A 72,089-nucleotide genomic window follows, 5' to 3' on the forward strand; every position below is an offset into this window, starting at 1 on the left:
ACCCTTTTTGGTGTGTGGGACAAAGAGCACAGTAAGTTGTCTCCTTTTGCTACTCTTTCTTTTGTTGGCTATGTAAATAATAAACAGTTGGAATCTAAAAGGGGCTTGCTGTGTCTTACTGGCTAACTCTGTGTGTCTGCTGCTGTGTGCTTGACAGGGATGTATTTAGAAATATGGTTGCAGCTGTACTCACTTTGGCTTACTACTTCCTCTTAGTTTTGCTGTTCTTTCTCCATCGCAAAAACCTGAGAACCGTAGGTAGCGTTTCTACCTAACAATATTAGATAGTACCCTATATTGAGCTTCCAAGAAAGTGATTGGCGTTGACAAGGATGAATCCCACAGGCATCATTTGAAAGCACCTGAATAAAAGTATCCTACCCAGCTCTTCAAAAAGATTCTTCCCCATCAAATATGAATTAATATCATAGTAAGAAACTTAAAACTCAATGTTATTCTCCTGTCTGTGGTGTGATCTCTGTATTCTTCCCAGAGCCAAAGAGAAATCTTTCTTTTCTTTTGTGTAAGAGCAGTCATCTCAGAGTCTGAGACTGCTGCGTGAGTGTTAGCTCTGAAAACTTAGTTACCTTTCTCTAAGTCTTTGGGTATAAACAGTGCCTAGTTTGAAATCTAAGAGCCTCTAAGGTGTGGACACAGATCATTCCACACTCTGTGCCTCGCTATGAATATAACTAGCAGCCTCTGTCAATAGCATGGTGATAAACAAACTTCTGTTTTCCAAGCATTTTGAGATTGGATGTTACTGTGAAAGAGTTTCATTTTCAAAATGAGATATGGATGGGAATAAACTCATTTCCATGAAACACTGTTGGTTTACACAACCCCCATGGAATTTGTTCCATGATTCTTGATAGTAGAGTCTAAATCAAGACTAAATCAAGTATAAATATGTACTCTTAGTAACTTTTTAAAAACACGTCCATTATCTAAACACCATTTGTTTTGTTTTCCTTTGTTTTGGGGGTTTTCAGTATCTTTTACATCTATAAAATGATTATGGATTTACAGTGTGCTTTGACCAAAGGTAGACCATACTGAGAAATTTTGTTTTATTGAAAAATTCCAAATCATTTTTTGAAGTGGTTTTTAATATTCTACCTTGCTATATCTAGCATACAGATTTTTGAAAATATCCAAACTTTTCATTGTATTGAACAACAAAACAAATATTTGACAGAACATTAGTGTTTTTTACTAGGAACTGAATGTATAATATAAATTGCATCATTCCTCAGATTATTTTCAAGAATAAAATATGTGCACTTTCTAAGAAATGGGAAGAAGATCACATTTCTTGTATATTTATATTTAACATATTTCTGCCTAAAGATCACAAGCTGATGTATTAAAATATTTTAAGTGGCAAGTTAGAATATGATTAACCACAGTGAGCAGAAAAATGTAACTGAATATTCGTATACAGAAATTGTCTTCAAATCTGTCAGTTTTGTTTTTCCTTTCAGAGAAACCAGTGATTTTTGACAGGTGTGAATTGCAGCAATGATACAATTTCTCTCAGAATATTCAAATTGATTTTGAAACAAAAGTGATTCATCTTTACTTTTAAACTAATGCACTTTTGTATTCTAGGATAGCACTGAGATTTTCTTCCAGGAAAATGACTTTGTGAAAAGAAAATGTATCATTTGGAAACTTAAATGCATGGTCAAATTCTAATGAGTAAATGAAATGCTGTGCATGTAAAGACTTTCTTTCAAGAATAATGAGCACTTACTCATTACAACTGAAATATCTAAGCATTTCTAAACAGTTTTGCGACAGTAGATGGCTTTTAATCATAAAAGGAAGCATGAAGCTTTTATAACATAATTATAAATAGCTTTTGTATATATTTAATTTCTGCTTTTTTATTATTTTAAGGATATTTTCTGCTTTCTATAGTCCTATTTGATATTCCACATTTCCTCTTTAGCATTTATTCTAAAGAAATATGAAGGGATTCAAATTCCTAATTGCCTATTGAGTTGACCTAATGTGACTTGACTTCTCTAAAAAATAGTAAAAAAGACAATAAAGAATTTACAGTTTGGATATTTTTATGATTCATGTTTACTTTATATTTTTTATTTTGTTATGAACACTCAGCAAACACCTAGGACATAATGTGATGTGTTATGGTCACTTCATCTTTTATTTTCATATTGATTATTGTAGTAATGTTATATTATGGTGTTAGTGTTCTGACAATTGCCATATCTAAAAATCTAGTATTTATTCCCATTACCATCAAACTATGAACGTTTGAGGCGGGGAGGAATTATTCTGTTTGATTCTATAAGGCTAGAAAGTAGCATGAGGAATGAATGTTACTTACTTAAGGTACAGAGTTAATGGAAAAAAACTTTGAAAGACCAACAAAACAGAACACCAAACTAAAATTCGATGTCTGTCAGAATTATCTTTCAAAATTGAAGGATAAATAAAACAATTTCTTGGAGAAAAAGGGAGGGAATTCAACACCAGTAGACTCATATTTTAAGAAATACTAAAAAACAGAAAAGTCCATCGAGAAGGAAAGTGATATAGTTCAGAAACTCAGATCTACTTAAAGAAAGGAAGATCATCAAAGAAGGAATAAATGAAGAGAAAATGTTTTATTTAACTTATTTATAATTAATCCAATAACTGCTCAAAGTAATAATAGTAACAATATATTCAGTGATTATATATTTGATAAGTGAAATGAATGACAGCAAGTTATAAGGGACTGTATGGGGAACTGGGAATACTCTGTTATAAGGTACCTGCACTACTCATGAAGAAGTCTCAAGGGAAATTTTAAAATATTTTAAATTAGATGAGTATGAAAATTCAACTTATCAAAACGCTGTGTGATGCAGCAAAAGCAATGCTTAGTGGGACATTTTATAGCATTGAATGAATATATCAGAAAAGCAGAAATATCTAAAATAATCTCAACTTCAACCTTGGGAACCCAGTGAAAGAACTGAGTCTAAAGCAAGCAGAAGAAAAGAAATAATAAAAATTATAGAAAATGAAAACATGGAAAAAAGAAGAGAAAATCAACAAAACCAAACCGGGCTCTTTAAAAACGTAAATAAAAGTCACAAAACTCTAACCAAGTTAACCAATAAAAGAAAAAAAGAAAAGACCCAAATTACCTATGTTACCCCTGAGAGAGGTGTCATCACCACTGATCTCATGTATGTCAAAATGAAGATAAAGGGTAATCGTAAACAGCTCTGTGCCCAAAAATGTCATAACTTAGATGAAAGGGGTGAATTCCTTGAAAGACACAACCTACCAAAACTCACAAAAGGAGAAATAGGTCTTCTGAATAATCCTATATATATTAAAGAGATTGAATCAATCATTAATACCCTTCTTAAAATGAAAGCATCAAGCCGAGATGGTTTCACTGGTGAATTCTACCAAACGTTCAAGGAAGAAATAACCATTCCCTACAATCTCTTCCAGAAAATAGAAGCAGAGGGAAATCTTGACTCATTCTATGATGCCAAAAGTACTCTAGTACTAAAGTCAGATAAAGATATTACAAGAAAAGAAACCTGAAACTAATATCTCTTAACAATTTAGATGCAAATATCCTCAACTCTATATTAACAAATTAAATCAGACATAAAAATAAACACCAACCCCAGGTGGGATTTATTCTAGATATGCAAGAACATTTCAACATTTGAAAATCAATTAAAGTTATCTACCATATCAATGGGTTAAAGAAAAAAAAAAGATCACATTAATAGACACAAAGAAAGCATTGGGGCATCGGCCTTGTGGCATAGCGGTTAAGTTTGGCATGCTTCTCTTTGGCTACCTAGGTTTGCGGGTTCACACCATGGGTCCAGACCTACACCACTCATCAGCCATGCTACGGTGGCAACCCACATGCAAAATAGAGGAAGATTGGCACAGATGCTCAGGTCTAATCTTCCTCTAGCAAAAAAGGGAAGATTGGCAACAGATGTAAGCTTAGGGTGAATTTTCCTCCACAAAAAAAAAACCCCAAAATTGAAAAACTTCCACACTCATTCATAATTAAAACTCAGCTAGGGGGCTGGCCCAGTGGCATAGTGATTAAGTTTGCATGCTCCACTTCAGCAGTCTGGGATTTGCCAGTTTGCATCCCAGGCGTGGACACACTGCTCATAAAGCCATGCTGTGGCGGCATCCCACATACAAAATAGAGGAAGATTGCCATAGATGTTAGCTCAGTAACAATCTTCCTCAAGTAAAAAGGGGAGAATTGGCAACAGATGTTAGCTCAGGGCTAATCTTCCTCACCAAAAAAAATCCCAAAAAACAAAAAACAAAACTCAGCTAGGAATAGATAACAACTTTCTTAACTTGACAAAGAATGTCTATAAAAAACCTACAGCTAACATCATAATTAATGGCGAAGAACTGGATGCTTTCTCTTAAGATCAGGAAGAAGACAAAGATGTTGCCTCTCACTACTCCCATTCAACATTGTACTGGAAGTGCGAACTAGTGCAATAAGATAAAAAGTTATACATCTTCAAAAAGAAGAAATGAAACTGTCTTTGATTCTCTATATAGAAAATCCAAAGGAATCAACAAAAACAAAAAACACTAAAAACAAACAACTAAAAACAAAACTCCTAGAATAAATACATGATTATAGAAAGGTTGCAGCATACAAGGTTAATATACAAAAGTTAATTGCTTTCCTGCGTACCAGTAATGAACAATTGTAATTTGAAATTAAAAGCACACCATGTTTAATAATGCTAAATATCTGAAACATTTAAGTCTAAATGTAATAAAATTTGGGCAGGTTTTATGTGTGGAAAAATATAAAACTCTGATAAAAGGTCAAAGAACTGAATGAATGGAAAGATATATTCATGGATTGGAAGGTAATATTGTTAATGTGTCAATTCTTCCCAACTTGATCCCAACACAATAAAAATAAAAATTTCAGTAAACTATTTTATGGATATCAGTAAACTAATTCTAAAGTTTATATGGAAAGACAAAAGACCTAAAATAGCCAGAACAGTTATGAAGAGAGACAAAGTTGGAGAACTTGAAGAGTTATATAAAGCTACACTAATCAAGACAGTAAGGCTTGGTGAAAGAGTAAACATATAAGTCAATGCAGCAGACTGGAGAGCTGAGAAATCGACTGACACAAATACGATCAGCTGATCTTTGACAAAGAAACAAAGGTGAATCAATGGAGAAATGGCAGTGTCTTTAATAAATGGTCCTGGAACAATTGCATGTCCATATGCAGACGAATGAATCTAGACATAGACATTACACCTTTCCCAAAAATATCAACTCAAATGAGTCATGGACCTGAATTTAAAACACAAAAATACAAAACTTCTAGAAGACCACCTAGAAGAAAATCTTTGAACCTGAAGTTTGTTGATGAATGTCTAGATACCACATCAAGTACGTGATTTATGAAAGAAGAAATAGTTAGACTTTATTAAAATTAAAAACGTCTCTGTAAAATATACTCTTAAGGAAGTCAAAAGCAAGCTGCAAACTGGGGAAAAAAATTTGCAAAACACATATCTGATAAAGGACTTGTATCAAAAATATACAAAAACTCATAAAACTCAACAATAAGAAAACAAACCAAATAAAATATATGAAAAGATCTGAACAAACATTTCATTAAGGATGATATACAGATGAAAAATAAGTATATGAAAATATGCTTAACGTAACTTGTCAACAGGAAATTGCAAATTAAAATGAGATATTACTACACACCTATTAGAAGAGCTAAAAATCCAAAAATCTGGCATTACCAAATGCTGATGGGGTTGTGGAGCACCAGGGACAGTGAATAAAATCTTTCATTGCTTATAGAATGCAAAATGGTAGACTCACTTTTAAAAACATTTTGGGTGCCTTTTACAAAGCCAAACTTAGTACTACCGTGCAATCCAGTAATTGTGCTCATAATTACCCGATAATTTTTAAAACCTATGTTCAAACAAAAATCAGCATAGAAATGTTTTTAGCACCTTTATTCACAACCTACAAAAACTGGAAGCAACCAAGAGATCCTTTGATAATTGAATTAATTAAAAAAAACTGTGTTGCATCCACACAATGGAATATTATTCCACAATAAAAAGTTATCTAACAAGGTATGAAAAGACATGGAGGAAACTTAAATGCATATTGATAAGTGAAAGGAGCCAGCACTAAAAAGATGTATATGTATGATTGCAACTATATGACATTCTGGAAAATACAAAAATACAAAGACAGTAAAATGATCAGTAGTGAGCAGAGGCTCAGTGGTGGGTGAAGGGATGAGCAGGTGAAGAACAGGGGATTTTTAGCACAGTAAAATTATTCTGTATGATACTGTAATTGTGGATGGAAGGCATATATCTTTCAAACCCCATAGAACTGTACAACACAAAGAGAAACCTTAATTTATGCCAATTTAAAAAAAATCATTTAGGAAAAGAAGGGATCCCAGGAAGAAATGCAGACTGTTACAAGAAAATCTAACTGAATTACAAAGTATTAAACAACCTTACTGAAAGGGATAGTAGTGAAAGGAGCTGACCTAAGTGTCTTTGGAAATGAATAGAGTCTGTGAGACTAAATGCAAAAGGAATTGCTGATTAGCACTGTACTCTGGTTGATAAAGTCGTTTCCCATGGGGGAATGGGTTAACAATCTGATCCTGTTATACTGCATACTGGAATGGAATGATTAAATAAGTGGATGGCCGATGGTATAATCCAGGTTTCTCACAGCTTGGGTGGAAGTATATAGATAAGCAAGGAAAGGAAGCTGAAATGATCCATATGGGAATAGATTAAAGTTGGAGACAGAATAAACTCATATGTAGGTTAAAATAACTATAAATAGTTACATACGGAAAGATTGACAGATAAGTGTATTAATACATTAGTATAAATACATATACTTTTTGCTCTGTCAGCTGAGAAAGCCTAAAACAAATGACACCCCACTGGCCATTAGTACCCCTAGTGCCCTTATCTTGGTTTCTAATATCATTCTCCAATAAAAGGAAGCAGAGATCTTTGGAGAGATGGCTGCTTTTAGGACCAGGACAGGTCATATACAAGACGATATTTGAGCATAGTGCCAGAAAGGAAGAAAGTGCTCAAAATAAAGCTTTTAAAGAAATACATTCATGAGGCTATTTCAAAGCAGCACAGCAGTCAATTGAAAGAGTTCCTGATGGCCAAAGGTGGAAAATTTGAGCAACAAAATTAAAAAAAAATTTTTGAGTGATATTGGATTATAACCCAAAGTATAAAATGAATATCAGTGAATCCAATCTAATGTAAATGAATGATTGGATAAATTAATAAATGGAGCAAAGAGACAAATTTCCCCAGCAGAATAATTCCACATAATGTATATAGATATTGAGCTCGTAAGAAGGGGAGCATAACTCCCACACTTTGTGTGTGGACTGTGCATAGTGACTCCCTTCCACAGTGTACAGTAATGAAAGGGAGAAAAATACAAACTTTACGGTGGGGAAACCTCATGAACACTACCTCAGATAGGCGATCAAGGCCAACTTTAACATTCATAAATCATGTTATAGTACATACACTTGATATGACGTTATGAAAATGACACTTCACTCTGTGGTCTTCCTCTCAATAACTCATAACCCCAGTTTTAGCATGAGAAAAACATGCCAGTAGTAGGACATTCTACAAAACCCCTGACTAGCGTTCCTCAAAATTGTCAAGGGATATATGGGAATTATCTGTGCTATCCTCTCAATTTTTCTGTAAATCAAAAAACTTCCGACGAAATACAGCCAAATAAAAAGAATAAAAGCAGGTATGATAGTGTCTCTGTGGGGATCAGGTGAGATCAGGAACAAAAGGAGCTTGGAATATTACAAAGATGCATATGCAGGTGTATTATCCCTTGCTGTAAGAAAGTGATTTTTTACTTGCTTCTGGCTTAACATGTATGTTAAAATTGTGATTCCTAAATTCTGGTTTCTGAATTAGTGGACTTATAACTAAATTAGATTTAATTGATTAAAGAAGAGAATATATATTCTAGAATTCTCTCATAAAATCCATCTTGGTTCAAAATGATTTTGAGCATTACGGTTGTATAACATAATGATTTGAAACTTACTTGGGGAGAGAAAGTGTATCTTTAAAAATTAGCTAATTAGCCAAAACACTGCTTTTATAATTGCTCATGTCCACAAATAAAATGTTAGTTTAACAAAGCTGAAATAAAACTGGCATGTACCCTTGCTAATTTTCCTTCCCAACAGTGCCTTAATCAATACTACAATGTTCAGAATTCACAGCTACAATTCGAATTCGTTTTTAGGATGAGGAAGAATTAATTTTGACATATTTAAAGAGTTTGGATTTATGTGTAATAAAATCTAAAACAGAAAGTGAGGGGTTGTATCCTTCCTAAATCAGGTACATTGTTTGAATTTTACACCACTTTCAGTGAAAATCAGCTGCTCGGCAATAAATCAAGCAATTATTTTTAGCTGGCTCTCTAGATTTCTCTAAAATAATAACCTGACAAAAGTTTATGTAGAAAGAGGTAATATTCTTTTCTTAAAATTTCTGACCCAGAAAATATGAATAAAGCACACAGCAAATTATTGAAGTGTTTAGTGTTTATAACTCTTGGCACCCACTGCATGGGGTATACTTGATTAAACTGTAATTGTTATATTTTACATCTCTACCAAAATTGAGAATTTATGTTTGGCTCCTCTTTAAATTAGCTAATTCTCCTTATTTTGCAAGGGCAATGATAGTTCAAATGTAAATCTCATTGAGTAAAATAGCCTTCATTGATATCTAGGGATGGAAAAGTATGTTTCAATAGTTTGATTACTTTGCATAGCAGCTTAGAATATTGTTTGATCTCAGATATTGTTAAGACCAGTATACTTACTAAGAGAGAGAAAGGGAAAAAAGGAAAGCAATCATTGCTTGACCACCTGCTGTGTGTCAGTAAAGAGGCTTGGAACTTTCCCACATAGAACCTTACTGAATAATACGTAGGAGGGAAGTATGATTATTGTCATTTTAAACATGAGAGAACTGAGGCTAAGAACATGTAAGTAGCTCACTGTAGGAAATTATGCAGTCACTAGCATAGACTGGAGGCATCCAAATTCTGGAATATCTGAATCCAAAATTTACAATTTGAATGCAAAATCTACTGCCCACTATATACCAAGTCTTTATAAATTGACTGTTTCTACCATGTGACCAATCCCATAGTTCCCAAAAAAGCAAATAGAACTGTGTAGGCCAATCTCTTACAAAGAATAAAGATAGAAAAGAAGATCATGTGAAGACAGAGGTAGGCATATGTTGGAGTTAAGCTTCCACAAGGCAAGGTGTGCCTGGGGCCCCCAGAAGCTGGAAGATGGAGAAGCCAAGGCTCATCAAGATTGGCAATTTATTATTCTGGATTCGCTCAGCAGGAAACTGCATGGACAAAGATTTTAAAATCCATTCATGGTGTTCACAGTTTCCCTGAAGTACTAGGTTAAGAACTATTTTGAAAATTATGAAAGGTATAGAGAAAGGAGCCTTTTGTGTGACATTTAGCTATTTGTAGATCTACACATGAGATTTTCAAACTGAGTAGTACACAGTAATCTCTCCTGCACCTGATGTGAAAATCAGTAAGAATACCATTGAAGAGATTGAATAATTCTGATATGTTCTGGTAATAAATAGGAGGAAGACAGTTGGTTATAAAAAGACTTTTAAAGCAGAAACTTTGAGGATGGTCATTTTAAACAAAGTTTCTTTTTGTGTGGATGTGATGTAATGGTCATATTTTATAAATCTACCGTGGTCAGTCATTTAGAATAATTCCTCATACTTAAAAAAGTATAAAAAAAAGTAAATAAACAAAAAAAGTAGAAAGCAAGGAAAACATTCTGGCAGGGATTGTACTAGCATCTTAAATAAAAGATATGCATATTTCTCAAAGAAAAGCAAACTTGAGGAAACAGTAATGGACGTGGTAATAAATTACCAGAATGATAATTGTAACATACAAAACACGAATCAGAGGTAGTTGCAGGCAACTTCATAGACACTGAGTCATCAAGGGGAACTGCATCACTTTTTTCCTACAGATTATTCAGGTAGAGTCTTTAGGGAGTATTTGAAAGTAAACATGAATTCAATATTCTTTTTATGGAGAAAACAAATCTGGCGAGATTTCTCCAAACATCAACCATTAGTCAGCACTGGATCTGAAAGAGATAGCCAAGGGTGTTTTCTTCTGGCTCTGATATTTCTACATGGAAACACGATTGCGCTCTTTACTAGGCGGAAGTCCAATTATATGAGCACTTTTTCTGTCTGCAATAATCTTGTCCATCCTCTTTTTCCATGTATTAGCTGTTTTGATCCTCACGATCATCCCAAAGTTGGGCTTTCCAAATCAGCAGGCGTACTGTTTACCCACAGCTTCACTGATACTTTCCTCCTCTCACACTCTGGCGATGTCAAGGGATTAGAAAGGTACAGATTCACAGAACTTGGTAATAAAGTTGAACTTACACGGACCCTTCTACTTGGTAATAAAATTAAACTTAAAATTAACCTTAATTTGGCTATGTGGGGTGAACTAATGGGTCATGCCTTTAGAAATGTAAACTGTTAAATTCAATAATATGAATATTGTATTTTGGACATTGATATCCTTTTCCTTGCGTAAATTTTAACCTATTCCTGAGACTCCTGGATCAATAAAAAGAAAAAAGAAAAACGTTGTGAAGTTGACAGCATACATAGCTGCATAACTGAATTCCTTGCCATCCTCTTACTGCTACTTTCCAATCCTAGAAACCCTTACAGTAGAGTCCTTGCTTTCCTTCGTCTCACATTAAACTTTGGAACATGTTAATTTACCTTACACAAATTACCTGATTCAACACTAAACTCTTTCACCATATCTTTTGAATAGCAAATATGTCAATTGACCATTCCAATTTTCTATGAGACCACTATGCAGAGGGTGATAAGGAATATGTTATGTCCAGGTCCTGTTATGTTTCGTTCACCATTCAGTATCAGTAAAATGTGCACCTTGATAAGAAAAGATTTATCAAAGCTAACAAAATTGATAAAGAACTTCGTGTCCAAAACATTAACTGTATTTTCCCAAGTGCTTTGGTTATATATAAACAGAGCCTACCATGGCATAGGTGTCAAACCTAGTAACATCTAATTATGGGCCCCTGGTCCTCCGAGTAAGGTTCAATGTAATCTATTTGCCAGCAACATGCCAGCCCTTTCTCTCAGTGAAATTTACCCACAGGCATTTTCAAGTAACTCATTTTTCTTTTTTTAGAATTTTATTCCTTTTATTGCAAATAATATTCTATTGTCTAATGTATCATGTTCCATTGTGTGGCTACACTATACTTTGTTTATCCATTCATCCGTCAATGGACATTTGAGTTGTTTCCAACTTTTGGCCATTTCAACTGATTTTTTTTTTATTGAGGTCACATTGGTTTATAAGATTACATAAATTTCAGTTGTACATCATTATATTTCATCTTCTGTATGGACTGCAGTGTGTTCACCACCACAGGTCTGGTTGCCATCCATCACCATATATATGTCCTCCTTTACCCCTTTTGCCCTCTCCACACTCCCTTCCCCTCTGGGAAGCACCAATCTGGTCTCCATATCTATGTGTCTGTTTATCTTTCACATATGAGTGAAGTTGTATGGTAATTCTCTTTCTCTCTCTGACTTATTTCACTTAGCATAATACCCTCAAGGTCCATCAATGTTCTTACAAGATTGCATCTTTTTTTATGGCTGAGTAGTATTCTATTGTATGTATATGTATATACCACGTCCTCTTTATCTATTCAACTGTTGATGGGAATTCAGGTTGCTTCCAAGTCTTAGCTATTGTGAATAATGCTGCAGTGAACAAAGGGGTGCACATATCTTTTCAAATTACTGTTTTCTTGTGCCTTAGATAAATACCCAGAGGCAGAATAGCCGAATCATATCATATTTATATTTTTAATTTTTTGAGGAATCTACATATTGTTTTCCATAGTGGCTGCACCAATATTCATTCCCACCAGCAGTATATGAGGGTTCCTTTTTCTCCATATCTTTTCTAATACTTATTCTTTCTTGTCTTTTTAATAATAACCATTCTGATGGGTATGAGGTGATATCTCATTGCAGTTTTGACTTGCATTTCCCTAATAGTTAATGATGTTGAATATCTTTTCATTTACCTGTGGCCATTTGTATATTTTCTCTAGAAAAATATATGTTCATATCCTCTGCTCATTTTTTTTATTGGGTTGTTGTTTTTTTATTGTTGAGTTGTATGTGTCCTTTATATATTTTGCATCTTAACCCCTTATCGCGTATATGATTTGCAAATATTTTCTCCCAATTGTTAGTTTGTCTTTTTGTTTTGTTGATGGTTTCCTTTGCTGTTCAGAAGCTTTCTAGGTTGATATAGTCCCTTTTGTTCATTTTTTCTTTTGTTTCCCTTGCCTGAGGAAACATGATATTCAAAAAGATACAGCTAAGAGTGATGTCAAAGAGTGTACTGCTTATGTTTTCTTCTAGACGTTTCATGGTTTCAGCTCTTACATTCAAGTCTTTAATCCATTTTGAATTAATTTTGGTAAATGGTGTAAGGTAATGGTCTAGTTTCATTCTTTTGCTTGTGGCTGTCCAGTTTTTGCAGCACCATTTATTGAAAAGATTTGCCTTTCTCCATTATATATTCTTGGCTCCTTTGTCAAAAATTAGCTGTTCATAGATGTGTGCATTTATTTCTGAGTTCTTGATTCTGTGTGTCTGTTTTTGAGCCAGTACTAAGCAGTTTTAATTGCTATATCTTTGTAGTATATTTTGAAGTCAGGGAGTGTGATACCTCCAGTTTTGTTATTTTTCCTCAGGATTGCTTTGGCTATTTGGAGCCTTTTATTGTTGCACGTAAATTTTAGGATTCTTCATTCTATTTCTGTGAAAGATGTCATTGGGATTCTGATTGACCTTGCCTTGAATCTGTGGATTGCTTTAGGTAATATGGACATTTAAACTGTGTTAATTCTTCCAATCCATGAACATGAAATATCTTTCATATTTCTTTATATCTTCCTCAATTTTTTCCAACATCTTATAGTTTTCGGTGTATAGGTCTTTCACCTCCTTGGTTAAATTTATTCCTAGGTATTTTATTCTTTTTGTTGTGATTATAAATGAGATTGTATCCTTGATTTCTCTTTCTTCTAATTTGATGTTAGTGTATATAGTAAAGTTTCAGGGTCCAAAGTCAACATACGAAAATCAACATATAAGCAATTCCTTTTTTATTGATGTTGGGTTCAGTTTCTTTATTAGGTGCCAAGTGGTCTTTCAACTCACTGGTAGGTGGCCTGAATATCGACATGCATCCTCATATCATGAACCCAGCTATCTATGGATCTGACTGAAGTATCTGCGCTAGCATTTCAATCCCCTTCTGGTCACCATTGAGATTTTTGGGTGGGCATCCACATGGCTCACTTTAACTCTTCCTGTAATTCCCCACAGAAATTTCCATAGTGTAGTGCCCTTGTAAGAATTTTTTGTTTGTGTATTTGTTTGTTTTTGTTAGTCATTATCTATAGCCTTATATCTGGCCACATAGCAAGACTATTGGATGCACACCAAGATTCAGTGAATATCGAAATACTCCCCTGAAAGCAGGGGCCTAACTTCATTCACAGATAAGTAAACATCTCTCAATTCTGCCCATGGCTCGATTTGCCTTTATTGAGATTTTACCATTTGCCAGGAATATTGCTGCTGATTTCCAAACAGCAATATAACCCTCAATTCAGAAGTTTGCTTTATCTCTTTTGAGATGTCATAGGGCTCAGACCATCAGACCACAGAGTGATGGGGACAGAGAGTTCTCAAAGAGATCACTGGCCTGATAAGTGCAGAAACAACTTGCTCATGAATACAGTTGATTATCTTTGAACTTCTCCCATTAGTATTAGTTTGACTGTGCCATTTCTATTTTATGAATAAGTTTTGCTGTGTCACCACCTCAAAAATCTCTCTGTTATTAACCAAGACAAGAGGTCTTGAGAATTATCTGATGCCTGTCAATGGGGGCAGTGCTTTAGAAATTATCAAATGTCTTTCAAATGAACTGTATGAGAAGCTGCCTCAGGAAGACTTCAAGTCCAAAACCAAATAGCTTTCCCTAAGAAGTTCTACTAAGTTTCTGCCAAATGCTGCAGTCTGTATTTACTTTTCTTGCAAATATGAAAAATGTCAACTGAATAGTTGAATAATAAGGTCCAAGTGAGATGCTTGTGCTACCAAACTATTTTTTTTTTCTTTTTAATCAATTGTTTCTGCTCAGAATCTCCTCAAATTCAGATTTCTTTTTGGTGACATTGTGAATAGCGTCTAAAATAATTCTGATATAAGGAGCATGATCTTGCCAAAACTCAAATAGTTGTCCTATTCTCTGAACTTCTTGCAAGGATCTGTTAGAGGAAATTTATTTTTCATGATTTGATTACTGTCTCTATTTGCTCCACTCCATATAATTCCCAGGAACACAAATTGGGCTGTGCTTGGATGATAGCTGGATTTATGAATCAGGCTCAATTCGTCATATGTATCACTGTGGTCCTTTATTCTTTCTGAGCTTTTTCCTCTGATGACACAATTATCACAATATCATCTATATAGTTCTCTTGATAGTTATAACACCTTAAGATTTGCATCATTCAATATAAAAGCCACCTGCGACAAGTGGCTATTTAAATTTAAATTAATAAACATTAACCACCCAAAAAGTCAGATACTCAGTCCTATTAACCACAGTTCAGACACTCAACAGCCATTCGTGGTTAGTGGTTACCATGTTGGACAGTGTTCATATAGAACATTTCCGTCATCCTAAAATGTTCTATTAGACAGTACTGCAGTGGATTATGAAAATATGTCAGAAAATTCAAATATCCCTGTGGCACTCAGGAAATAATACTAGGTCCCATTCTGTGAGGATGCACATTATAACTAGGTGGACTCTGATATTAAAATGGAAAAGATGTTGTTAGCCAGGTTTATAATGTTGTACTAGTCCCCTTGGCCTTTTGTACTTCTTACATACTATTTTTTTTTATCACTTCATGAATAGCTAACACAAACAAAAGAATCACCTTACTTAACAGTATACAGCCTAGTTTAAACCTCTAGGAGCCATCTGTCTTATGCACTGGCCAGATAGTACTGTTCAACCAGACATTATTAGGAATCAGTATTCCCACTATAATTTCCTTGATTAGATCAGTGAACTCTTAATGACTTCCTGGACTTCTGAATTGACAAATGCTTACTACTGAGGGAGGCTGGGACAATTCTAGTGACTCCCATTCAGCATGACCAATTCACACTGTATGAATGTTGGACTCGGGCAATATCCATAGGAAAAAGGTAAAAGCTACATGCCCCATTCACAAATAATATCTATCCCAATTATGCATTCAGGTCTAGGTGACACAACCACTAAATAAAATCTCTAGTCAAACATCCCAATTCACATATTCACTCCTACATTGTTCCTCTCATTCACAGAGTATCCAACCCTCACAATTTCAAATCCAGGCCTTTCAGATCACCATCTCTATGCCCCTCAAGGATTTATGTTCTTTGAGCACCTGTGTCTCGCAATCCTAGGAAGCTTTGCATACCACTCCCAGGTCGTTCACCCAAATCAAGCCAATAGGGCTAAGATTCCTGGGGATTGCATGAGCAGATTGCAGAATTTCAAACTTTTTTGGGGATGTTATAGCTTTATCTGAAGGGATGATTTCAGCCCCCTGTTCAAATATTTTTTGCCTAAATCACAGTCATCATACTTGAAGCTAATTTCCTACAGAAAGGGATAGAGAGTGAATTTGCCATTTTGCTTTAACAAGTGGGACTGGGTAGGAGATACACTCCTACCCTTCAAACATCGATCATGTGTTATATAACTTCTTGGTAGAAACACCATTGATTTCCTTCCTTTTTGAAACCATTTCTAAAAAGTTATCTAAAGAGTTCTACCTTATTTCCCACTTGCCATCTTTTCATTTCTCTTCATTGCGCACCCTTTCTTTTATAAGGTATTGTTCTTTCGGCTATCATGCAGCCCTATACATTCTAAATGAGCTGAGAGGTGAGTAATTGTTTCCAAATATATTCTAGGGGCCCAGGCTGGTGGTGTAGTGGTTAAGTTCTTGCATTCAGCTTCTGCAGCCCTGGGTTCACTAGTTCAGATCCCGGGTGCAGACCTGCACACTGCTCATCAAGCCATGCTATGGCAGGCATCCCACATATAAAGTAGAGGAAGATGGGCACGGATGTTAGCTCAGGGCCAGTCTTCCTCAAATAAATAAATAAACAAACAAACAAACAAATGAATTCTGGTAGTCCCCAAAGCAATATTATACTATAAGATGACCAAGATTATATTATCCACGCCTCTTCTTCCAGCACATCTATCATCATTAGTGTCAATGTCATTAAATCATCATCATCATAACGTCAGACTAATGCCTCCTGTATTCATAGCCTTTCAACTGCTTGGAGAAGAGTATCCCGTTTTGGGGTGGAGGTAGGGTTAAGGCAAGTTTTCCTCTCGGGTTAGGTTTGCCAAACTCTCCAATTAACTCACTGGAGCTGACTAGCTGTCACATCATTTGAAGGATCTGATCACAAGTCTTCAAGGACACCTGGAGATCAGTTAGCCTCAGTAGCAGTACTGATGGATGTATAGGGATACAAAGGGTAGCTGTTAAGTCTTTGTTGGAGATAGTTCTGAAAGACCATCCCTGCTATGGAGGTCCGGAGGCCTCAGTTACAACTGCATTGGAGATCAACTTTTCCTGTCCAATTCTGTCTTCTTCACCTTTTTTTTGTTATGTACCTACCAAGGGTAACCCCCCCCCCCCATAATGTTCTAAATGCAGCTTTTCATCAGTCTTCCCAAAGACCCCAATCTAAGTCTCTGAACGAGTTGGTAGTCCATACTGAATTTGAGCATCACTGAGGATGCTTTAGTTGGACTGTTTCTTGAAAAATTCCCTATGTCACTAATTCTTGGTTCTTCCTTGTGATCTAGTCAGATTTCTCAGTGAAGTTCCTTTCAATATACTGGCTGGATGGTAAAGCACTAGCTTCCAGGGTTCTTAGAGACACATGGAGGGAGGCTAGACACTCTTACATTTATTGAATTACTTGTGTTGGTACTGTAACCATACCCTCAACTCTGGTTGTGGTCACCCAGTGCATAGACTCTGCTTTTGTCTATGCAAAGAGTAAACCTCTAGCTTTCCGAAAGGTTGGGAAGAACAATCAAGCAATGAAATGGGTTTGGAAGTGAATCTTAAGTTCAAACTGCTTCTTAAACAGATTGCAAACAATCCTTATTTAACATCATTCTATCATCCCTAGTATTGGCATTTTCTTAGTTTTTTGGGGACTCTGGCTTAGAGATTAGATTGTTTTGCATCTTTTCCATATTCATCTTAGGAGTTGGTATTTTCTGGGTCTGCAAAGCCTGCTACTATCACTCATATGTTTGCCAAACTTTCTAAAGTATTTTCATCATAAACTTGAATTTCTGTTTGTCTTTCTGTTTGTTATATAATTGATCATTGAAATCGAAAATTTGCAAATCGACATTCAAGGAGAAAAATCCTTTAAAAAAACAATAGAGCTTTGATATAAGGAAATCTGTAGGATTCAGAACTAACTTATATATCACGTTAACTGGTTGCCATAAAAATCTAGGAAAATAAGTCCAAGGCTGAGAATCTCTCTCAGTAATTTGTTTTGAGGCTTCAGGTGTATGTAATTCTTAATGTCTTTATTTGAAAGAAGAGATTTGTATTTATATCTCAAGAGTTCTTATGTTTTTGATAAAAATAAAAATCATACACATATATGATGCTTTAAAAATGCAAATTAGTATATCAAATGAAATGTATTTGTACATACTAAATGTTAAAAAATGTTGTTTTCATTGCATGTCTATTCTTTTAAGACGTAAAGTACTTGAAATACATATATTCTTGTTCTCATATAAGTTAATTTGGAAAGCATTGTGGAAAATATATGATAGATATCATCAAATCATTAAACATTTAAGCCTGATAAATGCTTTGAATGTCTCTACCTTCTCTGCAACAAAATGATGAGGTAAGAATGCTCTGAATGTATCAAGAATCTGTTCCTTTACTTGGAAAAAATATGTGTGTAAATTATCCAAGTTGTCTGAACTAAAGAGAATTTATATAATTCTATTTACAAAAAGAACTTGGCCCTTTCTAAAGTCTTATACTCCATTTGATGTTAAAAGTGAGAGATGATAAGAGTCTTATCAAGGTGTCTAATAAAGTTACATCTTTCACCAATTATCCTTTTATAACATGACTCAGGTTCACATTGAACATTTCTAGATAATACTTAGTTGTATTTTCTCTTCTTCTATCATCCCCAAAAATGTTGAAAATGAAAACCATTTTAAAATTCATAGATCAGTATTTATCTCAATCTTTTAAAAGGTGTTTAACTTACTGTATTAACTTTTTTGATTAGATAACACTTTAAGATCAATGAGAGTTATCTCTTAATTTTTGATAAGAAATTTCCATAATTAACATCTCTAAATATGGAGTGCTAAAGACAAACTAAAATATCCATACCCAATTTTCACTCAAACTCTCCTTATATGGATAGAGTAAAAAATAATGTATGGCACTCTTATCCATTAATTTTTAACATCAAATCAATTTATCTGTTTGCCAAAATAAAAATCTTCTTTTCTCTTACCAGCCCATCCATATTCCTTCAAAAGCATGTATTAGATGGTTCATGAGTAAGGAATTAAAAGATAGTCTTTAAAAATCTCATCAGTGTTGATACTGTATTTTGAAATGTAGTTTATTTTGATCAGTTTTCCTCTGCATTCTCAGGATAGCATTTTCCTCCTTCAATAACACTTGCTTTTCTTCAGTAATGCCAACTAGAGATCTCTATAGCCCTATTCTATCTTTTAAAAACACACCAGGCTATTTCCTCCACTTAAAAAGCATTCAGCGGCTCCCAAGGCACTTAACATTAAGGCCATATTCCTCACCAACTTCTCAAACCTCACAGCATGCTGTTCTACCCCTCAGACACTAATTTCTAATCATATCAAACCTCCTTCAGTTTCCGGAACCCACTTTACTAATTCCAACCTGCCTTCTAGCCATAATACTCAATCTGCCTGGAGCCATTTTCCTTCACTGCACCCTAAGATCAGCTCCTGCTCATCCTTTAGGACTCAGCATAGAAGTCACTTTTTTCAGTGGGGCCTTAAAAGACAACATATTATAAAATAGATAGATCCCTTATGTTGCTCTGTTATGTAGCATACTCCCTGTAGCTTTCATAACATTTACCACAGTTTTGAATTCATTTCCAGCGTGCATTTATGGCACTCCTCAGTTAGATTATATATTTGGGAGACCATATCAAGGTAATTTAGTTGAACAGTTAGCCCCTAGCTTGGTGTCTAACTTATGATGGACACTTTATAGTTATACATCAAATGTCCAAGTGAACATGTATATAAATGACATGTATGACGTTAATTCATTGTATGTTGGAATTAAATCCAAGGGTAATCACTTATTAAATTATGAAAAGAACTTACTGAAGTAATGTAATAAATAGTTTGACTCTTTTTTTTGTTTTGTTTTGCTTGGGAAGATTTGCCCTGAGCTAACATCCATTCCAATCTTCCTCTATTTTTGAGTATGAGGGCCACCAGCACAGCATGGGAGCTAACACAGTGGTATAGGTCCATGCCCAGGAACCAGACCTGGGCCGCCAAAGCAGAACACACCAAACCCAACCACGAGGCCACCAGGGCTGGCCCTTAACTCTATTTTTTGATATTTGACTACCGACAGCATTTAAGCCTCACTCTCCTTCCTCCTCCTCTGTCTCACAATCTGGGCAAGCTGATATAAAAGCCCTGGTGTTCTGGCCTTTGGCACCACTGGGAAATTCAAGCTGTGGTGGGACTGCTCATCCTGTTTCCATCCCTGAACCACCATACAAACTCCAAGGCAGTCTTCTTTCCTTTCTCTCTCAAGTCATCTTTGGACCTGCTCTGCTCCCTGCAGAAAGCCTTATTATGTGAGTAACAAATCTTTCCACGCTTTCTTGGTGTTTATGTGATACCATCAGTCTTGACATCTGAACCAAATTTTTGATGGTGGTTCATCCTGCTTTTTCAAAGTGGGTCACAACAGGTAATAACACAGTAGTGAAGAAGTTCCCACTGTTTTTGGTTTACAGTGCCCTTGTGGCTCAGTGATATTTTTCATAGCATTGCTAGTGTCCCCTACAAAAAAATTCTAACAGCTCTATTTATTAAGTAGTTAATAAACATCTTAATAAGTATAAGTATTTATATCCTAACAACTTAGTAGCTATTTGAAAAAAAAAAACACATAAATGAAAGTAGTTTGTAAAGCAGTATTCAACAGCTGCCACCGTGTTTCCCTTGAAATATCTACAATATCTGAAAGTGCCTCTGTGAGTTCACTGGGGCACTCCCTGGGCACCTGGAAATGTGACAATAGCAGAGACATATGATGCTGTCAGTCCACTTGATTTCAGCCTAGCTGAGGTTTTCACTTCCATGTATGTTACTGGCATCATATCTCAAGCTTTGTGGCTTGGCATTGCTTTGCTTTTGTACCTCAGGGCTTCTCCTGAGCCACGGCATGCCTGTTAGACCATATATAGTCACAACTTAGAAGTTCATGAAAGTTAATGTTCATGGAGGTAAACCTTCCCTAGAGAAAATGAAGATTGGATGAAGGCCTTGGACTTCCCAGCCTTTGGTGATAAAAGTCTGAGGCGCATTCCACAAGATTCCTGGGATGATACCCAGTGAAATTGAGTCTTAGTTGTCCATAGCAAAAGCCAGTTTAATGAAATAGCTTTAAAAAAAAAGTTCTTCCCTTCCTGTCTCATTGACTCACTCCCTCAATTGTGCTTCCTGAGATAGTTTCAAATAAGCTACCACCAGCATACAAGTTCTTATCTCAGGAAAGGGTCTAAATCTTCTAAATCTTCTAGACATGAAACCAAAGAACATAGTTTTAATGGGTGTCATATAGCTCCTTCCAAACTCCTATACGTGCATAAGAAGCCATATGGAATTGAATTTAAGACTCTAGATTAACACTATTTGGGTTCTTCCTTTTATATACGGGATGGATCTTGTACAGGTGTGGTAATGTGATATAAGAAGAAATATATATTTGGTCTTCATTGTCACTTCCTGGAACAGAGCTCCTAAAACCCTTGTGGTTTCTTGAGTGATGAGGGTTAGAGGAGTGTGTTTTGTTATTCATTTAAAGCCCATTTTAACCATATCTGAGTTCACGTTAATGAGGTGGCCTTTGATGGGCCCCTGTATAGCTTCAGGATGGGGCTGGTTGCCAGAGGAACCAGCCATGTGATCAGAAGGCTGGAACTTTTGGCCCCACTCCCAACCACCGGGTAGGGAAGAGAGGCTGGGGATTGAGTTAATCACCAATAGCCACTGATTTAATTAATCATGCCTACTTAATGGAACCTCATTAAAATTTGGAGAAGTTCCAGGTTGATGAACACATCAAGGTCCTGGGAAAATGATGCGCCTGAAAAGAGTATGGAAGCTCTGCACCCCTCCCCCACATCTTGCCCTATGCATCTCTTCCATTTGGTTGTTTCTGAGTTGTGTCCTTTGTAACAATCAAGTAACAATACGTAAAGTGTTTCCCTGAATTCTGCGAACCCTCATAGCAAATGATCAAACCTGGGGAGGGGCTCATAGGAACCCCTGATTTGTAGCCAAATTGGACAGAAGTGTAGGTAACCTAAGAACCCACCCCTTGCTATTGGCCTCTGAAGTGATGGGCTGTCTTGTGAGACTGAGGCCTTAAGCTGTGGAGTCCACACTAACCCTGGATAGTTAGTGTCAGAATTGAATTAAATTGTGGGGCGCCCAGATGATATCTGCAGAGAACTGGAGAATTGCTTGGTGTGGAAAACAGACATTTGGCATCAGAAGTCTGAGTAGAGAAAGGGCTTTTTTCTTTAACAGGTATCAATCTCTTTAAGTCTTACTTTTCTTATCTGGAATTTTGTAGTCATTAAATTTAGTTTATCAGGTAGTTGGGAGGAGTCAATAAGACAATACCTGGAAAGCAACTAGTGCAGTAGCTGACTTACATTACTTACTCAATGTACAGTAGCTGTTATTAAATGATCATGACTTGGAAGTGGTCTTTTAGTTTCCATTTGTGCAACTTACCAATTACATGAACTATACCATGCTGGCTTAGTCATATTTTCTACCTGCATTCTAGTTTGGTAGGGCCGCTTATAAAGTGGTAGTTTTTTTGTTTCAATAAACAATTTCATTGATTCAGGCTGAGAAAGAATTCTTTATATAATATATCATGTATCATCAAAGCCAAAATTATAAAAAATAAGGCAGCCCATGAATCTGATCTAGTAACAGTCTAGCTATCCCCATCTTTCCTTCAAATATGGAGATTCTAAGTGGAAAAGATTTACAAACAATTAAAATTATGGTGCTTTTATCTGCAAAAAATGTTCTCAAGTCAAGAGAAACAAAGTAAAAAAGTAAAGTGAAAGATGTTTCATGTAAGGTCTATGGCACCACAAACTAAGAGTGCAATATTTTTCTTTCTAAATAATAGTATACATTGACATAAATTTATGCAGAAATTAGATAAGAGATTTGAAACAACTGTTCTGACATTTTAGACTTCATTTTAATTGTCCAGAATTTTCAAGCAGTTGGGGCAAAGGTTAGTATTATTTTTCGCTTGATTTATCTAAATAATTATTGCAATTTTCCACTTCATTTTCTGCATGTCAATATAACCTTGAGCTATTTCTTTAAGTAGTTATTTGACATAGTGTGATTTTTCTCTGCCTTTTAAAATAGAATGCACCACATTTGGCTTTTTACAGTAGTGGATGAAGTGAAGCTTTAGGAATTAGGCACTTAATATAAGTAAGTTTGATAAATGTAATTAGCCAAGCAAGGTAAGTGACAAATTTCCATTTTATTTTATTTCACTTCGATGAAGTTGGCTTTAGAAATTTGAATATCATACTTCAGGCTTTCTTTCAAACATTTTTCCCCTTGGTTACTTCTACTTTTTCTCCTGGAGACCACTGTTTAACTGAAGATATACTGGTAGCTATAATAGATATACTAGTAGATGTAATGGTGTTTTTAATTGATTCATTCACTTATTCCATTTTAATTTGAAGATATACATGACTTCACATTTGAATGATGCCTCAGAGTTTCAAGATAGTTTCATGTGCAGTAACTGATTTAAATTCTATCATCTTCCTTTGAGGTATTTTGGTGGAGCAGACACTAATGGTGATGATTTTCCAGCTCAGAGTTGTTTTTTCACTTCTAGACATAATGCTAATCGTGGTAGAGTGATTAATTTTCCCAGTCTCCACTCTTTCACTGTTTTGTTGTTAATGCTTTCAAGTTGATTCTGATTCCTGGAGACCCTGTGTACAGCAGGGCAGAACTCTGTCTGGTCTTCTTGTGCCATCCTTTCACCTTCTGGTGCTATATCAGACAATGCTCTGCTGCTATTCAGAGGATTTTCATGGCCAGTATTTTCAGAAGTAGGTGGCCAGGTCTTTCTTCCTAGTCTGTCTTAGTCTAGAAACTCTGCTGAAACCTGTCCACCATAGGTGACCCTGCTGGTATTTGAAATACCAGTGGCATAGTTTTCAGCATCACAGCAACAAGTAGCCACCACAGTATGACAACCTGGTGGTGTGATCAGATAGGTGGTGTGGTTCCCTGACTGGGAAACAAACCCAGGCTGCAGCTGGCAGTGAAAGCACTGAGTCTTAACCACTAGCCCACCAGGACTGGCTCTCTCACTATTACAGAATCACATATACAGGCTTTTTACAATTTGACATTGGAGTGCCTCTAACTACAGTACACAGAGTATATTTACCTGTCCCATTCATGTTATACTTGTGCATATGATTTGATTTGGCCAGTAGACTGCTACACGATCTGAGGCAAAAAGAGCCTTTAGACGTTCATGGTGATTTGGTTTGGTTTCTGGTACTTCCACCATCTTGTACTTCTGCCATCTTCATGACAAGAGCATACCCTTGCTGCCAGTCCCTGAATGAGATATGTGGAGCAGAACTGTAACAGACTCACAGCCTAGACCAATTTTGGCCCACCAACTGAGCAGAAAACAAGAAAAATAAATATTTGTTGCTGTAAACCACAAAGTTTGGGTATTATTTGCTATGCACCTTTACTGCAAAAGAAATCTGACTAATACAAATGTATAATATTGGGACCTCAGTGACAAGGTATTTGTCATGAGACTCTACTCTCTTCCCTTGACCGATTATTCTAGGTAGGGAAATGTCAATTCGAGTGAGGCTCAGCACCACAGAAGAATACAAGAATGCTATTTCTTGCATTGAAAGGTCTTGTATTATAAAAGTCAGCCACTAGCCTATTCATCATACAGCACTGTACACATTCCATCCACACAAAATCAAGAACCCCACATAATGAGGGATACCTGCAATATGAAGAAGAAAGTCCAAAAGAATTAACTAATTAATTAATTGTAAAAACTGAGGACTTCTGCTTTCGATAAAATGGAGTAAAGTACTTTTTGTCTTTTTCCCACTAAATACAACTAAAACCCCTAGACATTATATGTAAAAGCAAACATATGAAGACTCTGAATGTTGGAGAGACGAAGGCAGAATGACTAGAGACATCAAAACCCAAGGAATGACATTGTTGTTAGTTCCTGGCTTTTCTTTTTGCCCCACTTTCCAAGATTTGAGACTGAAGAAGTTGGCAGCTGGAAACACCAACACACACAGACAAAATGAGCTCCCCGAAAAGCCTGCATTTCTAGTCAAAGATTCAGGAAAGCGACAGTCTAGTAAAACAGAAAACTTTAGACAAAGCAGCTTTATTTAGCTAAACAGCACAGAAAAAACTGTGGTCCTGCCCCCAATCATGATGCAAAGTCCAAGTGGGAGCTTAGATTTCCAGCATCACCATGCTGTAATGAAGCTTCCCAACTCCCCCACTAAGGTGGTATGAGAGAAAGCCAGGCCTAGTACAGAGCCAGGCCTCTCACCCACCCAGGCAGTAACAATGCCACGTTTGTGCTGTCCGTGGGAATTACATGAGAAGCGTGGATTTCCAAACCAACCTGTTAGTAATGAAGCACTTCTTCCTGCTGATAATGTCAGAAAGGCTAAAGAAAGAGTCAGAAATTGTACCTCTACCCAATTATGAGGCCACTTCCCACAAAGATGTCAGTGGGATGTAGTAATGGCAGAGTTCTAACCCTTTCAGGCAAAAGGGTATCATTGAAGGCCTAATGGGAGCCAGAACTCCCACCTCTGATTAGCCATAAGAAAGAGCATCCTCTTCTGTGTGTCAACAGAGGCTGAGTGGGGACTCTAGACTTCCAGTTCTCATGGAAATAATGAGGCAGCACACTCCCCTTCTCTTGCAGGAGCACTTTCAGAGGAAACTAGCTAAAAGAGAAGCTTTAAAGAAGTACCAGAATCTCATAATATAATGCCCCCCAATGTCGAGGCTTTGATCAAAAATTGCTTGTCATACAAAGAACCATAAAGATCTCAAACCAAATCAAAGAAAACAATCAATATAGGCCAACAGTTGGTGACTTCGAACAAAGATATTAGAATTATCTGACAAGGACTTCAAGGCAGCCTTCATAAAAATGCTGTGATAAGGAATTTACAAAAAGTTCTTGAAACAAGTGAAAAATATTCTCAGGAAAGAAATAGAGTGCCTCAACAAAATGCAATAGCTGATGAAAAGAATAAAAACTCAGTGGATTGGCCCAACACCAGAATGGAGGAGAAAGAGCAAAAATCAGTGAATTTGAAAATAGAACAACAGAAATTGCCTAATCTGAACAAAAGAGAGCTGAAAATAAAATGAATAGAGCCACAAGGACCAGTGGAACTATAACAAAAGTTCTAAGATCTGTGTCATTGGAGTCCCAGAAGGAGAGGAGAAAGAGTGTGGGCTATATAAATTATTCAAAAGACTAATGACTGAAAACTTTCTAAATCTGGCAAAACACTTAAGCCTACAGATTAAGAATCTGGGCAAACTCAAGAATGAACTCAAAGAAATCCATACCAAGACACATAGTCAAATTCTGGAAACTAGAGACAAAGAAAAAAATTTGGTGTAACAGGGAAGAGGAAAAAGGCCAAGAATCAATTAGTTCATTTCACCCCAGGAAAGCAGGAAGGCAGCTAGGTGGCAGGAACAGGGAGCAACCACCCCAGAAAGGAGCAATGGATTGAAATTTTTGCGAGTGGAGGAGGTGAGTCAGGAAACAGACAATTCAGAAAAGATGGTATGATTGAGAGGTCAGAAAAACAAAATATCACAATAGAGTTACAAAATACAAGAAATAAAGAGGGACAATTAGAAACTCTATTGGGGAGGGAGATAATGCCATATAAAAAGTCATCACATGTTCAAAATATGCAGATACTAGTCCAAATTGATTAGGGAGAGAGCGGGTTTTCAGAAGAATAGTGGACCTGATTCCAAACATCAGACACAACGTGTAATAAACTGTGAAATACCAACAACATGAAGGAGGCATGCCTTTATGCATCTAAAAACTGAAAAAGGAAATTCAAAATGAAAATATAGATGATGAACCATATCCGAATATTAAAGAGACTACACACATCATTGTCTGTGCCATATTTGGAGTGCAATTTTAAAAAGTCTTCCAATCTGATGTGAGGGAGCTTCTTTGTTGAGGGTTCTCAGGACTACCATTGGAATGACAGAGAAACAGTTGTTACCATTGTGTAGTGCCGGCCCAACGTTGTACAATATATAGTAATTTTGTACAGCATAACTAGAGATAAGTAATGAAATGCAGTTTATTGATTTTCAGCTTTCAAAATCAATAGTTTGAGCTGTGATTATAAGTATTTTTGAACTTAGGATCACTTCACACTCTCAAACATTATTGAGGACCCCAAAAACTCTCGTAAATGTGGGTTATATCAAGTGATACTGCATGAGTTTAAAATTAAAAATGATACATTTACAAATATTCACTAAATAATTGCAAAATAATAATCCATTATGTATTGACAGAGAGTATATTTCAGGAAAAATATATTTTTCAAAATAATATTTCTAGTGAGAAAAATGACATTATTTTACATTTTCACATATCCCTTTAACGTTTGGATTAATAGATGGCAACTGGAGTGTTCTATCTACTTCCATATTATATCTGTTGTAATGCCGCTTTGGTTGAAGTATATGAATAAAATTAGGACTCACGCGGATATATAGTTTAAAAGGAGGAATATTTTGATAGCCTCTTTATATAATTGTGGATATTCTTCTTTGATACTATACTAAAGATCAACAATAATTGATAATTTCTTAAATGATGGTCACATCATAGAATTTGAAACCATATCTATGAACTTTTGTACTATGTTGCATGAAAATCTATTGGTGTATCATACCTTTGAATCTGTTACCCACGTGTGATTTTGTAATATCACACATAGATTATTTAGAAAATATTGATTCACTGGATTATGAAGCTCTTCCACACGTTAACACAGTTCATTACACAATATCCAAAAAAGAATCACATTCTTTGATATCACCACTAATTTCATCAGAAAACTTTTTAAGTATTGGATGCTCTCAAATTCATAATGGCAGATACAAGTTTTCCTGAATTCTGATTTTCGCTAGAAAGCTCAAATTTTATCATTGACAAAATATAATTTTTGTTCAGTTTGAAGTTATAAAGTCACTTTATTAATTTTTCAGAAAACCTTGGCCAAATACCAATATCCAAATAACCACAGGTGGCCTGTCAGTCATTCTTTCAAAGAAAAATTGTGTTCCATGAAAAAAAACAGCTGGTTCCTCTCACAACTGAAACAAACACACAAGTGATTTTCTTTGAGACAATTCAGTGTGAAGCAGAAGTGCTGTATGTGCATTTCTTACCTTGTCACATAGAATATTTCAAAGATGTGTACTTAGGTTGAGATGTAGTTACTATTTTTGATGCTTCATCAAAGAAAGTCAAACTGATTTTTTAAATTTAATTTAATTTGATTTTTTTACGGCTAGTATGTGGAAGTCAAGAATACAATGGCTGCTAGTACAGCTTCATGCCACTGCTCTGCTTCGAGCTAAGACTATTACTCACTACACTTCTACCCATTAAAGTTTTTCCATCAGTACAAATATTAATATGATGACAAAAGACAAATAACATCTTAGTATGGTCGTGAAAATAGTTTTGACCTCATGCTCCACTTCAAACTACCTTAGGTGCCCCAGAGGTCCACGTAACATATTTTAGGAATTATTGCTTTAGACAAAGCACATAGGACTTATCTGTGGTTACAGAATATAAATATTGTCAATATCTCGCTGAAAAATTAAAAGTCTGACGGATTTGGTGTATGAGTTTTCTTTTGTTGCTGAAACCAATTGCCACAAATTTAGCAACTTAACACAAATTTGTTTTTCTCACAGTCAATCAGAAGTGTGGGTACACCATGGCTCAGTGAGAGGCTCTGGGTAAAGTCTCATAAGGCTGAAATCAGGTGTCAATGAGGCTATGCTCCCTTCCAAAGGTTCTGGGGAGAGCTCTTTCAGGTTGTTGGCCAATGTCAGTTGCATGTTTTAGGACTGAGGTATCCATTTCCTTGCTGGTTGTTGGTAGGGCTGCCCTTACTTCCTAGTTCTTGAACACTGGCCCCTACTTCTCAGAACTAGCCAAGGCACATCAAATTCTCCTCACAGTGGTATCTTGGACTTCCCCTTCTCTTGCATCTCTGACTCTGGTCAATTCCCTGCATTAAGGGCTTATGTGATTAAATTGAGCCCACCCAGATAACCAGGATAATCTCCCTAATCTTCCCTTAACCACAATCAGATCTTCAAAGTCCCTTTTGCCACGTAACATAACGTATTCACAGGAACCAGGAATAGAGCACAGACATCTTTGCAGGACATTATTCAGCCTACCACATTGGAGACTAAGAAACAGTAAAAGAGAGGTAAAGGAATATTGAAATCCTCAATTCCAAAGCAAGGAAGGGAGAAATACTCTGTGCTTGATGGAGTAATAATGTGGAGTCCTAAGGATATTATTTGAAGTTCCAGGGGAAGTTGAGGTGAGTTCACTGAGCTAAATTCACACTTCTCATAGCACTAAATATCCTTATACAGTACCTAATTTTGATAAGTGATGAAATAGCAATATAAACATCCTATTTATACATGCAAAGGTAACCATAAGAAAAACTAAGATGGAAAATATAATAATTCACTCTTCAAAACAAGGCTGGATATGTGCAAAAGTCAGGCAAGGAAATATTGTTTTTCTTTACATACTATAAACATTTCTAAAATGATGTACAATAATTAATTCCATTTATTAAGTTATTCTATTCTAATTTCATTATTATATGGTTAAAGATATATACAGTTGCACAATTGTTAGAAGGAATTTTTTCTCTAATACATATGCTGTGCAAAATATTTTCTTTTCTTCACTGCATAAGCATTGGCTGTTTTTCAAAAAATTTTGAAGCCAGCTCTGATGGCCTAGTGGTTGAAGTTTGGTGTGCTCCACTTTGGCAGCCTGGATTCGGTTCCTGCGTGCAGAACCAAACCACTTGTCTGTTAGTCACCATGCTGTGGTGGCAGCTCGTATAGAAGTACTAGAAGGACTTACAACTAGAATATACAATTATGTTCTAGGGCTTTGGGGAGAAAAAAGGGTAAAAAGAGAGGAAGATTGGCAACAAATCTTAGTGCAAGGCAAGCTCTCCTAGAAAAAAATGATAAATTTTGTAAAGGAGATGGCAACTTCTGGTCTGAAAGCTGATTGAAGGAGTCCTGATTAGTTTGTCTTTCATATTGAATCCCCACGACCCACTATGAAAAAAAAACTCCAAAAACCAAACCCTGTTGCTGTAGCAAGTGAGATTTATATAATTGTCACCAAGCTCTCTCTCTGGATTTTTTTGATCTCTAATTTCTTGCTAAATTTTAAATCAAATTACCCAATTTATTTATATTTAATTAAATTATAGTCAAAATAGGTAGATACGTCTTTGTCCTCATTGTGTGTTGATAAAATGCATCTGAATGGTTATGATCATGTCTATTTTTTTAATTTTTTGTTTTGTTAATTGCAGTAAAATTGGAGTATAACATTACACAGCTTTCAGATGTACATCATGATATATTTCAAATTCTGTGTAGATTACATCATGTTCACCACCCAAAAACTAATTATAATCCAACCCCTCACATGAGACTAATCACCCCTTTTGCCCTCCCCGCCTTGCCCTATGGTAACCACCAATCCAATCTCTATTGCTATGTGTTTGATATCATTGTTTTTATCTTTACTTAAGAGTGAGATCATACGGTATTTGACTTTCTCCCTATGACTTATTTCACTCAGCATAATACCCTCAAGGACCATCCATCTTGTCACAAATGGCCAGATTTTATCATTTCTTATGGCTGAGTAGTAGTCCATCGTGTATAAGTACCACATCTTCTTTATCCATGAGTCCCTTGATGGGCACTAGGTTGCTTCCAAGTCCTGGCTATTGTGTATAATGCTGCAATGAACATAAGGGTGCATGTATCTTATTCATTTCCATTTTCAAGTTCTTTGGATAAATACCCAGCAGTGGGATAGCTGGATCATATGGTACTGATGTGGATTAAGGCTGCCCCAGCCAGAGAAGCCCAAGGTGACCTGGCCTACATGCCAAACTATATGACCCAGTGGACTTTTTTTATGGTATAAATTAGGACTGCCCCAGGGAGAGAAGCCCAGGGCATCCTCACCTACATGCCGATCTATATGGCCAGATTCGTATCTAAAGTTATATGACTGCACAATAACCAGACCCCATCTGCACTGAAATCATTTAATGACTTTTTACATCATCTTTTCTTTTCTCCAGTAAAAATAAGTCACGTACCCATGCCTTATAAAATTAGCCCTAACCCTCAACTCGGGGCAGCAGCAGGAGCTCTGACCGCCCGTGGGTCCTGTCCCCACGCACCAGCTCTGCCTGCCCATGGGTCCTGTCCCCATGCCAACGGGGGCAGCAGCAGCTGCTCTGCCTGCCCATGAGCCCTGTCCCCATGCCAGTGGGGGCAGCAGAAGTGGCGGCAGCAGAAGCTCTGACTGCCCATGGGTCCTGTCCCCATGCTATTCCACACTATTCTCTAAATAAAAGAGCACTACTGCCAGATCTTGAGAGTCGAAGAAATCTTTCTTTCGACTCCTCGGCTCACCGACCCCGCATCATTTCTGGCACAAAAACAGACACAGAGATCAATGGAACAGAATCAAGAGCCCAGAAATAAACCTACACATTTACGGACAGCTAATATTCGACAAGGGAGCCAAGAGCATACGATGGAGAAAGGAGAGTCTCTTCAGTTAATGGTGTTGGGAAAACTGGACAGCCACATGCAAAAGAATGAAAGTAGACCACTGTCTTACACCATGCACAAAAATAAACTCAAAATGGATTAAAGACTTGAATTTAAGACCCGAAACCCTGAAACTTCTAGAAGAAAACATAGGCAGTATGCCGTTTGACATCATCTTAGCAGCATATTTTCAAGTACCATGTGTGACCAGGCAAGGGAAACAAAAGAAAAAATGAACAAATGGTACTACATCAAACTAAAATGCTTCTGCACAGCAAAGGAAACCATCAACAAAACGAAAAGACAACCTACCAATTGGGAGAAGATATGTCTATTTTTAAAGAAGCCAGCAAGATGAGAAATCAATGAGAATTTTCTTTCTCTTGTTGTTCCTTTTGCTAGATGATATTAAAAATTAATAGAAGGTGTCAATATATTTTCCATTTGTATTATTCCATTCTCAGTTTGCCATCCACTATTTTAGGATATTCACTTTTCCTCACAAATTGCAAGATATCTGAGAAAGTTTGACACAGAATCTTTAATAAAGAAATATTCTTCATGAATTTTTCTGTCCTCAAACTTCTATTTCCTAAGTTTTATAATCAGAATAAGAGATGATAACTTTAATGTTCACACAAACTATTTCCACTTATGCAATCCATCACTCAGGATTCTTAATTCCTTCTTGTTTTGATTCCTTAATTAGCATGAAATAATTCTTTTACTTATTATTATGATGATAATTAAAATTACTCAATAAATTACCACAAACCTAATATAATAACTATTAACTAAATAATAATGTTTTATATTGTGAATTTAATTATAATTTTTAACTACTTACTCTTTACATTGTTTAAAGAGTATGAGCTTATAAATATAATTACAAATAACTGCAGAGCTTCTCATACTTATTTTTAAAACATTTACTTCAGGGGCCAAGTTCTTTTTCAGTTTCAATTTCCTTTTGATTTTTATTTTCCTTTCCCCTTTTGAATTTTTACTCCTTAGGCTTTTCTCCCACTAATATTTCTAAAAATATATCTTTCTTAGAGTTATTTTATCACCTTTCCCTTTCCTGTGTCATCTTCTGAACTGCTCAAACAAGCACAGCTTAAAAATAAATATGAAAATATATAGTAATTTAATATAATTTCACATTTGCTGTATTTTACTTCCAAATACTGATCTTCCTTTTTTTCTCATAAAGTAAGGTAAGCTTTACTGTTGAATCTGTCTATGAAGCTTTTTTTTGCATAATTTAACTTAGAAAAATTTACTTAGAAGTATTAGAATGTTAAAAATAAAAAAGTCCCATATATATGTGTGTGTATATGAAGATGACTTTTGACTTTCACCTAATCTCTCCATCCTCAGTTCCTACCTTCTTCAAAATTCTACTTTCAGTAATCTGTGTTTTCCTTTTATGAAAATAAAGCAAACAGACCTGAATTTGAAGAAAATATTGTCATAAAGAAAGACAATGTAAAAGTAAATAGAAATAAAAGAATTAAATATTGTCATACACTGTAGGATAAAAATTACAACAAGAATTAACACAAAGTAGAGGCCTTAAAGATCATTATATTGCTCACACTCTATTATAGAAAAAAATAAAGAATTATTATGTGACAATATAAGAGACATTGCAAAAGCCTCCTTGAGAGAAAAAAGGTGGAAGAGAAACAGCATCTAGAGGGGAGAAAAGGTGAATTTTGTTGGCATAAATAATTAATATAAAATTTTAAATAATATGCAAATATTTCTAAATATTAGGGAAGGGTAAGTGAAGTTATCCATTAATAGAATGATGATATAGAAAGAACTTCCAAATTTACAAGTGGAAATGATAGAAGGATGAGAAATTTGATCAATCTTGAAAATATACAGAAAAAATGTAACAGTAAGCTAAATTAATTATTCAAAAAGAAGATTGAAAAAATAAAGTCAGATGTCAATTCATAAAGTGTAAATTAAATTTTCTTTAAAAAAATATTTACAGGTTGAGTTAAAAGACATAGATTAGCTTTACTAAATTTACAAATGATAATAATAATAACAAAAAGAACAATAACCATCCCGATGAAGAAAATCATAACAAAAGGGTGAGCTAAGAAGTAATAGCCAAATACAAAGGAAAAGAAAGTAGAAGTGACAATATTAATTTCAGACCAGGTGAAATTTAATGTTAATAGCAAACATTATATGATTAAAATTATGAAAACATGCAAGGGACACTTTCTGAACAACATAAATCATCGCACTGTGTGCGCTAAGCAATATAGCAACTGGAAATATAAAGCAAAGGCTACTAGAAGTGCAAGGGGCTCCTAATAAAAAAAGGTGTGATAAAACAAGAAAATATGAGAGAACGTTAAAAATTATATACCAGGTACTATTTAATATAATAGCATACAAAGCTGTACCTTACAATAATAGATATTATACGTGTGTGTGCATGTGTGTATGAGTATCTTTAAAATATTTTCAAAATTCAACCATACATCAATTCTTATCATAATCCAATTCAATTATAAATAAATTTAAAATATAACAATTGTAGTTTCATGAAATGTCTTCAGAAATGAAATGTATACATTTCATAAAATATATTCATATTACAAATTTATTTTATTTTATTGGTATTGAATCAAGTTTTCTTTAAAGCATTGGAAAAATCTTTTTTACCCTGGATCTGGGGAGGAATAAAATAATCTCTGGGGCAGCAGGTGCTAAGCTATTAATTCACTGAGTATTGTTTCAAAAAATATGTTTCAAATATTCTAAATCCTTTGAAGGGCAACTGGAAGTTTAAATAGTCTAATTTATCAATACACCAATAATGATTATCTTAATTGGATTGCTTACCTACAAAGAATTGAAATTCTTACCACTAAGACAGATAAAACAGCAAACCTAGGACATTATTTAGAGTGTAGATAGAAGCATAAATCGTTGAAAGATTCATTTATTTTGAAAAGAAAGAGAGTGGGAAAAAATAAGACTTTGGGTATATAGTGCCCAATTGATAGAAAAAGCCAGTACTGCCAAGATCCCCATGTGAGGCCTAACAGTTTACGGCATGATTAGAAAAAGCAAAGCTGGAACTGAGAGGATAAAGGTGAGTTTAGAAAAGTGAAAGTTACTCCAGGAGGTTGTGCTGCAAACAATTGCTCAGAAAAAGAAAGGAAAGTACCAAATAAAGGGTAAGGTGACTGTACACTCAAAAAATAGCGAAAATAGATAAATTGGGAGGAAGTTAAAAGAATTTGGGACAAAGATGCCTTTCACTCTCATAGATAAACTTGAGGAATGCGGCACCCTTTTATTCGTTATTACAAAGACAATGATTTGTAGTAATTTTATTGAAATTTGAGATTCTCCGAATTATCTTTAGAAGTATTGTTCCACAAATGATTCCAAATAAAAAGGTAGCCTACATAAATGTGTATCTAAGGATATTTTTCTTATTTTATATAAAAGACAGGCCAATATAACTGCTTCCTTGATATTTATTAAGTTAACCACAAAAAAATGCACCTATTCAGCACTGTTGAATTAACAAGGAACTCCACATCCTCCAGTAAAGCTGATTGTGCTAAGTAAGAATAGCAATATAAAGGATGAGATAATGTTAGAAACAATTTTACTGTAAATTATAAGTCAATGAAACCCCACAGGGAAAACCAGACAACTGCAGCAAGTACGGACATTGGATAGTGTGAAGCTGGAAGTAGATGCACATTTGATTGACTACTGCGACTTCAGTTGACTATCAGACCAGAAGCTCTCACTTCCCTCCCCAAATTTATCAATATTTTTTCTTTTTCCATATTTGACTTAGAGTTATATCAAATGCAACGTAATCATGTTTTAGTCATTAATTTTTAATCTCCTATGTGTTAAACTCTCCAATGAATTTTCTCATTTCTACTTATATAGGGTAAAGTTGATAAAGGAGGAAAAGGACATAAATAAAGGCGTCATTTTTCAGTTGATCAGTGTCTATTTTGAGTCAATAAGTTTCTGCACTACTAATCAATTAGTAATCAAATTTTGGATGAAGAAATGGGTAAATGCAGCATCATCATATGTCCATTTTGTTTGTTTGTTTAGATCAAGTGTCACCAAGATATTTGATCATCAGATAGATAACAGGAAGTAATTTTAGGATTTGCCATATAGCTAAGAGTTCAGACATGCTTCTTGAGATCCAAGGAATTTCAAAGGGCTCAGTTACCTTCCACACAAATTCTACATGTAGAATTCTTCTCCATGGTGATTATCCACCGCATTATTGCTTCTTGTTATTTCAACTTTTCATTCATTCTAATAGATTTACACAACTGTACCTTTGAAAGATGTGAAAGAAACAGAATTCTTCTCTTATTGATTTTAAATTCAGCTATGTTAAATGTTTTGAATAATGGAATGTTAAAGATATGACACAGGCAGAGACTACAAATGTTTTGCATGGTTGGGTTTAGCTTCTTGTGCTTCTTCCTTGTGCTATGGAAAGAGCATGCTAGTTTCTAGTCCCAGTATGTATGATTTGTGAATCAATGCCTGAAATAAAGCCCTCAACAAGCCTGTAGGTCTATAGGAAAGAAAGTAATATGTGTTTTCCAGACAAGGAGGAAACTAAATGTTCTGTTTTTCAGAAGATGATGTCCTTGTTTTTGCAGATGTTGCCACCCTATGGTAAAACTGACATGGTTGCAGCAGGGCCCCTGCAAACTGCTCCAGGTGTAAATGGCATGTTGCATTGAACCTGTCATGCAAAGGCCTTGAACTTATTATGTAATGGGCTGCACATGTGCCCTGATCAGTCCTCAGCACTCTGGGGTGTAAAACCTCTACCTGTACTAAGATCCCAGGGCACCGCTTTGGGAGCTATCCCTGATGATCTCCATCACTTGTGCAAGCAATAAACATTTTTTTTCACCCACTTCAGCCTTGGCTGTGCTTTTTGGCTAGGCACTCACCAGGAGATGGACTCACTGACTTTGGTTACAGTAAGTGTATATATGTACAAGTATATGTAGATATCATATATGTATAAACTATATATGTGCACAATATAATTAGAATGACTTTAATGCAGAATGCAATCAGAAATGATTTAATTATCCATATAATTTGTGGTCCTGTCACAATTATGAAAATAATGCAAAATAGCATGAAGATATAAATAAATAATTTAAATCCAAACTATTAGAGTAGATGAATGGAACTCACAGAATTTATTCACCAAGTCAAGTGATAAAGTTGAAAGAAATTACAAAAAAATTGGTAATAGATTAACTTGAATTCAAGAGCATTGTTAGTCATAACCCACCTTGTTCAAATCTCATATTCTGACCAAAATTCTCTGATTAATAAATCTTAGCCTGCTAGAATGATAACCCAGATTTACATTAAACAGTGACACTAATTATCTTGGGAGAGTAACAGCAAAACACTTGAGGTATTAAAGTGGTTTGCTTAATGTCATAGATAAATGTTGTGAACAGTTATGTTTATCACTTTGGTTAAATTTAAAGTTAATCCCTGTAATAGTGGCATTTTGGTGTTTGTAATATTTAGGAAAATAGGTAATTCGTGGACTCTAACAGCTAAGTTTTGTGACTCCAATTTACCATGTGTAATTTAATAATTAATTTTTTACTTTTGAGTTTAATTGAAAAAATGTAGGAAACTTTTACTACATAGAACCTACTGTTGAAATGTTTAGCAGAACTTGAGATTTGTTGCATGCATTTCTTGTGGTAGACTGATATGTCTCCCCAAAATAGGACCACATCCATGTCCCTGGAACCTGTGAATCTTAACCTATTTGGGAAAAGGATCTTTGTAAACAATTAAATCAAGGCTATTGAGTGAGGAGATTACTTTAGATTATCTGAGTGGGTCCAAAATGCTATCACAAGTGTCCATATAAGAGAGAGGCAGGGGCAGGTTAGATACACACATAGGAGAAGGCCGTGTGAAGATGGAAGTAGGGTAGAGTGGTGCAGCCACCACACAGGGAAGGCTGATAGCTCACCAGAAGCAGGAAAAGGCAAGAAATGAATCCTCCCCCAGAGCCTGCAGTCGGAGTACAGCCCTGCTGACACCTTGATTCCAGATTTCTGGCCTCCAGAACTGTGAGAGAATAAATTTTTATTGTTTTAAGCCACCAAATTTGTGATAATGTGTTAGGTAGTCCTAAGAAACTAATGCAGATTTACCGGCTTTCTACTGGGCCTTAGTAAACACCTAACACTTCATCATCAACAACCAAGCTACCACACCCCCTAAGCTGCCCATCATGAGCTGGGTGTTATCTGACTCACTAAGTCATAAATTTAGGCGTGCACAGCAGTACTCCATTATCAAATGGAAGTAGTATTATGAGATTGGCCTTGAGCAGGCTCTTTGTCACAATTAAATTACATGAGGAATTGGCCCACATGCCCATGGCTCTTACTCCTGCTACATTACCGTCTCTCCTAGCCCAAACCTGTGGCCTCATGGGGATTCTCTAAGACTAGCTGACTGAGGAAGAGAAAACTTGGGATTGATTTACAGATAGTTCTGCACTATATGCGGGCATCACCTGAAAGTAAACAGCTGTGGCGCTACAACCCCTCTCTAAGACATGCTCAAAGGAGAGCGGCAAAGAGAGATCTTCCCAGAGAGCAGAATGTCAAGTAGTGCATCTGGCTGTTCATTTTGCTGGGAAGGAGAAACAACTGGAGGTTTGAATCTGTGGTGGTTATTTTCACATGTCAACTGAACTGGGTGACACGGTGCCCAGATATTTACTATGTTTGTGAGGATATTTTGGGATGAGATTAACATTTGAAGCAGTAGACTGAGTAAAGCAGACTGCCCTCCCTAATGTGAGTGGCCCTCATCCAATCAGCGGAAGGGCCAAATAGAACAAAAAGGCTGACTCTCTCCAGAATAAAATGAAACTCCTGCCTTACTACTTTGAGCTGGGATATCAGTCTTATTTGGCCTTCAAATTCGAACCGAAACATTAGCTCTTCTTGGGTCTTGAGCTTGCTGGATTTTGGAACTCACACCATCAGTCATCCTGGTTCTCAGGCCTTTGGAGTTGGACTGAAACTACACATAGGCTCTTCAGGCTCTCCAGCTTGCCGGTTGCTAATTTTGGGATTTCTCACCCTCCATAATCATGTGAGCCAAATCCTTATAATAAAGTTCTCTCTCTATATGAATATATTTTAGTGAGGGTTCTCCAGAGAGATAGAACCAATAGGATATGAAGAGAGAGATATATAAGAGGAGATTTATTACAGGAATTGGCTCATGCAATTACGGTGGCTGAAAAGTCCCATGATTTGCCAGCTGCAAACTGGAGAATCAGGAAAACTGGTGGTGTAAATTCAGTCTGAGTCCAAGAGTGAATGGTCTAAGTCCCATTTTGAGTCCAAAGGCCCTAGAATGGGACGGGTGACCTAGTACTGTAATTCCTGGTCCAAGTCTGAATGTCCAAGAATCAGGAATGCCAATGTTCAAGGGCATTGGACGATGCCCACATAAGGGCATTCTTCTCTACTCAGTCTACTGATTCAAATGCTAATCTCTTCCAGAAACACTCCCATAGACACAAGTAGAAATAATGTTTTACCAGCTATTTGGGCATCCCTTAGCCCAATCAAGTTGACTCAAAAAATTAACCATCTATACCTCTATCTATCTATCTATCCATCTATGTATCTATCTATCTATCATCATCTATCTATCACCTGTTGGTTTTGTTTCTCTAGAGAAGCCTGACTAATCCAGAGGCTATACTGATTTATAAACTGTAGCTAATGATTGCCTGAATGGTCAGGGACTCGGAAGGAATATAATTGGAAAATTGGTGACAAAGAAATTTAGGAAGGAGGTAAGTGGATAGACCTTTCTGAATGTGCAAAAAAAGTGAAGATCTTCTTGTTGCACATAGTGCTTAACAGAGGATGACCTCAGTAGAGGAGATTTTTGGTAGTCAAGTTGATAGGATGACACATGTAGTGGATACCAGCCAGCTTCTTTTCCAAGACACTCCTGTTGTTGCTCAACTGGCTCATGAGTAAAGTGGTCATGATGGCAGGAGGGAGGTTTTGCATGAGCTCAGCAATCTGAATTTCCACTCATGAAGGCTCATCCAGCTGTAGCCACTGATGGGTGCCCAATCCTCCAGCCGTAGAGACCAGCAAAGATTCCCTAATATGGCATCATTCTCCAAGGCGATAAACCAGCTACCTGGTGGCAGGTTGATCACATTGGGCTGCTTCCATCATAGAAAAGTCAGTCCTTTGTTTTTACTGAAAAAGACAGTCTAGGTATGAATTTGCTTTTCCTTCATGAAATCGTTTTGCCCAGAATGCCATCTGTGGACTTGTAGAATGCCTTATTCATAGTCATGGTTCCATACAACATTGGTTCTGATCAAGAAACTCACTTAACAGCAAATGAGGTGTGGCAATGGACCCATACTCATAGAATTCACTGGCATTCCCATGTTCCCCACCCTCCTGGAGAAGCTGGCTTGACAAAATAGCCTTTTGAAGACTCATTTACAATACTACTTAGGTTAGGTGGCAATACCTTGCAGGGCAGGGGCAATGGCCTACAGGAGGCTGTAAATGATGCTGGAAGTGAGCATCCAATATACGGGGCTATTTCTCCCATAGCCAGGATTTATAGTTTTAGGAATCAAGGAGTAGAAATTGGAAGGGCACCACCTACTATTACCCCAGTGAACCACCAGCAAAATTTTTGCTTCTTGTCCCCATGACCTTATGCTCTACTTGTCTAGAGATCTTAGTTCCAAAGGGAGGAATGCTTTCACAAGGACACGCAACAATGATTCCATTGTACTGGAAGTTAAGCCACTCTGGTCTCCTCATGCATTCCTCATTAACAGCAAAAAATGGAGTTTTGAGAGAGATCCACACACACAGTGAAGGCCATGTGAAGAGAAGCAAGTGTTGGAGATATGCTACCACAAACCAAGAAATATCTGCAGCAAGTGGAAGCTACGAGAGGCTAGGAATCGATTCTCCGAGAGAGTGTTGGTTTTTAAACCACCTTGTCTGCAGTAATTTTTTACAGGAGCCACAGGAAACTAATATATTTGTTGAAGATACTTGATTGGTTTAACTATTTGGTAAGTTTGCTTGTTATATCAGATGTTTAAAGGGATACTCAAATAAGTTAAACCTAAAAATGTGGTTTAAATAATTAAAGGAATTCTATTAACTAAGTTGTAAGAGCATCCTTAATGGCAATTATTAAAACTAATTGAATTAAAAAATGTCTGACTCTTGAATATAAAATCTTAAGGAAAAAACAAGAGTTGTCTTTGCTAAATCATTGATTAATAGAACATTTATTTGTTAAAGTAACATCAAATTGTCTTCTTTGTGCCTCTCTTAGCTGCCTCAAAAAAATCTAACATTCACACAGAACAGTCTATTTTCCTCCTTTGCCCCAGAAGAGAGCAGATGATTCAAGATAAACCAAGTGCAGAGCTATCCACCTAGGAATAGTAGCAATTGCAACAAATGTTTAAGGATTTGACACAAGCCAAATTAAACCAGAGAAATCAGTCTTCTACTACCAGGAATTTTCCAAATTGAAAGGAAGTATGTGCTCTTTTCAGTTGAATTAAGAATTATGAGGATGAGTGCATTCAGATGACCACAGCTATGTACAATTCATGTGAAAGAACTAGAGGTAGATGGGCAACTCACAAACAAAAAGAGAAATGGAGAGTCAGAGAAAGCAAATCCAGATTCTAATTGAATCACACAATCCAAGTGACTATGACCTCTTCTAAGTCTCTTTTTATTTAATTTATTAAATTCTCTTTATTAGTTAAATTGATTTGATTTGTTTGTGCTACTTGAGACCAAATTTCTTCACTAACCTACATCTGGGAGGAACGTTGGATTCTTGGTTAGCAGGAATTCCATGACATCTTTCCCAAAATGATCATGCTGTTTTCCAGACTGCAAAACAGATTCTACAAGTCCTACTTGCTCTGCTAAAGAAGCAAAGCTGAAAGAAAGTTGTTTCTTGGAACCTTGAGAGAAAAGATATTCCACAAGAATAAACCTAGATACATATATGAAATACGTTTCCTCATTAATTCCAAGAGTTCTAACAGGCTGATACCACAATCTGTATAAAATGAGGAACACATCTCCTTTGTAAGATAAAAAGAAAAATTGCTAGTAAAAAATTTCTCCCTAATTTAACTCTATAATTATACTTAATTTAACAGTTTTAAGAAAAGCTATATTTATATGATTTCATATAACTGAAACTTTCCTCTAATACTGATAGTGTGCTAAACGTGTCCATTTTAGAAACGTTTAATTTTACCTTTGCATTTGTACCATAATTTAAGTATTCTCTATACCATGATTATATTTGCTAATGTTTTCTTAAAAAGTAAAACTAATGGGTTACCTTATAGGAAGCATATGCAAGAGTTAATAAAAGAATCATTTACTTTAAAAATTTTTCCATCTAGATGCAAAAATCAGTTATTACTGTGAGCTCTGAACAGCTGCATTAGCTACTTTATTTGTGAGAAAAAAATGTCAGTTTTAGGATAATATATTTTGAAACTTTGTTCTCATTGAACACAATATATAGAAGCAATTAGTCACATTTTAATCTTTCATCATCTTAATTGTGAAAATCTTTATTTGATTTGTATGCTGAACTTATGAATGAGAGACTATTCCATTTGTTTCCCCTTTAAAATTTTGGGTTAAGCTGTTAAATTACAAAGAATGGCTTAATTTCCTAGTATATAATTGGATCACTTTAGCAAAGCTCCTCTTTGAAAAAGTATTTAATACAATACTTTTATATATACTTGATCAGAAATAATAGCATATTCTGAAATCTTTTCTACTCCATTAAGATAATGAGAAAGAGATGTTAAGAGGCCAAAGTTTGAATGATCTGTGTGGCCATTAAATAACAAGATGAGCCATTAGTGCTATTTTAGGACTAATTAATATTTCTAAAGTTCCGTAAAAATGAAAAAAAATCTTTTTTTTTCTTTTTGAAAAACAGCTTCGTACCGTCATACTTTGTAGAATCAGAGTTATGTTAGGAAAAGCACATTATTAAAGACAGAGCTCCAAGAGAAAAGTTGGTGCATCGCTAGAGATTTTTGAATAATTAGGGTCAGTGGCTTTCAACTTACTTGAAAACAGTTTGATCCTATCAGGTATTAGTTTTAAGACTTGTTGGGCTGGATCAGAGCAATTTTTACTCTTAGGCAAATTATTCTGAATTAAATTATTTCTGAATACTCTATTCAATGCACCTTGAACTACGAGATTTTTCAGTTTGGTTGGTGACAAGAGGCACTCTTTCCCAGCCTTATGTGACTGCCAGGCACTCTTCCTTCCACTCCCTTCAGGAGAGTCTGTCTCCAGTCTTGGGTAACTTCCTCACACATGCCGTGATTAGTAGGCTGCCAAATACTTGAAGGGGGACCTCTGCATGTTTCCAGCGTTCTTCTCCACACAGCTCTTTCCTCTCTAGTTCTGCATCCTGCAAATTCTAGTCATAGTGATCTTGCCAAACTCTTAGCTTCATTTCCTCAACTTCTGGGCTTCCTGTAGGTTTCTCCTCCATGCCCTATGGTCTGGAAACTTTCTTAAGACATGTAACGGACTGAGTGTTTGTGTCTCCCCCAAATTCATATGTTCAAGCCCTAACACCAGTGTTATTGTGTTTGGAGAGAGGGCCTATCAGGAGGTGATCAAGGATAAGTGAGGTCACAAGAGTGGGGCCCTAAGCTAATAAAGCTGGTACTGTTATAGAAAGAAGAGACATCAGTACTCTCTCTTTCTCTCTCCACCATGTGGGGAAGCAGCGAGAAGCTGGCTTTCTTCAAGCCAGGGAGAGAGTTCTTATCAAAAATCAAATTGGCCAGCATCTTGATCTTGGACTTTTTAGCTTCCAGAACTGTGAGAAATAAACTTCTGTCATTAAACCATCGAGTCTGTGTGTGGTATTTTGCTGTAGCTGCCCCCAGTGTCTTGAAAAACCATTGTTGCATATATTTTTTCTGTATTTGTTTTCAAGAAGGAGGTTAAATCTGGACCCTGCTACTGCATCTTGACCAGAAACATTAGTCTTCCCCAGCATCTGCTTAGTGTTTCATGGTACATCTTTTACTTCTAATCTGCCTAAGTCTTCATATGCTTAAGAGGTTTCTTCTAGGTAACATACTGTTAGGTCTCTTTTTTCCCAGTTACATATCATATGATTATTGATATAATTTGATTTACTTCTACCATTTTAACATTTATTTTTGGTTTCACCGTCTACTTTTGGTTCACTGTTTCTACATTCCTTCTTTCTTTTGTATTGTTTGTATATATTTTAGTATCTCATTTTTATTTCTCTATAGTTTTTATTTCATGGGGGCTATATCTTTTTACATTATCTTCTTAGTGCTTGCTCCAGGGAGATTATATATTGCCAAGATTTTATAGCCTACTGGTGTTAAAATGCTGCCACTTCTAGCAAAATGTAGAAATGCTACAATAACTAAGTTGCTTTGTCCCATTCCTTATGTTATAATTACCCAATGTATTACATTCACTGACTTTAAAAACTCACCAGATAATGCTATCAGTTTTGTTTTCATCGCTTTACTTAAAATTAATTATTTTCCCACTTCAACTAAAATATTGAAATCTTACAACCATATAGATCCTTTCACTCCCACATGAAATCTATAAGCACTAAATCTACAAACACTAAAGACTACTCAATGTTACAGTTTTTGCTTTCAAAAGTCATATTTTTAAAACTTAAGAGGAGAAAGATACTGTTAGATTTACTCAGATTTTTACATATCTCTTGCTCTTCCTTTCTACTTGAATTTCAACCTTTCCCTCTGGTGTCATTTCCCTTCATATTGAAGATATTTCTTTTAAAGCAGGTCTGATGGTCATACGATCTTTCAATTTCCCTTCATCTGAGAATGCATTTATTTTTCTGGATGTAGAATTCCGGACTGACTGGTTTTCTTTCTTTCAGCACTTTAAAGATGCTCCTGCCCTGTCTTCTGGCCTCTACGGTTCCTGATGAAAAGTTCACAGTATTCAAATGATTATTCCTTGTATAAAATAAGTAATTTTTCTCCAGCTGCATTTTAGGTCTTTAATTATCTTTGTTTTCAGTAGTTTGATATTATGTGTTTGGGCATGGTTTTATTTAAATGTAATCCATTTCAGGTTAACATTAACATCTTCAATCTGTAAATGTACGTAGTTCACCAAATTTGGGGAATATTAAACTGTTATTTTCTCATGTGTTTCTTTTGCGCCATCTCCTTCTGGGACTTCGATGACGTGAATGATTGATCTTTTGTTATTGTACCACAGATCTCTGAGTCTCTGTTCTTTTTAAGTCTTTGATTCTCCTTGCTCTTTTTACTTGATATTTGATAATTTGAAATAATCTAACTGCAATTCACTGACCTTTTCTTCCATCATCTCTATTTTGCTCTTGAGCCTATGCTGTGAATTTTTATTTCAGATGTTGTACTTTTTATATCTAAAATTTCCACGTAGTTCTTTTTTATAGTTTCTTTTTGTCCACTGAAAATTTTTATTTTTTCATTTGTTTCCTGTGTAGTTACCAATACGTCATTGAACATAGTTATAATATTTACTTTAATGTCTTAATCTAATAAATCCAACATCAGGGTCATTTGAGATTGGCATCTATTGATTGTCTTCTCCCTTGAGAATTAATGTCACTTCCTTGGGTGTTACTTGGCTCAAATACTAAAGATTTTGAATATTAGGTTGTGTTCACTCTTGATGTGGTTAAAATATCTAGAACAAACCTTTTATAGAAAGGATTGGATTGTAAATATTTTAGGCTTGGCACACAATATGGTCTCTACTGTGACAAGTCAACTCTGCCATTCTAGTTCAAAAGTAGCCACAGATGATATATTAATGAATGTGTGTGGCTATGGTCCAACAAAACTTTATTTACCAGAACAGAGAGCTGGGCTTGGCCCATATGCTTTAGTTTATCAAGAGTTTGCTCTCGATGATTTTAGCGGGTATTAACCCCAGTTTTTACAGGCAGTCACCCCAGTTAAGTTCAGACAAACTCTGTCTTGCTTTCTGTGGTCTGTGGTCTGTAGTCTCAAAGTCAGTTCTGCTGTAATAACCTTTGTTCTGTTGTTTTTGGTCTCTTCCTCACATATAACACTCAGGAGTTGCTCTGAATTTGGGGCAGTTGCTTAAATCTTAGTCCATTTCTCAAAGTATGCTGTACTTCTTTGCATCTTCCCAACGCATGTACAAATGTTTGACAGTTTGGTGGAAATATAATCTGAGGTTCAGTTCTCCCAAACTTCGCCTATGTGCTTTTAGTCTGTCCTTTACAATGCTGCACAGAGGTAAGCCAGGGACTGGTGCAGATTCCTATACACATTTACAGAAAAAGGAAATATCCTCCGGTTCTTGTCTCTCTAGGATTTCCATAGTCCCTGACTGTAGATTTTTTTCCTGATACTTTAGCCCTAAGACATGTTTTAATTTTCCTTTTTAAGCTTTAGCTGCCTGGATCAGCATCACCATAACAAAACTTTCTGACTGAGATCTGTCTAGCCTTGGGTCAAACATTCAAGAGAAAAGAGGGAAAAATTGGGAAACCCTTCCCCCTTACATGTTGTACCTCCAAGTTTAACTCCTTTCTACAATCCATCTCTCATGTTTACTTTTTGGATACTTGGAATAATTGCTTTCTGTGTTTTTTACAGAATTTTGAGATGTAATAAGTAGGAGAGAGAGATTGAAGTATGCTTAATACATCTTCACTTACATGAGCGAACAAATTGAATTTTAAAGATGTAAGCTAGGCCTCCTAATTTGCACTTCCATTGCTGGTGACAAAACACGTGAGCCCAAAATTTCCAGACTCAGATTTTCTGTTATGTAGCAAGTCCTTCTTACTTTCAATTATGTATAATTTGATTAAACCAAGGAAACATGGAACACTGCCACAATGGCAGGAACCAATGTTGGGAAACAATCATTCTAGGGAAGATATGAAATAATACAGGGAACTCTCCTTGCACCAAAATTCTTCATAGGAGGAGGCCAGCCCTGAGAATGAACCATCTGACTTGCGAAGTCACTCAGGCACTGCTACTTTTCAATTGCATGACTGCAGGGGCCAGCCTGGTGGCACAGTGGTTAACTTTGCACGTTTTGCTTCCATGGCCCTGGGTTTGCCAGTTCAGATCCTGGGTGGAGACCTACAGACTCCTTGTCAAGCTGCACTGTGGCAGGCATCCCACATATAAAGTAGAGGAAGATGGGCACAGATGTTAGCTCAGGGCCAGTCTTCCTCAGAAAAAGAGGAGGATTGGAGGAAGATGTTACCTCAGGGCTAATCTTCCTCAAAAAAATAAATAAAATAATAATAATAATAATAATTGCATAACTGCAGATATCACAGAAGCACCCAGGCCGGGATGCAGTTAATTAATAAAAGCTAGTGTTAACAAATAGGTGATTGGATTAGAGTGGAGGGAATATTAAATCCTAAAAGAGGACTGGAAGAAAATCCTCTAAATAAAACATAATTTCTCTTGGAAAGGGAAAAGAGAAATCATACAAAGGCTGTCCCAAGTCACCCTGGTCATTCACAATTAAGAGGTTCTGTTTGGTAGGTATCAAGCACTCCATGCAGTTAAAGTGAAGTAAGAGCTGTGTATATTTTCTCCTATTACCTTATTATCAATCAGCATATTATAGTAAAACTTCCTTAAGAGACTTTAAAAAGAGCTAAAATTGTCTTTATTAGTAGAGGATATAATAATCTAGGGAAGAAATAATAAAGAATCTACTTAAAACAACTAGTACTAACACATGAAGTTAGCAAGTTTGGGAAATAAAGACCAATATAAAATTCATTTGATTTCTTATATTACCAACAAAGGTGGGGATTTGAAATTATAAAATAATACAATTTATAAGGCATCCAAAATAAAACCATACATACGCAAAATACTTTGGAAAAAAGGAACAAAACATGTGTCAGACCTGTACCCCTAAAATTTCAAAACATTTCTGAGAAAAATTACAGAAGACCTACATAGAGACATTTACTGTGTTCATCGACCAAAAGACTCAATATTATTAAGATGAAATCTGACTTTAAATTGATGTGATGATTTAATGCAATCCAAATCAAAATCTCTAAAGATTTTTTTTCCTGGAAATTAAGAAGCATAGTCTAAAATTTATATGTTAAAGCATAGTACCTAGATTATCCAAAACAATTTAGAAAAAGAACAAAGTTGGAGGACTTACACTATGTGAATTTAAGAGAATTATAATCTACAGTAATGAAGATGGGTGATATTGGTGTAAGGATAAACATACAGATCAATGGCATGTGAGATATATACAACATGTATTTTAATTATGCACCTAAAATATTTTCTTGAAATGTGTGTATGTGTCTGTGTGTGTGTTGTGTGTGTGCACTCACCTGGAAGCTCTCCTGGGGAAGAATTCCTTCCACACTCACACTTTCACAATCACTCTTGTTGGTTGGATTCTGTTCCTCATGGGCAGTCAAACAAGGGGTTTCGATTTTTTGCTAGCTGCTGGCTGAAGGTAACTCTCAGTTTCCAGTCATGCATGCCTCTCCATGGGGAAGTTCACAACATGGCAGCTTGTTTCATCAGAGCTAGCAAGTGAGAGGGCACAAGAGAGTGTAAGCAAGAGGGAAGTCACAGCCTTTACAACCTAATTTTGGAAATGACATCCATCACTTTTGTCATATTCTACTCATTGGAAACAAGAAACTAGCTCTAGCTCACATACAAAGGGAGAGAATTTTACAGTGAATGCTGAGAAGTGGGATTGTTGGAAGCCATTTTAATAGCCTTCAAAATAACAAATTTATTTCTGAATTTCCATCTACATCTCATGTTTCAAGGCATGAATACTAATTTCAGAATCTTTGCTCTAATAAAATGGTAGGTAAATTTTTATAACAGTTTAAGGAAGCCATACATGATGTTGAAATATGTGTCTATTTGGCTTTTTAAATGTTAAAGCCAAAAGTTAGTAGAAGTTTTGGGCTAAATATTAAGACTGAAACTGAGATGTGATGCATGTCTGGTTGAAGAGCACACCAAGATGTAAAAGCTTATACTTTTCTTGTCAATAACACTGTCACACATTTTTTAAGTGACAACCTCCTATGAAAATAGTATCAGTAGCATTTTGTATCTAAAGTAGTTGATGATTTAACAAATGCTGAAAATATGTGAAATGTTTTCAATTAACAAGTGAAGTATGAATGTTGGGAAGCTATTTTGCTTATTTGATGTAACATTTTAGATAGGCAAATACAAGGGAGACTTATTTGTAAAAACTTTTGACAAAGGGAGTTTTTCGTGTTTAGATTCATTTTTAACACGCCATTTAACAAACTGGCAAAGATATTTAGTGACATCTGTACTGATGGCACAAAAGCAAACATAGGAAAAGATTAGTTCAAAAATGCAAGTTGTAAGTCCTTGTACGTTTCCTGGAAAACTGGTAGGTGGTAAGAAGGTGCCCATATCTTTCTAAATAGTGGCTGTTAATGTTGTACAGATTCTCAAATTTATGAAACTATGGTTTATAAATATAACCTTGTCAAACATTCCAAAGTATGTTGTGATTTGCAGAATTTGCCAAAATCAATTGGCTGACAGTCACAGCGTAATATCATAGGACACAAGGAATTTTCTCTATTTGTTTAATAATTAAGAAATTCCATTTTTCAAATATTTCTCAAATCTAGCATGAGAATCATATTTTTAACTTTACTATTCATCACACAATTAGACAAAAAATTTGAGTCAGACATTGCAAAATAACAAGTTTATAATTTTTTGAGGATCTATTTGATAGAAAATCAAGACATATTTTTAGACAGCATTTTATAGAATTTTATATGTGTTTATGCAATAAATACATTCAAGAGTATATAAATAATGTGTATGTATTTTTAATACATGAAGCATAAAAATAAACATACAGCTGTGCATTCTCACCAACTCATCATCCTTCCTAGAAGTAACCTCTATTTTGAATTTAATTATTATCCTTTCATTGCTTTTTTTTTAGAGCATTGCCATATATTTATGTGGTCATTAGAAATATTGTTTATGTTTGTTTGGTTTTGAGCTTTATAAAAGTAATATGATATTTGATTTTTATGTCCCTTGACTTTACATTTCTAAGATTCATTTTGTTGATAAAAGTTTTTCTGTCTCATTCATTTAATATATGCTGAGAATGTTTCCAATTTTTGTATTACAAATAATGCTGCTATGAACATCCTTCTGCCTATCACTTGAAGTATATAAACATATTTCTCTACATTATTTTATTAATACTGAAATTACTGTGTCATAGGTTATACACATTTAATTTTATCAGACAAGTTCAAATTATTTCCCAGGACAGTTGTGCCAATTACACTCCCACTAGCCATGCTCGAGGTTTCTGTTTTGCTGCTTGGCCTACACATTGGTGTTGACCTAACTAGTGGTTGTAAAATGTCATCTCACTGTAGTTTAATTTGCATTTTCCTGATTATTAATGAAGTGTAGTTTATCTTCACAGGCTTATTGTCCATTTTCATATCCTCTTCTGTGAAACGCTTGTCTGTGTCTACTGCCCATTTTTATAGTTCATCGTGCATAGATTTTAAAACAATTATGAAATTAAATATTTTTCATCAAACAATAAGGTACACACTCACTTAGAAAACATTGTGATGCCCCTTTAAAACTGAACACTTTGAAATTAAGAATGCTATGCTTTGAATACAATGTTTTTTCAAAATTATTTTTCTTTCAAGCTTGAGAATGAGTTTATTCGGATAGTGTAGTGATTTCAAGGTAGAGAATAAATAGCATTCCCTACTTATATTTTTGTGAAGGAGGATACTTTAAATATGGTAATCAAAACAAAATATAGACTATATGGAAATATTTGAAAAAGTTTAAAGTTATGTTCCCGAAACTGAAGTAGGTCCCCTCCTGGAGAGTTAAATCAGACTCTCTGCCAGAAGTGGTTTTCTCACACAGTAAGGTATATTTGCGGCAAATAGGAGACCACGAGGAGTCATTTCCAAAGTCATGGCATCCTGGAACAAAGGGAAGCAGGGACATTGTTTCTGATGGGGAATGAATATTCAAAAGGGAGTGGAGGGTATTTGCTTGCCCAGGCTCAGCTAGAAAACCTGCTTCCACATACACTGCAGGTTACGGTAATAAGGGCTAAGCTCCTCCTGGAGAGAACTTAGCATTGAAAATACGGCAAAGGTCATAGGCCTAGATCGCATGGTGAGGCTTGGTCTGGTTCGGGGTGGTTGGTGATTCCATCTCCTTAACATAAGAAAAGGAAAAAGAACAATTTGGAAAAAGAGTTACAATATACAAACCCACCCTTGAGTTCCTCAGGGTAACTAGTCGGTGACAGTAACAGTAATATGTATGTCTTACTGTGGTTAATTTACTCTCAAATATGAAAACATAAACTATTGTCTGTTTACAATTGTGCCTTGAAAACAGAATGCCACACTGTTGTGTTAGCAGCTGAAAGCTCACAATTAGAAAAAAATCTATAAACTCCATTTCCAAGTTGGTTCTTGCACTCCTGGTGGTCTATAATCCACGGTGATGGTAGTGGCTTGGCCTTGAGGTGGCATTACTTGGCTGCCTTGACAAAAATTATACCTTGGAGTCAGCATCTGTTTCAGAGGCTTGGTGCAAAGCTTCAAGTTCAATCCTGGATAAAACATTAAATCAAAGTAATTCCGAGACTCCTACTAATGAGAAACATCATTATAAGGCACACTGAATTAGCGTTTATAATCCCATCATAAAATCCTGTGGGTAAATATCTGGAAAACAATCCATATTGCAGCAATGTTTGTGCAGGTATTTGCCTCTTTAAGATGTGATTTGCAGCCCAAAATACATTTTAAATTGGTGATTTGCTCTCTAAAACAACCCAGGTGATAATTGAGTTAGGCCATTAACAAGAGGGGTAATGCGTCATCGGCACCTCATCTGTACCGCGTGTTTGCAGAGCTCTAAGTGTGGTGTCAGAAATGCTGCCCTGCAAACGTAACTGTGCAAGATCGTTGTGATTCAGGAGTCTGACACCACCCCGAGGCATATTAATCTAGTAGAAAACATCTATACTTATAAAATATATCAATTGTCCTCTGGAAACGAACTCATTCTGTGTTTCCTCAATAATGAAGATATTGTTAAGAAGCTGCTTTCTTGTTGCGAGGTATAGCTATTTGATATGAAGTTAGGAATTCTACCCTGGAGACAGTTGTATCAGAGATATAAGGAGAGAAAAAAATTAGCCTGTTGAATCCAAAAAATCTTTTTTGGAAGATAGTCTTGCATCCCTGGATCACAGTGAATTCTGCCCTGAAGGTGGTTTGATAGCATCGTAATAAAGAAATTTCTGGCTTGGAAATATGACTAGAACACAGAATGGTGTCATTTTTGCTTGAGAAGCAGTTTTCTCCAATTTTTTTTCATTGGACTGATAAACAATGTGAGCTTTCTTTGCTTTCTCTGATATTAGATAAATTTCAGTTCTCTTTCTGTGTTCTTGTAGGAAAAATTGTTACCAAGCATGTTACTAATTGTGCTGATAAATGACACTCAGTGATAAATAACGTTTATTGTAATTGCTAATTTTTTATTTTAATTAAATAAACTCATTTTCCCCATTAAATATTCATATTACCACTCCAGCGATACTGGCAGGTCATTTTAAAGGGAAGTTATTATGTTTTTCACGTCATTTTTAGCGCTACCAAAAGAATTAGATTACTTATAAACAATTTTAGTTGTAGCTAAAAACCATTTAGCTGTACTATGCCACAGAATAGGGGATTAAAAATGTTGCTAATCACTTGCATTATCTACCAAATTGAGAAAATAAAGCAAAGCATATCTGAGAGCAAAACAGATGGTGTGTGCTTGCAAAATTAACTTCAAATTGAGAATTTCTAAGGTAAAAAGGAGTGACCGTGGGGACTGCTAATGAGTACAGGGTTTCTTTTTGGGGTGATGAAATGATCAAATGATACATAACCCCTAGATCATAAGGATTTATCCATATTGCTAAATAATCACTTTCCTATCAAAACACCACTGATATTTTTATGACAAAAATATTAGTCTAAGTTGCTAAATGACTTGCCCAAAGACATATAGCTTATATATAACAGAACATGCAATAAATGGAGTAGGCATTATTTCTATGACTAATCTGCAGCCATTAAAATGAGATTTTTTTTTGAGATAAAGCAAGTGGTGTGGTGAAATATAGATTTCGATAGAATTCCCAAAGAAGAATCACACAGCTGAAAGTCATTCTACAGACCCTCTCCCACATATGTATAAATATGATTTCAAATGTGCAATCTCCCATTTTACCTGTGCAGATATTTTTAAAGAAGTATATCTTTATTAAATTGAATGTATTACATTTAGATTTGTAGATTATATCATTAATGGCCTATTTATAATATTTAATATAAGTTTTAGATATGTAACATTAAAACAATATTTATTTGATACATTTCCCCCAGATCATAAAATATATAATATGTCCAATTTTTTAACTGGAGAATTTTTATTGTAGTGTATAGTTATAAAAGGAATTATAAATAGAGATAATGTAAGTGTGTTTTAATTCTGTGTTAAAAAAAGCATGCTTTGGGACAAATAAAAATTGAATCTGATGGAGTCTTATATATATTCTGAATTTACTCCATTGCTGATGGGCCCACTCACTCTTAAATGATCAGCTATGCTCATATATCTCTGTGTACATTGATCACACTATTTTCTCTGCAAGGAACAGTCTTCCACCCTCTATCTATCTGGCAAACTTCTGTTACGACTGACTCAATATTCTTCAGAAAGTCAAGTACTCAAGTCTGGGTATATGCAATGAATCAATGCTGACTAATATCCTAGCAACTACTGCGTGGTGGCATGGTGAATTCATAAAGTCACTGAAAGGAGGAACACCAGGAAAACAATTTAATGTTTCACTGAAGCCCAAACTCAAGGACTGTGGCATCATTAGATGGTTACATGCATGACTGAAGGTGTGAGACCAAGAACATCTATAAAAATAAGGAAGGAAGATAGTCTCTAAGGAGCAAAAATTCTGCAATAAGAGTATCAAAATGTCTAAGAGATTTAACAATATCTTGTCAAAGTGCAACGGACTGGCTTCCTCTGGGCCACAAATACCCAGATTGAAATACTTGTATTTCTTTCAAATGACATGCTACTACATCCAGTCTATCTTTTATTTTGTTCCATTTTCTCACATCTGTTTCCAAATTTTCTGGAGAACCGAGCTCTTCTAATATCTAAGCTTAGGCCATTGATAAATAATAACTTTTTTAGTTGACGATTTATAAGTTGGCTTACTTTAAGGTTTATACCTTTCCTATTTTCCAAGATGCATTGTCATAGTTTTAGATCATTTGCCATATATATGTATATATATATATATATATATTTCTTTTAAGATTAGCATCTGAGCTAACATCTGTTTCCAATCTTTTTTTTTTCTTCTTCTTCTTCTTCTTCTCCCCAAAGCCCCGGAGTACATAGTTGTATATTCTAGTTGTGAGTGCCTCTGGTCGTACCACATAATATTCGTTTACTTGTAAGAAGGAAATACATTCCTGTGGTGCTAGGAAATAGTCTATCATTTTCCAGAAGGAGGTGCCAAGTCATGAAAGATCGTGCACAGCAAATGACCAATTTAGACAGTGATGTTATGGTTTTGAAGTTGCCTAACTATAATGATAACCTTGCAAAACAGTTCTTAGATTATGTAAATCTTTACTATTAATCCTACAAATATTGTTCTTTGGAAATTAATTATCTAGAAAGGTTTGTGTTCAAATCAACTATAATTAAATATGACAGAAATTTCCCATAATATCTAAATGTATAGTAAATGAATGAGAACATCTTAAAATATTAAACATTTTTAAACTATAAAATTATTAATGACTAAAACAAAATTCCCCTTATTAGAATAATAAAGTTTTATAACCATAATTTTTAATCTCCTTTTCTAACCTATATGTCAATTAAATAAAATTAGTCAACATTTCAGGGCTGACCCAGTGGCCTAGTGGCTAAGTTCGTGTGCTCTGCTTCTGCAGCTCAGGGTTTGCCCATTTGGGTCCTGGGTGGGGACCTACACACCACTCATCAAGCCATGCTGTGGTGGCATCCCACATAGAAGAACTAGGATGACTTACAACTAAGGTATGCAAGTATGTACTGGAGCTTTGTAGAAAAGAAAAAAAAAGAGGAATTGTCAGCAGATGTTGGCTCAGAGCCAATCTTCCTCACCACCCCACCCCCCCCAAAAGGCATACTTTAAAAATAATGTGAAAAAAAATTAGTCAACATTTTGATATGTGGACATAGAGATGGAATTAGAGAAAAAAATTGATGTAGAAATTTAGAAAAGTCAGAAGTGTAACCAAATATTTACTCAGTAGTTAGAACAAATGACAATCTATTAATGAAATATATAGTTTATTTAATTTGGTTATCTTGTCATTGTAAAACACATTGTGAAGTTGGAATAGATTATAAATTGGATTATTTTCCTACGAAATCACCCATTCCTTTCTGGATATTAACCACTGAAGCTATAGCAGTTGACATTTAGATTCAAATAGTAATGTAACAAGGATATTTTATTTTTTAGTTTATTATTTGGTGTGCCTAGAAATTTGAGATTATATTTTTGTTTCTTGAAACAGCTTGATTTATCCTTTAAAAATAAGCACAATTTCTCATTTCAAAAGAAAGTGTAGACGTTATAAAAGCCAAGAATCTTGTCACACCCTTTCCCACAAATTTAGATTGGCACACAGATATTATGGATGATAAGTATATGTCATACATAGATTAGCTTTTAATTATTGCTTCTAAGAGAATTATTTTTAAGTAAAAGCAATTTCAATTTTTAAGATCCCCAACCACAAAAACAAGCAGGTGACTTAAACGGAAATTCCTCACCAAGTTGATGATTCATAAATCTCATCACAAACTAAGGCATTTATCTTTAGATGCAGTAGACATATTTTCATGATTAAAGTTAATGACATAGCTTATTGCTATTCAAAATCCCACTGAGAGACAATTTCAGAGCAAGGTGCCAGTAGGAAGCAGCTAACAATATTTAATAGAGTACCACAATGGAAAATTGAAAACTGCTGTGTGGTGGTCTTATGGGAATTCTGGTTTGCATTAACAGAGCCAAGGTCTTCAGCCTTTTACTTCAGGTAAACATGCGTGACTTCAGAGAAAAGAAAATGGAAAAAATAAAAGCCTGAACAAATAAGAAGACATACAATGAAAAAATCAGCAGGATATTGCTTTGTTTTCTATTCAAAAAATATTTGGTCCCAGGGAAAATATCTTAGGAAACCATTTGTGACGATGCATCTCTAATGGATAGGAACCTCCATATAGCTATTGCTGAAAGCAATTGACATCCGTTTTCAAGGCAACATGAAAGACCCGCCGTTGTGTTTCAAAGAAAGTATGGAGGCTACAACTACCTACGTGCTGGTGTATAATAAACGGTTTTGACATGGAAGTTTACTCAGGCTTAAATTTTATTACTCCAGATTCTACAGGAGGTTTAAAATAAAAATCAAACCATAATCAAGAAGTTAAATGTAGAGACAATCCAATCTACAATTTATTTAGTCCCCAAAAGATTGCTCTTGGTCTAAACGGGTGGTAACCATGTCTTACTCTACTCTTAGAAAAATAAATGCCCTCCATTCCATTGTCTTTTCTACTTGTCATGACAAGAGGAAGAAGAATATGGTTCTCATAGTGCTATAAAACTTAAAAGTTAGAATTGAGGGAGACATTGGGACCCACATTACATGTGGCCCCAAAATTCAGCCCTCTCTTTTGCATCTCTCACTCTGGGGGATGCCATCTGCCATTTTGTGAGGACAGTGAAGCAACCTATGGGGAGGTCCACACGGAGAATAGCCAAGGCATCTTGCCAACAGCCATGTGAGTGACACATCAAAGAGGTGGATTCTCTAGTGCCAGGCAAGCATTCAGGTGACAGCAGCACAAGCTGATATCTTGACTGCAACCTATGAAAGAATCTGAGCCAGAACTGCCCAGCTAAACCATTTCCAAATGCCTGCTCTACACAAACTGTGAAATATTAAATGTCTGTTTTTTCAAGCCTCTAAGTTTTGGGCTATTTTTAACACAGCAATAGATAACTAATACAGACAAAAATAGCATCAAGCATGTAATGGCTTACTGTGGAAGGAAGGATGGTGGAAGAAGCGTTCCCCACAGGATTGTCATATGAACTTGCTTTTGAAGGGGGATGACACATTAACTAGGTGATTGGAGAGTGGCATGTTATTTACAGGATATTTCTGAAACGTAAAACCACATCATTTTTCATGATCAGGTATCAGGTGCCTTAGAAGAGTTGTGTTAAAAACAAATTTGAAAGCCAATTTGCTAATGAGTCTTTCAAAATCTTTCCATCTTTTAAACAGTAAGAGAAAACTGTTGTCAGAGATAGCTATGCTTAGGTTAGTAAGTCAAAAATGCCAAATTATACAGCTTTGTATTTCAAGATGTGACTAGGATATAAGTACATTAAAAAGATCATTGTAGTCAGGAAACAAAATGGATATCTCAATGTAAAATGTAAATGGCTATCATTAGATTAGAGAAATGTGAATCATACCAAGAAAACCAAAGCAAAACAAACACAGATCATTTCCATAGCTACACTGTTAAAGGGTAATCCTAGCTCCTTAGGAAGAAGGGGCTGAAATTTGTGTGTCTTTTAGAATTACTTTTATATACATACATCAATTAAACTACACATAATCTTTGTTCTCAGTAGGGACCTGTTCCTTATTACAAGAGCATTTCTTTTCTTCATAAATTTTCAAGTTAGGTCATTCCTGTAGGTATTATTATGTCTAGATACCCAGAGTGACTGGGCAATATCACTTTGTTAAAATAAATAATCTAGTATTCATATAAATAAGCCTATTTAAGGAATATTCTTTACAGAATCAAGTACTGAATATTTTACTAGTCAAATAACCTCATAAAATTGAAAGAGGCAATAGAGTACTGTATATATATTCATGTTAATTTTATTACTTATTTCTTTTATCTTTCTCTGTCTACATAATCATTCCAAGGAACTTATTTTTACAGATTTCCTCTTTCTTATAGGGGAAATATGAAACACAAGATGATGACTCTTTACTAAAAAAAATTTGTTCTCTAGAGTCGTGTTTTGATAGATTTTGGATGTAACATGTATGTGTGTCTGTGCGAGTGTGTCTGTCTGAAGGTGTGTTCACAGTACCCAGGGAGTGTGCTTTACCCTCTTCCTTATTCTAAAAATTATCTACAAGAAGTCTTAATTATTTACTTAAAACAATATTTGAACATCTATTATGTGCCTACCCCTGAAGATAAAATGGTAAATTAAAAACAAGGAAGTCGCTGTTCTTAGAAAACATACAGTCTACTGGGAGAGTCAGAGAAATAAAAATATACAATACATAAAGAAAGTAAGAAAAATGCAGTAACTGCCATGAAGAAAAATAAAGAGAATGCTGAATTAGGTCTACCTTCAACAGCATTCTTATGAAAAGCATCTCCTGGGAGCTGAGATTCGAGCTGAGATCTGGAGGATGAGAAGGACTAGGCACTGAGAATAATGAAGGAGACTGGAGGCTAAGAGAATTTCAGCTATGAAACATGCTTATAGAAAAGATAGTGTGGGAGAGTGTGACATGTGGGGGGAATGAGAAGACCAGTATGGTTTGATCATACTGATCTGGGGTCATGACGATGAGAAATGAGGCCAGAGAGAGCGATGTGAGTGAGATGGTAAGTGGTAAAGATCTTATTTTATGTGTAATGGAAAGTTATTGAATCATTTAGTATAGGGGTGATATAAGTTATGTAATTTGTGTCTTATATTTTACAAAGGAAACTAGCTAAAAAAGTGATAGAAAATACAGACAGGAAAGGAGAGAGAACTGGATATGTCCAAGTGAGGGATATTGGTGCTTGGATGATGGGAATTACAGTGGCAATGGATAGAAGCCAATTAATCAGAGCGATATTATTAAATGATATTGGCAAGTATTAATGATTTGTTAACTAAATGCGAGAAAGAATTAAGGTTAATTCTCTTAGGTTTCCACATAGAGCTTCTGGATGTATGGCTGCCAATGTTTAATTAAATTTGGAAAATATTTAAATTGCTGCTTAGTAAATGTTTGGGAATTGGTAGAAAAATAATAAAGATGATTCTTGAAATTTAAAATATTGTGCTTCCAACTCTAGGGTTTTGCGTACAATTATGTTCTCAGCATGATATCTGTATTAAAACATCTTTCTGCCAATTTTAGCCGTGTCTCTCTTTTGATTTTTGACCAATTTCTCTAAATTAGTAAAATAACTTGGAATCCATATATTCTCTGGTTATTTGAGAGCTCTGGGAAAGTTACTCTTTCGCTTATTGCAATATCAATATAAGTTCAGTACAATTGTCACAAAACTCTCCAGATACTTGTAACCCAAAGTCAAAATTACAAATAGGACTGTCATACCTTAACATCCTAGGTTTTGAAAAGTTTAAGAAAAAAAAGAAGGAAGGAGAGAGAGAGAGGTAAAATCATAGCTTGTGTTATTTTGTTTGTTGTGCTCATAAATAAAATTTCCCATTCTTGGTCAAGTGCAGTATTATAAAGAGCTTATCTATGACCACTCACTATGTGAGACTAGTGTTCTAGAACCTCCATTGGTAAGAGAGCCATCACTTGACAGTTGGAACACTTTATAATAATTGACGTGAAACAAGGTGATCAGAAGCCACTCTATTTCTTGATAGCCATTCTTGTTCCAGTCCATTTTCCTGATTAACGTGCTTCCTTGGCACCCAGGGAGTCCCAGGTGTTACTATGAATTTGTGTGAAATTCTCACCTTTCTGCACACTTGAATATGACCCTGAATGTAGCACAAATCATCAGATGCCCAATATGTTCAGTGAGATGCAAAATATGTAAAGGAACAGTTGGCAAAAACGTATTGTGTTCCTCATGAAATTTGGCTAACCTGTGTAGGCCATTGTGCACTGCATTTTAATTGTCTACTCTTGCAAATATTCTGGCTCACTGTAGTCTCTATCAGAAATTGTTTATATTGGTTATATGCTTCATTAGCAATATTATTTACAGAGGTAATTAGTGAATAGATTGGTAGGATATATATTTTAGAAAGTAGTTGCTAATAGTCTTTTTTTTAATCAAAATATAGGTTACATAATTCCAGTGAAAAATAACAATAATTAACAAAGAATAAAAGTTGTTGGTAAGCCAGCTTTAATAACTGATAGTGTCTACCTATTCTATGAGCCAGGCACATCTTGGTTTCTTGTTTTTCAGTTTGTTTGCTTCTTTTATCACCATATTTTTTGGTCCAGGTTACTTACTACTAGCATGTAATATCACACGTTTTGAACCTTGACCCTCCTTGATCTTCTCTGGTTTCTAGCCACCTTTAGTTGGCTGTTGTTCTTTTCACCAGTGTCTGTTCTGCTGGAAGAGTCTTCCCATGCATCCCTTTTTAACTAGTTAAATTATGCGTTTTCTTAAGACCACAGCTCAATTATTGTCTTCTCAGGAAAATCTTTCTTGACAAGTCCTCAAATAACAGCATGAAAATGTGTCCCCAGTAGTGCCCAGCACAACTGAAAAGTTTGTATTTCTTTATATGAGCCTTTAATTTTTGATTAAGTTCTCTTTCCTCCACTAGACTGTAAGTTTCCTGAGGGTAGCATCCATATCTTTATTCCCTGATATAAATTCAATTGTCAACAAAATACTTCACGAAATAAAGAAGGGAGAAGCAACCCACTCAACACATTTTATGTTTGAGCTGGACACTGTGTATTCATTATTTCCTTAGCACCTCCCAATCTCTTTATATGAGAGTTATCATGATTTCTATTTTAACTAGTAGTTTAGAAAACTAATTTTTGAAGTAGTTGAACCAGAACTTTGTACTGGAACAGTCTAACTCATTTGCCCATGTCTTTAATCACTATTCTATCTAGCCTCTTAAAAAATAAGGAGAACCTGCAAAAGCTCCCATTTTAATCACTCCATTTTCCTCTATTATAGATATTCCAAACAAAATCACTGTATCTTTATTAGGTAGAGACTATACATATTAACACTTAGCCATTTCACTATGTGGTGTCAAAAAGGTGGTGTTTACCAAAAATATCATAAACCCAATGTATTGAGATAGATTTTGTAATCTTCTACTTGAATACAGTACAAGGTAGTAAAAAACGTGGGGATGGGTTTGAGCCTTGATTCCATCACTTACCAGTTACAATAAGTGGTTAATATTTTGAATATTAGTTTCCTATTATACAAAATGAGAATTATAATAATTCAAATGAAACATATAATATTTCTTTAGCTCCAAAATGAGCCAGGCATTGTGCTAACACAGAATTTTGAAATATATGATAGATTGCATCAGCAAATGTGCTTTAACTTTAAAGTACTATGCATTTTATGTATAACCTGAAAACCATCTTTTTGTTCTTATTAATATATACTATTTCCCAAACTTATTCAGATGGGATTTCAGAATTCCACTAAGTTCTCTACTTGAGACTAAAGAGTTTCAAGTTTTTAGGTAACATTTATCCTCCATTCCATAGGGAGATGCAACTTGTAACATTCATGGCCACTCTAAACTCCCTCACTTGGTTTTTCTGCTGGCAGGAAGAATGAGTTAGCTGGTGAATAAATTTAAGTAAGGAAACAGCCTATTTTTCTTGCCTTTTTTCTTACCTCCTGCCTTGTCTGAGACTGTAGTCAGAGCTACATTCTTGACTGCAGTAATTTAAAAGGGATAGGCCATTCCCACTGGAGTGTCCTGTGATCTTCCTCTGTGCCAGTGACTAGGTGAACTCAAGTGTCTCATTCATGGTTGAAGACGAGTAAGCCATAGCCTAATAAATGCTTCCAAGGTTAGCTTCATTGCTACCAAAGGGGAGAGTTTGATCTCCATCTGTCTGACACTTGCATCTATCTTTTAATTAGTTTTGAACTCAGGTAAGGAAGAGACCTGATATTTATTAGTCCCATATTGAGATCTCCCAAAAAAATAAAAATAGAAATACCATATAACCCAGTTATCCCACTACTGGTTATCTATCCCAACAACTTGAAATCAACAATCCAAGCACACAGACTAAGAGAACAGTTCGGTGGTTACTAGGGGAAGGGGGTTAGACAGTGAGCACAGAGGGTGAATGGGGAGCACTTATATGGTGATGGGCAAGAAATAATGTACAACTGACATTTCACAATGATGCAAATTATTATGCACTCAATTTTTTAAAAAAGGGGAAAAATTATAGGAAAAATATAATCTCTGTTTGGGGTGTTGACCCTGCCAGAAATTAACTAACTTACGGGCAGAGACCACTACCCTTTTCCAAAGTACCATAAGATAAGCATGTCCATGCTTTCAGAATTGCCTGAGATGACTGGCTATAATTACTTTGGAAATAATAGATGTATCTAGAGTTTAATATAGGTTCTGGCTACTCAAAGTATGTACATTGAACCAACAACGTTACTGTTACTGGGAGCTTGTTATAAATGCAGAATCTCAGAGCCTCACTCCAAACCTACTGAATGAGAATATGCATTTTTTCAAAATTCCTATATAGTTCTATCCTTAGGAGAAGCTTGATAATGGTCATGTGCAGAGAGATAACATCATAGAAATAAAATGACACTACCTCTGTGCCATAATGTCTAGATGTTTATATACTAAAGGATTTATGCACCTGTAGCAGATCGCTTACTAATCTCCCAGCAGTGAGTAAATTAAAATGTGCTCATCTTTTCTTATTCTATTCCCTGTATGGTATATGAGAAACATCACAGTGTCATGAGGCTGGCTTTCAGAGTTTCCAGAAGACGTGAAACCGTAGACTCAGGTTCAAGCTAGATCTTTTCATTCTAATTCTGTGCCTCCAATATTGGGTCCAAGTACTAATAGCCTCTGAAATTGGGGAGAGCCAATTTCTGTTTATCAGGACATGTGTCATGGCAAATAACATTCCACTGAGCACATGCTTGGAAGCGCTACAAATAATGTGGACAATATATGTTGGCTTACCTAGTATAGTCCCTGATTGTTCCTGTTGTCTTCTTGTGATTAGTAATGGTGTCTCATTCACTTTTAAAGTGTTCTGGTTTGAATTATAAATTATATGGTCACTCTGTCTACAAATAAATCAAACAAGAAAAAAACTTGAATGACTGCCTGAGGACACTCATTAGATAACTTAGCATTCTCAGGCTTAATTTTAAAATATAAACAGAATTTTAGGGCAAATTCTACTCCCAATATGTTTGAAGTAGAGTCTTTTTTAGGAAATTCCATGTTTTTTCTATAGTGGTTGTACCATTTTACATTTTTTACATTCCACCAACAGTGTACGAGGATTCCAACTTCTCCACAACCTCCCCAATGTTTATCTTACTTATTTATTTATTTGTATAATAGCCATCCTAACAGGTGTGAAGTGGTATCTCTTTGTGTTTTGATTTGCATTTCCCTGATAATTAGTGATGCTGAGCACCTTTATATATACCTGTTGGTCATTTGTATATCTTCTTTGGAGAAATGTCTATTCAAGTCTTTTTCCCATTATTTAATTGGGTTATTTGTTTTTGTGCCATTAAGTTGTAGGACTTCCTCATATATTTTAGAAATTAACCCTTTATGAGACCTATGGTTAGAAAATATTTTCTACCATTCTATATGTTGCCTTTTCACTCTGTTGATTGTTTCTTTTGCCGTGCAGAAGCTTTATAGTTTGATGTAGTCCCACTTGCCTATTTTGCTTTTGTTGCCTGTGCTTTCATTGTCAGATCCATGAAATTATTGCCAAGACTAGTGTCATGAAGCTTTTCTTCCGGGAGTTTTACAGTTTCCATTTTGTTTTAAGTCTTTAATCCATTTTGAGTTGATTTTTGTGTATGGTGTGAGATAGGAGTCCAACATGATCCTTTTGCATGTTGCAGCTTTTTCTGTATATAAATTATACCTCAACAAAGCTGTAAAAAAAAAAAAAACAGAAAATGAATAGTCTTGATGAAATAGAGACTTATAGCTAAAATGCTTCTGAACGGTTTTCTTTTTCTTTCTCTATTCTACACCCTTTCTTCCAAATACCACTACATATAATCTAATTTTATTTGCTGAGCTGATGTAAGGCAGAAATTGTCATTATTTCATGATGAAAGATTTTATAATATTTGGCATACTGGAAATACGTTAAAGTACTACTATGTGGCAGACATTGTGCTGTATCGTTTTTAAGACATGGAATGCTACACTTAACATTGCTCCAAGTTCTTCAGCTAGATAGTAGGAGAACTGAACTAGAACGTGAAGCCCCAAGCCCACGGTTGTTTCCACTATTTTTCACACTAGAATTCTGGATATTTTTCTTATACAATGCAAGTATTCCCTAAAAGTAAGGGAAAAACTTCATGATACTGATCTTGCAGACATGGAAGGCAGCCAGAAGACATAAGCCTAATGATTCCTTCGGAAACCTACTTTCATATAGAAATCTGTTGCAAGTTCCTAGAAACGGACTCTGAGGTGGAGAAGAGAATGCAGGAGCCTTATTAGGTAATGATCTTCAGATCTTCACTTGTAGAAGGAAAAGAAAGGAGACAAGATTGAGTAGGAAGCTGGACTGCGGAGCAGTCTCTGAAGACCCCCTGGGGAGCTCTGCAGCTGGGGTGGCCCTTCAGAATTATCTTGAGTTCATGCAAGGTGGCTAGGCACGTGCATATTCCTCATCAACCAGTGAAACTGTGAACCTGCAGTTCTTGACTCTAATTTTTAGGAGCTGTTTATTTACATGGATTTTTTTTTACCGGTGAGGAAAGTAGAAAATGGAATAGGAATAAATAAGGCAGTAATCTTGAAAGTTCTCCTTCTTTGTCTCTGAAATCCATGTCTAAGAACTGAGCAAAATAGTCCCTGTCTTGAGAAAGGGCAAGGCTTTTTATTTTCCAGTTAGCTAAGTATGAGAAGGCATTTAAAAAAATTTCTTCTCAATAGTTCAATCTGTCAATCATTTGAATGATGCATATGAATGCTCTCATTAGTAATAATAGCTCATTGCCCCACAGGGTAGGGGCAAGCTGTGGACTATAAACTCAAGAGGTTGTAATTTATATTTTTTGTTCCTTTCATCCCATTTTGTCCTTTACAACTTATCCCTGGAAGTAAGGATCACTTAGTTCCATATTGAGGTGAGGCTATGCTAAAAGGAGGTTTACTTTTTAGGTGTTCCCACCCAAAGCATGTTAGAATCCTTTCTTGTTCTCTCTGGACAGAGTGAGGTTTGATTCGCACCAGCCTCCTCTACAGGATGGTAGAGATTTGAATTTCAACTAAAGGGAAAGAGCAGAGAAGGAAGGGAAGGAAGAGGGAGAAAGAGGAAACAAGGAAGGAGAGAAGGAAATGAAAAGAGGAAAGAAGGCCCACTAAGGATGAAAGGACTCATTTGCATCCTCTTCCAACGAGGCTTTTGTGTGGACTGATAAGAGTGGATAGTAATGGTTTTGCCAAACTCAATATGTATGACTATTTCTAAATAAGAAGGAGTTCACTCAAGTAATGGAGTATGCCAATAAGCATTTCAGAAATTACTGTTCATAGTATAAATGTTATATTTGAAAGAGACCCCAGCATGAGTTAGTTATACCCCTATAAATGTCATTGTTCTCAAATGGTTTTTAGAGATACAAAATGTTAAAACAGAGCAGTGAATCCCAGAGTGTATTTGACACACTGTGAAAATATTGATTCCTTTCTTGTAAGTAGCTTAGGTCATAAATTCCAATTTTCATGATTTTTACTTTCTAAACCAGATCACAATATTGAAAGAAATAACACAACTTGAATAAATTGCAAAGGTAGAACAGCAATATGATTTATTTGGACTCAAAGAAAAATACTGTGCCTCCAAGCTGATAATCTAACTAGAAGATGCATGTTGGAAGACAGTTAATGTAATAAATCAGTTGCATAAAGCAGTCTCTCTTTTGATAAATAAATAATTGGTAAATCCTTTAGATTTGCAACATACATGGGACTCAGATTGCCATAGGCAGAGGTTTAAGGCTGGTTAGTTTTCTACTTTGTACCAGGTACCAGAATTGGCTGGGAAAATCTAGAGATTTGCAGGGATGTAGAGACTGACTTGGCCACACTGTTGCTTAGCATAGAAGAAATGTGTTATCCTGCATTGATGCCATGGAGAAGCAGCTACCAAAAACTCAGTTCTCTTACTAAGGCTAAAACTACATTTTCTGATTTAGACCATAGGAAAACATAAGTAGATCTGAAACTGAAAATATCTGTTTTAGTTTTCCTGTTATTGCTTGCCATCACTACCTTTCTTCCAGGAGCAGAACTTTCAGGACATGTCTAACTATGCACACTTACAGAGTATAGAAGCCTCCTTTGTCTAGTACCAACACCCTGATAGGAGAGCACTGTCTTTTCTCTCCAAGCCTTCCAGATACATTCTGAAGTCCTTACTCAACTTGTAATTTTTAAAAGCTTTTGTGGGGGGCAATTTATTTGCTCAATATCATTTAAGGTTGAATGAACACATCACTTAGAATCAGAAATTTGGGGTTCAATGGCCATTTAGTAGCTATACCTTAAAATTAGCATTAATCCCCCACCTATATTCCTGTCTTTAAAATGGGAAAATAGGTTTCTCAAAATTCACACCAGGAATCAAAGGATAATAGAAAAATAGGCAGCAGTACTGATCCTCTAGCAACCATCTCCATAACTTTTCAGATCATTTATAATCATTTCCTTCAGATGCATGACTTGTCAAGTAGAAAACTTGGCTTGATTGTAAGCAGACAAAACAAGTCCTAAAATGAACTGACATGACTCACAATGTTCCTTGAGTCTTGGCCTTAACTTCTGTGTGAAATGATGAATTTAATGGCAACTAAATGGAAACAAAGGAAAGTATTTCAGGCACAGTTATCAAGCTGCTAATATCCTCAGTGAAGCGCAGCATGATTTGTTTCTGCTGCCTTCTTCCATCCCATTTGGCTACAGTCCCAATTTATCTAGGTGGTCATGCGTGGTTGAAATCAGTGTCAGTCTCTTGCTTCCAGACTTTTTTTTTTCAGTTGTTTGTCTAGTACAACACCTGCTTTCTTAGTACTTTTCTTTTCAAATATCCAGAGCCTGAAAAGCAAAGTATATAGGCTTATTTCTATCCTGAAGATTATTTTTCTTCCTGTTTTTCCCAACTCTCAAATTTGCTTGCTATTAAATTTGTGTGTATGTATCTCTTGGGTTTTTTGATGTTTGTAATTCTACAAGTGTTTCAAAAACTTTTAAAAATTGTCTTGGCTCTAACCACACCTAATTGAAGTGACATTTTCTATCTTAGAAATAATTGAATAGAAATATTTATACTACATAGAGCACATTTGCTGAAAGGAAACAGAAATACAGAATGTTGCACTTTCAACTTCTCTGGTTTTTCTTCTTCTCTCTACTCCCATTCCACCAAGGAGACTTTTGCAAATCCAATAGCTTAATAATTAGGATTCTTCTCACATCGTTTACAGGGGAAAAGCCCAGTTGAGGAGAAGCAACCAAATTCTAGTTAAAAATTTTATTGTTATTTTCAAATATTTCTGAGAATTAAAAGATCTTGTTCAATTTTTTGGCACTTGTAACAAATATAAAGTTTAAATATAGCCAGAGTCTGATACTGGTTTCAGACATATTCAGATCAAACATAGATATAACTTATATCTGAAAATAAAATATATAGAAAGCCTTCAAAATTATGAAAGAAAAAATTGGAACTGACAAGATGAAATTTTTAAAATTTATATTATAAATCTGTTACAGATCCTCACTCTTGTGTATATATATAATATATAAAATCTCTACATTAACATGGTGCCACAATAGGGAAATACAGAAAATTCGATTCACTTCTTACCCCAAAGGCACATAATTCAGATTTGTCACGCACACAGAAGACAGAATCCAGGTGAGTAGAAAAATCCATGTTAACGCTTTCCTTGTATTGCTGTTGGCAGAGTTTCTCTAGCTGAAGGAGCAGACATTTAAATGTTCAAAAGTGTCAAAGAAACACAAGAAGAAATTTAAAAGTGACTTGATACAACATTAAATTTCTCAACATAACCCCAGCATTTTAACCGCTGTCAGTCATTCCAACAAGTATTATGGCAAACAAGCCAAAGCTCCTTAAAAAAAAAAGCAAAACAAAAAGGTGGGGTTTTTTTTTTTAAAGATTTTACTTTTTCTTTTTCTCCCCAAAGCCCCCTGGTACATAGTTGTGTATTTTCAGTTGTGGGTCCTTCTAGTTGTGGCATGTGGGATGCCGCCTCAGCATGGCCTGATGAGCGGTGCCATGTCCGCACCCAGGATTTGAACTGGCGAAACCCTGGGCCACAGCAGCGGAGAGCTCGAACTTAACCACTCAGCCACTGGGCCAGCCCCAAAAGGTGTTTTTAGGTAGCAAATATTCTCATTCATGGGCCTGCAAAGGACCATATCAAGAGAAGTGGCAGCAGCAAGGAAGTGTCCTATCAGAATGAAAAGCAGAGAAGAGGAGGAATACTTAAAAATAGATTTCCAGATTTAATCACCTTAAAGCTTAGTATTTGTTAGCTTTTTAAAATGCAAATGCACATGGCAAAATTTTGTTTTAAGCTTGACAAACCTAACAGGCTAATTGGGACACCTGTCCCTATTGCTATTTAACATAGAACACATATCTTGAGTATACGTGCAGAAATCTGAAAAGCTTAAGTGTATTTACATTAACAAACATATGAAAGATTCTAGATGCAGGTGTCATGGTTAAAAAAATAATAAGTGTACCTGCAAAATCCTGACAGATAAGTAAATAGAAACAAAAATGCTCTTGTGCTGCTGGAGTATAGGAGAATACTACTAATTACAACACCTAGCGTTTTTTCTCCAGCTGTAAATTTCCATTAACAAGAATGCAAAATTAACTTTGTAAATGGTAGGTGCATGAAGCCATTTCTTCTGAATGCCAGGTGGTGGTTACTGCTATGATTATATTGTTATAATAAACATTTTGTCTCTAGGTGTTTCTATGTTATCTTTTACAGAAAACAGAGTCACAATAATACAATAGGTATCTGTTTTCAATAAAACCTCATTTCCAGGCATGTATACTATCCTAATCATCTAACCACTGTCACATCTCTATATTTGACCAAAGACTGGTTGTTTGGAAGAGCAAACTCTTGGATTCTAGTGTGCTTTCTTCTACTGCTTGTCATAAATTACTCAAGACATTTTTTTGCTCTCCATTATTTCTAAGTATTTAAACCACTTATGATATGATCACTCAATCAATGACAAGATAACCATGTCATTGAAGCATTTTTCTCAGCACATATTTTCAACTTGTCAGGAATTCCGAGGCTCTCTGCTGCTTACAGATACTTTCTCATATCTATTGCTTGATTTTTAAAACACATTCTAAAATAGGCAAGAAAAAAATTTCAAAAAAAGACTTTCCAGTATCTAAGCTTTTACACCATTCAAAAGACACACACCTGTAAATGATTTAGCTGTTTGTTGTAATTCAGCTGAGGGGTCTTCAGGTATTTTTGGGCTAATTTGCTCAGTAGACCTGGTGGAAGGGATAGATATAATTTATATCTTTCCTAATAACTCCTTATAATAGTTCCTTATAACTATTAAGATGTCTTTAAAATAGGAACTGTAGGAGTTGGCACTTTAGGATTCATTCTGCCTTTAGATGATTTTTCTTTCATACAGTCTTTGGGAAAACATATTTTCCCCAGAGGAATTTAAGGGAGTTGATGGCAACTATTAAAATAATAGTCATCCCATGTTAATCAGAGGTTAGCAATGCAATTAAATTTCACTCAAAAAGTATTTAGAGTGGGGTTAATTAGAGTAAAGCACTGAACTAAATTGGTATAATTTGCAAAACTTCATCAGATGGTCAATACCACAGATAAATACTGCCTTACTCTCAAGCTTATGTATCTACAATAGAGGTGTTTATCTGTGTGCTCATTACTAAAAGGAAAAAGCAAAATTCAGAAAACCATATTTCTGTGCATTGCAGTGACTACAAATGTTAAAGTTCAATTTGAAAGAAAATTCAACTCATAAAGGAATTTTTGAAATCATATTGCAATTAAATAACCTATGACTTAAACTATCTTTTTAGATATAATTCAGTATTTAAGTAGGGGCATTAAGGCCCTGGTTAAGTACCCAAACCAATCATGGTGAGGACCAGAAGCTCAATGTTAACCAATTATCTCTATATCCAATAACTGATTCTACTGTGTGTTTTCTAAAGCCTTTATTTATAGTAACAGACATAATTATGTTTTTTTTAAAAGATTTTATTTTTTCCTTTTTCTCCCCAAAGCCCCCCAGTACATAGTTGTATATTCTTCGTTGTGGGTCCTTCTAGTTGTAGCATGTGGGACGCTGCCTCAGCGTGGTTTGATGAGCAGTGCCATGTCCGTGCCCAGGATTCGAACCAACGAAACACTGGGCCGCCTGCAGCGGAGCTCACAGACTTAACCACTCAGCCACGGGGCCAGCCCCGATATAATTATGTTTTAATTATTTTTCTTGCTGTGACATACTAAAACTTCTGTCAAAGATTCATCCCACTTTCTTTGGCTTGTTGCTAATAATTACCTTTACTAAGCCTAATGTCACAAGGACTCTAAGGCCACAGTCAAAAATCAAGCAGGACTATGGGCCCTTAGCTATACTTATCCACATAACTCTAAAAAGTTTTCAAGACAATCTGTCAAACAGATTTAATTAATTTTCTGCTGCTGTGTAACATTGCCCCCAAATTCAAGCACTTTAAAACAATGAAGATTATTATCTCACGTAGTTTTTGAGATCAGGAATCTAGTAGTGGTTTGAACAGCTGATCCTGGTTCAAGGTCTTGTGTAAGGTTTTAGTAAAGCTGTTAGCCAGGACTGCAGTCATGTGAAAGTTTGACAGGACCTGGAGGATCTGCTTCCATGATAGGTCACCCACTTGATCAGTGGCTGAATTCTGTGGTAGAGCTGTGGTACATGGCAGCTGTGCTACACAGCAGCTGGCTTCTCCCCAAGCGAATGATGCAAATCAGAGAGATGGAAACCACAATATCTTCCATAAACTAACCTCAGAATTAACCTGCTCTCAATCTGTCATATTCTACTGGTTACACAGATCAATCCTAGTACAAGCTGGGAGTGGAATACACAGTGGTATGAATACCAGGAGGTGGGGGTGGGGGTCACTGGAAGTTATCTCAGAAGTACACGACCACATAGCTGGTCAGGATAAGCATATATTATTTGATAATTGAGAAAAATTTCCTAAAAGTGCCTTCCAATTAGCCCATCAGGGCTATGGGCTAAAATGTCAGCCGAAAGCCATTTTTAAAAATAAGCATAGCATTTGTTACTCTACAATCCCTCCTTTTGGTCACCTTTCTGTTATTTCCAGAGCCTCTGTTCTATCTCTGGTCCAAAGCAACCAGGGAGACTACAAAGCACTACTCAGTACAATAAAATGTTCTCCATATTTTATTTCTTATATCTCATTCTACTATACCTGGAGCACAGACCCCAGATTTAGAACTCTCCAATTAAGTATTCTCATTCTAATCTTTGAATATTAAATTCTATATTTGCTTTCTTACCCACAATTTTTCATCTAGCACCACTAACTGTAAGCATATGAATACAATACGCCTTTTTATTGTTGTTGTTAAGGAAGATTTTCCTGGAGTTAACATCTGTTGCTAATCTTCCTCTTTTTGTATGTCACATCATGGCCACTGACAGACGAGTGGCGTAGGTCCACATCCAGGAACTGAACCCGGGCCGCCAAAGCAGAGTATGCCGAACTTAACCACTAGACCACTAGGGCTGGCCCAGCACTATACCTTTTTTAATTTTATCTCAAATGTGTATCTGACCAAATAATTACCTTTATGGCAAAAGAAGTATCAACTGGTGTCCATGACGTTTACT

Source organism: Equus quagga, chromosome 16 (assembly GCF_021613505.1).
Source record: "Equus quagga isolate Etosha38 chromosome 16, UCLA_HA_Equagga_1.0, whole genome shotgun sequence".
In the NCBI taxonomy this organism is placed as follows: Eukaryota; Metazoa; Chordata; class Mammalia; order Perissodactyla; family Equidae; genus Equus; species Equus quagga.